This window comes from Choloepus didactylus, chromosome Y, assembly GCF_015220235.1.
Source record: "Choloepus didactylus isolate mChoDid1 chromosome Y, mChoDid1.pri, whole genome shotgun sequence".
NCBI classification, from domain to species: Eukaryota; Metazoa; Chordata; class Mammalia; order Pilosa; family Megalonychidae; genus Choloepus; species Choloepus didactylus.
Genome location: NC_051335.1, coordinates 13,135,673 through 13,207,761, shown reverse-complemented (window position 1 = coordinate 13,207,761; position 72,089 = coordinate 13,135,673). Strand labels below are relative to the sequence as shown.

General features: G+C 43.2%; 1 protein-coding gene across 2 annotated transcripts; it reads left to right on the top strand.

Moving 5' to 3' along the window:
- Window positions 1-18,811: 18,811 nt before the first annotated feature.
- On the top strand, window positions 18,812-47,427 carry GEMIN8 (gem nuclear organelle associated protein 8). 2 transcript variants are annotated; one of them, XM_037822917.1, is made up of 4 exons: window positions 18,812-18,906; window positions 34,984-35,028; window positions 35,626-36,058; window positions 46,850-47,427. In XM_037822917.1, the coding sequence occupies exons 2-4, from the start codon at window positions 35,017-35,019 to the stop codon at window positions 47,104-47,106; spliced, it is 702 nt and encodes a 233-aa protein (XP_037678845.1). In that variant the 5' UTR covers window positions 18,812-18,906; window positions 34,984-35,016; the 3' UTR covers window positions 47,107-47,427. The 2 variants fall into 2 exon arrangements, with proteins under 2 accessions (XP_037678845.1, XP_037678843.1); XM_037822915.1 differs by lacking the exon at window positions 18,812-18,906 and adding an exon at window positions 32,690-32,723.
- Window positions 47,428-72,089: the final 24,662 nt, after the last annotated feature.

The following is a 72,089-nucleotide window of genomic DNA, read 5'->3' as shown; positions in this document are numbered from 1 at the left end:
TATTCACCATGGAAAGTAAACAGCTGAAATAAAATGTCTACAAAATGAGGTCTCTCTTGAGTCATCAGAGTGGGGAGGACAGCTTTTCCTGGATTATCATTATGCTGTTGGGGTTTCAGAAATGGAGCTGCAATCATCTTTTCTCAAAACACCTGAGCCCCTGCAGTAGAAAACTAAGCATACTGGAAAACACAAGATTCCCCAGGCCTTAAATCATTAAATACTCAGGGTCAGGTTCTGCAAGGATCCCACTGCAGTTCTCTGTTGCTTGGATAGAAATGTTGGCTGAATCTGCAAGTAATAAATTTGATAAATTGTGCCATAGTGCTTACATATTTAGAAGGACAAAAGTTGTGTTTTATCTTTATTGCAATCAACACACCTTCAATAAACCATATGTACTGATCAGTGACTTGGCCCAAACACCACTATCACCTAGAGGTAAAATAGCTGAATTGCAGGTATTGCCACAAAACATTTTGCTTCAGTTCATTGTTCGTAAAAATGATACTAATATGTAATCAAGAGAAGGGACAGAAGGAGAGACCTCATATGTTCCCAAAGAAGTTTCTGGGGACCATTTGGGTCTACAATATAAAATGAAATAGCACCCCTTTTCAACATGAATAAGTTAGGGTGCTCACCCCTTAAATATCACTGAAGATCAGGAAAATGATTAAACTAGAGAAAGGGGTAACAACAGACAAGATGGAATTTAACAGAGGAGTATGGATACTGAATCGCTATACAATTTTCTTTTTCTTAGTTGCTGTGGCATTGGAATAGCTAGAAGGAAAGAACTGAAATGGTGGAACTGTAATCCATAGCATTCTTTGAAATTTGTTCTATAGCTACTTGTTAAATTGTAATTTGAAAGTTGTCACTTTGTTTTATAAATGTTATGTCTCACAATAAGGAAATAACTGAAACTATGGTACTGTAACTCAGAACATTTTTTAAAATTTCCTATATAACTACTTGTTAAATTGTACTTTGAAAGTTACTACCTTTTTGCATATATGTTATATTTCATAATAAGGAAATAATTGAAACTGTGGAACTGTAACCCATAACAGTCTTTGAAATTTGCTCTCTACTTGTTAAATTGCACTTGGAAAGTTATCACTTCTATGTATATATGTTATATTCCAAAATAACAGAGCAACACACACAAAAAGAAATAGCAATTAAATAAGAGTCTGGAAGGAGATTCCCTTCCTAAGAATGAAGGAGTATGACATGTAGAGAATGCTTACCATGAACCAGGAGTTTCACATGTTACTTTGCTTAATCTTCTACCAAAAAGAAAAGGAGGAGGGGGCATTATATTCATTTAAAAAAACAAAACTAAAGTCTGACTACCATTTATTAAGCTCTTACTTTGTCACTTTGCAAGCATTATCTCAGTGTAGCTTCATAACGACCTTCAAGTAGGGATTATTATTCCCATTTTTCATATAATAGAAGTATCAGCGGGGACCACCCTGCCCTTTAGGATCTATAAAAACTTAGTGTGAACCCTCACTTCACCATTTATGGGAAAAAATGAGTTAGCCCCATTCTTTCTAAAACTTCCTCAGGGGCTTGCTTTCTCGTGTTTTCATCTGCCTCTGAGCTCCTGCTTTCACTGAATTTTATTAGTTTATTGCCTGTCTGATCCATCCATGGTTTCTCTTTTCTGTTCTGTTCTACTCTCAACACTAAGCCCATTCCCACTGCTTAATTCACACACATGCACTCACACACAGAACACACAAACACCACACACAAATCCACCTGAGTCATTTGTGTTTACAGCAAATTTTACGAAAGGCTTGGAAAGACAAAGTCAGTTTACAATGTGCTAACAACAGTAACTTAAAACAAATACTAACATTCCCTGTTCCTAAGAGTCCTTTAGGCCACCCCAACATTCCATGTAGCCCCAACCCTTCTGAGTGGCTCCTCTTACCCCTTCTTTCCTTACCCTCTCGGGGCCAGCAGTGCATGAACACTTCCTCCCATGTTCTTGTGTAAAATGACAGTATTCTGCATATCCCTGCTAGACACTTCTCTGAGGCCTATATTTTCACAGCCTTATCACTGATCAAGACGTTTTCCCAAACAAAGACAGTTTGATCCCTAAGAGGAATTCTGGTGCCGGCCTATAAGAAATACAGGTGAAGGAACTGAAGACACTTAGAAACTTGCCCCAGGTGAAGCGGGTAGTAAATGACACCCATGGCCGTTAACTCCAGAGCTGTGCTGTCCAGTATGGAAGCCACTGGCCTCACGTGGCTATTTAAAGTTAAATTGTACTTAATTAACATGAAATACAGTTAAAAGTTCAGTTCCTCAGTCGCACGAGCCGCATTTCAAATGCTCAAGAGCTCACGTGGCTAGTGGCTACCATATTGGACAGCACAGATATAGAGCATTTCCATGACCCCAGAAAGTTCTATCTGACTGTGCTTCTCCAGCTCCTGTACCATCTGCAGACTCTGCTATGTCTTGCCTGTGTGCCACCACCGGAGATGATGACATATTCGTGTCATTCTTTTCTTGTTGGGCTGCCCTCCCCTGGGCCATGTATAAGTGAGAAGAAACACACTGCTTGCTTTCAAGTGTGGTGCATGTGCAAAACAGCCTATTTTTTCTGCTCTCGGGGTGAAGGCCACCTCTCACCGTGCACAGGTGTCCTGGCTCTGGGATGTAGAAAGGAACAGACCCAGCTCCTCCCATGTGTCAACCTGTCCTGGAAGACAGTTGAGACTATATGTCTCCTATGGAAACAAGGGCCCCATTTCACAATCAAGGCCCTAGCTCACTTTCTGAACTCAAAAGAATAGCAAGTCTCCAAGGGTTGTTTTGCTGCTCCCCCCATCTTTGAATGATAAAGTACATCTAGAAAGGGCTCTTAATTGTTTGCATTGATAGTGAGGCTCCTTTCAACTCCCTCTGTAACAGTCCACTCTGAATTGTTTCTTCTGTAATTCTCTGATTCAATTATTCCAGCGTCCACCACTGCTCCATTTTGCTGGCAAGGGTCATCAGGAGCAAGTGCTTTGAAGCCAGCGGTTCCCACCTTGGCTGCCCATTGGAACCACCTGCAAGCTTGGAGAACTCCCAGTGCCCAGGTGGCACCCCAGACCAATTGCATCAGAATCTCTAGGGGTGGGACCCGGGCATCAGCATTTTTAATGATTCCCAGGCGATTCCAAGGACACCTCTGACCTAGATTAAATGACAGCACTGGAGCAGTTCCCTAGCCTGGCTGTGTGTGAGAATTGCCAGGAGAGTCTTGGTAAAAATACAGATTCCCCAGCTCCTCTCCTGCCATCTGAGTCACAGTCTCGGACTCTGGTCAAGCTCTTTGTATTTTTATTTTTTAAAGAGGCACAGGAAATTCTAGGGGTAGAAAGACAGCTTTGCAAACACTTGCCTTGGGGTGATTGCTGCTCTATAGGGACCAGGCAAAACTGTGAGGTGAGAGTAATCTGCCTTGCTCTCCTGCACTTTGGGCCCCTGTCCAACACTGTGCAGACTACAGCCTCAGACACCGCTCCAGGGCAGGACCCCCCTACCCTGCTTCCATCATGTTTGGATTTTTTCTCTACTTTCTAAAAGAACACACTGAAATAAAGCTGGAATCTAGAAAATTCTCAGAGAACCCCTATGCGGTGGGCTCTTTTTCATTCATAATAACTTTGCTGCCTCCAGATTTGTCTTGTTTCCCCATGGCACTCAACCCATTTTGTCATCGAGTCCATAGTCCCCGAGAATCTTGCCTTACATGCAGTAGATGCTTGACAGATGTTCGAATGTGAATGGTAAATGTGTGGAGGGATTCCTGTATTTGTAATTTGGCATCCAAAGATTTTTTTTAAGGGTCCGTTTTTTAGCAATCAAAGTTAAGTCCCTTTGGTGACAATCAAATTAGTTCAGTGACACATTTTTGCCTGCAAAACAGGTAAAGTAAAACTTAGGGAAATGACTTAAATTAGCAGAGGATGGACCCTGCAAGCTGTTTCTAATTAGTGCATTGGGAATTCGTGTCATTCTGATTTTAAATCAGTTTTCTACAGATGAGCTCACTGAAACCTTCTCCCACATATTTGTATGAATTTTACTCTTAAGTACATTTAAACCAACCAGAAAACTTAAGGAAAGAGAAACAAATGTTGCTTTTCTCCAAAGGAGTTTCCTTGGAGAAAGCCCAGCAGTTTCAGAGGGAGGGGGCATTCATTAGAACTGCCTGTAAATGATTTTCCTCATGATCAACCACAGGTGGTAATTCATTCAGGCCCAGTAATGATCCAAAGAGGATGCAGGGATGCCTTGGAAAGTGGCAAGGATTATTCCTAGTGGGAGCGTGTTTTATTTCCTTCCTTTAACTTATCTGTACAGTGTTTCCTGGTTTTCATAGACTAAAAATCTGTTTTTATACAATAATAAATTTAAGTGTACCAGCTCAGTAGTGACTACTGGAACTACCTCAGTTCAGTTTTTTTCAAGTGAAAGAGAGGAGCTTTTCATTTCTGTTTAAAGATGGGTTGGGTGGCCAACGAAGTTTACGCTACTTGGTTGGAATCCTTCTCTTTATTGGGAGTTTTCTGTCAGTTTAAACCTTTGAAGATAAATTTAATACATGCTAGATTATTTTGTCCATCACACAAAAATTTCCTGTTTTCTATCCCTTCATGTATTCTTCATGGATACAGAGACACTTCAAAATAAATCTTGAATCTGGCTTAAGAAAATAATCTAAACATTGGAAAACCTACATGCAGGAAAATCTATTTATAATGGTAAAAATTTGAAGACAAATGTCCACAGATAGAAGAATGGCTAGGCAAAATATAATACAGCCATTTGAAGGAACATTATGAAGTCATTTTAAATGTTGATTATGAAAAGATGATGTGCAACCTGGAAAATGCATATCAAAGAGCAATTTTTAAAACAATGTACAATCAAGACCACAATGAGACACCACTTTGCATCCACTAGAATGGCTGTAATCAAAAAGATAATAACAAATGTTGACGAGAGTGTAGAGAAATAGGAACCCTCATACGTGGCCAGTAGAACTGTGAAACGGTGCAGCCACTGTGGAAAATAGTCCAGTGGTGCCTCAACAGGTTAAACACACAGTTACCATATGACTCAGCCAATCCACTCCAAGATATCTATCCAAGAGAAATGAAAACATTTGTCTATGAAAACTCTTGTACACAAGTGTTCATAGCACCATTATTCATAATGGCCAAAAAGTAGAAACAACCCAACTGATGAATGGGTAAATGAAATGTGGTCTATCAATGGAATATCATTCAGCCATAAAAAGGAATGAAGTATTGATACATAGTACAACTGGATGAACCCTTCACTTATGCTGGGTGAAAGAAGCCACTCACAAAAGACCATATATTGTAAGATTCCAGTTACATGAAATGTCCGGAATAGACAAATCCATAGAGACAGAAAGGAGATTGGTGGTTGCCAGGGGCTGGGGGAGAGGAAATGGGAAGTAACAAGTAATAGGCATGGGGTTTCTTTTGGGGATGATGAAAATGTTCTAAAACTGATAGTAGTGATGCTTGTACAACTCTGCGAATGTACTAAAGTCCATTTAATTTTACACTTTAAATGGGTGAATTGTATGGTATGGGCACTATATCTCAATAAAGCTGTTATTTAAAAACACCAACATACCTATTTATATGTACATTATGATTAAAATAGGGGGAAAGCATGTGCATAGAGAAAAATTCAAACTTTCTAAGAATGTATAATATAATGTCACTACAATGGCAAAATTTTTTTAAATGAAGCTGATTAACAGAGAGCAATCAGTGCAGGGATTTCCAGCCTAGCTTTGTGAGCATTCCCTATTGTTTTCGGTAGAGACTCATTTTATTAGTTTCAAGGCAGACTTACAATATTTGGAGGCAAGGACTCAGGGAGTAGGGGATGACACTCGCTAAAAATCAAATGTACTATATTAGATTAGAAAGGGGACTGGCAAGCTCACAGTAGGTTTGCAATAAATCTTAGCTGAGCAGCTGTTTCTCAGAGTATATCCTGAGCTCTCTTCTCTCTTCTCCCTTCACCCTCCTCCAAGTTGATTCTCTGCCATTACTTGGACTCCTTCTACAGTAATGATTCCCAAACCTCTATTTCCATTATGGGGCTCATTCCTGAGTTTCAGGCTCCCATAGCCATCTGCCTCTCATCAGTAACATATATATATATATATATATACATAAAGTTTATTAATAACCCTGTTTGTTGCTATTAAGCCCTCTTTCCTTAGAATCAGCACTTGCAGGTATATCTTTGACTTTTTATTTGACCCAATACAAGCTTGTTTATTTGAATATTCCACCTTAACACAAGTGTCAAGCCAGTGATGGGGGGCGGGGCGTGAAGGGGAGGGGAGAGTGAAAGGTGGGGGGAGGGATTTCACAATTTCACAGTATTCGCTAGGACTGTCTCCTCCGAACTACCACTTGCAATCCAAAGCAGGTGCACTTTCAAAGACAATTCCACCCTCTAGCCCTTCCTGCCGCCACATCATGAAATATTAATGCTGAGATTGTCTAGACAAGGGTCAAACAAATGATCTCAAGGATGCTGACAAGAGGCCACAAAAGCACTATAGATCTTGCCCCAGAATAGAACGAGATATATTTTGGTGCTGTTACTACCTGGCGCCATGTAAATGCTCCATGGGCATTATCCCATTTGAACCTCACATCACCTCCAAGGTGGATGCTAACAATATCTGCGTTTTCAGATGGGCTTCAGGCAGGAAGGGTCATTTGCTCAAGCAAGTGGTGGAAGCAGAACCTGAATGGAATTGGTCAGACACCAGAGCCTCACTCTATAGGTGAGGGTTTCTCCGCCATGATACTACTAACATTTGGTGCTGGGCTACTCTGTGGTGGGGGCTGTCCTGTGTTCTGCAGGAGCTTAGCAGCATCCCTGGCTTCCATCCACTAGATGCCAGGAGCACTCTCCCTTTACAGGTAGGACAACCAGAATGTCTGCAGACATTGCCAAATGTCATCTGGATGACCAGATGTCTCCTGGATGACAAAATCGATGGATTTTTCACCCCCACCACCCCCACCAGAGATGGAAAATAAAAAAGTAGTTTAGAGATGGAAGAAACCATAGTTTGGGGATTAAACCATAGTTTGCCAATCTGTGACAGCTAGTAAGTAGCCCAACCATTATTCAAACTAGGATGACCTCACTCCATATGCTATTGCTGTATTTATCAACATGGCAGAAAAAAACAAGAGCAAAGAAAGAGAGAACTAAAAGAAATCAAATATAAGATTATTCTTTTGGAACGATTTGCTTTTGTTTAAAGCAAAAGAAAAAGAAACAGACCCTAAAGTACTTAAGCTTAACTGAGAATAAGCAGCAATATTCTATAAAGCTGTGTTTCCCTTCCTCAGCTATATATTGGAATCATCTAGTGAGCTTTAAAAATACAGATGTCCAGGTCCCATCTCCAAGAGATTCTACTTTGATTGGTCTGGAGTGTGGCCTGGGTTTGGGTTTTTTAAAAGCTCCCCAGGTGCTTCTAATGTGAAGCCAAGGCAAAAAACTACTGCAATAAGGGATGACACTAGTGCTTTACTTTTATGAATCTTATCAATTATGCACATCAAATTGATTTCATGTGTTCACCTTAATAGAACGCCAAATGGTTACCTAATAAATTGAATACATACATTATCTTCAACATTCAGTGATTCTTTATTGACCTACTGATCATCACATTTATAGATGTTCATCACATTCTACAGCTGGAAGTGATCATATTCTCTAGTTCTTAACTTTGGGCCATTTTGTCTCATCATTACTTTCAGCAGAAAACGAGCAAAAAAAAATGATGGAAAAGTCAATTATTTCATAATTTTTCACAACATTGTAAAAACGTGATGGAAGAATTTTTTTTAATCATTTGGTAAAACATGGCTTGGAGTAATTTCAGGGCTCTGAACACTTTATTTTGGGTAATTCTAATATGGTTGATGAGGCAATTTTTCTCAAAGTTAACTTTGTCCCTACTGCCATTAGTACTCCAGAATTCAGTGGATGCATCGGTTTCTAATATATGATTTATTCAGATAACACAAGAGGACATTGTAGGTTTTCATTAATATGGCCTTCAAGATGGAAGAGAGAACCATCTTCTCTAGCAGTTTTCTAGCACGATGGCCTAGTGAACCTCACGTGCTCTAGACCCAACACTGCTGGTCAGTCTCTGGATGGTCTGCATATGCACTGGCAAGTCATAAAGCAGTATAGACCCTTGGATCATTTCTCCAGGATTGATTATTCATTTCCAATCACAGTCAGCAAAAATGTGTCCAGCAATTTGCACTGATTGTTAGAAGATGGTCATTTCCCATATACTGGTCTCCATGTACGTATTGATGTATTGATTCTTGGACTCTGTAAGGCTCTGGAGAGTAAAGCAATAGAAACCAAAACTGTTGTCCCATTACGAGTTATCCTTTAATGACCACTCCAAAGCTTAGGGGATGGGTTTGCTTATTTGTGTGTGTGTGCTTATTGCTGATTTTGTTCGATGTTTTGAAAGAAAGAGAAGGCTGGGAAGCATTATAAGTTTTCCCAGGTCCTGGAAGTGCATAAATAAGAGTGGGGTGGAGTTCAACAAATTATGGTAGAAAGTCTCTTCAAAGGAGTAACTACATATCCCTTGTGGCTAAGGGTGAACTGGAGCCGTACTTTAGACACCAGAGCCAAGAGAAAACAGCACTGACCCTGGGTAGCAGAAAGACCTGCCTTTATATCGCAGGGATGTTCCTGGAGAGTTGTGTATAATTTAAAATGGTGTAAATTTTAATTAAATTTTAATTGCACAAATGGACCACTCTACCCCTCTAGTTTATTCTTCTGCAAAAAAAAAAAAAAAAAAAAAAAAGATGCAACTGGGCCACATAAATGCATACTTCTTTTGAGTTGTCTACACGCGTCTAGCAACCTACTCTATCTGTTCAAAATATGCCGCACAAATTTGAAATGTGTCTGCTTATTGGTTGGCTAAAGGAAAGGATCCTCGAATCACATAAATTGCTATTCTCTGATTCATTTTTTATAATTTCCCCCTTTCTTCACGTCGTTGCTCCTTTTTGAAATGGAGGTGAGTCTGTACCAGGCCAAAGTCTATGAATGGAAAGGATGAAGTGACGTGGAAATAGGATTGAGCAGAGGTAAGCATGGGTATTTTTATGACTATTGATTGCTTGACTCTGCTTTCGGTTTCCATCGATTTGTTGGTGTTGACTGGATTTACTCCGACGATGCATCGCCTCTGCCAGCCACTATTTCTTTTCCCTGCAGCAGCATTTCCCTTAAACAGGGGTCACTTCCCTGAGACCTCAACCTATCCACAAAGTGGCCAAGAACTGAGAAGTAAGCCAAAAATCCCCCGGAGCAACCCAAGTCGATCCTGCCATGTCTGCACTCTGATGGCTGCGCACCTATATAAAGTGCAAAGTCCTTTGGAGCTCTCTGCACGTAATTGTAGCAAACTTGATTGTGTGATTTTCTAACAAGACCTGTGAGAAGCGGCAAATTTGTTGGGAGGTTAGGAAAGGAAGGCTGTCAAAGGCTGGGGCACAGGCAACCACAAAAGTGATACCTGACAGGCTGAAAGAGAGAAGTAGACCATGCAACAACACAAACCCTGTAAAAATAAGAATCAAGGAATCAGAAATCAGAGATCTGATCATTCCGTGTAGAGGCAAATAACCCTCTCCTTGAACTGCACCTAAGGGCATCATTGTATTCTAGAGTGGGAGAGAAATTGGCATTCAGTGTGGTAACCCTGAGATTCAAAGGAAAGAATAAAATATGTTCAAGAGACTGTTGAAGAAGGCAGGAAAGTACACAATACGTTTTAGAAAGATTTCTAGCCCCAATGGTGGTGGTGGTGGTCTTCTGATGTTTAGATGTGTAATGTAAATTAATAGGTAAAATCAAATTCATTTAAGTCTGCTACTTAAATACTGGATAAACTGGGCACTGCTGCATTTTGAACAAAGCATGAAAATCTCTTCAGCGGGGCCTTGCTGTGTGGATAACACTATAACAGCAATACTGCAGTTGAGAAAGGAGAGGGGTAGAGAGGGGAGGGGAGGGGACAGGGTCGCACTAACTGCCTGCCTTATCAGGTATTTTTACCATTCCATCTTCCTTGCCTTTTTTTCCCCAACCACTTATGCACTCAGTTTCCATAGTTATAAAGCAGTTTATTCTGCTTTCATTTTATTTGTCATTTATCAGACTTACTTTCCATGCACCCACCTAACATTCATAATTTTCATTTTGAGGGCTGCCTAATAGTCCATGTTCCTAAGTTGCTTCCAACTTCACAAACTATCCATCAGCAATACTGTAATAAATGCCTTTGCATATATAGCTTTTCTGTCCTTTTATGGTTTTGAAGTACTACTGAAGGATAAAGTCCCAAAATGGAATTAGAAATACTGCTCAAGTAAAGTACGAAATGTATTTGAAGGATGACCTGCTTTCCGAGGTTGGGGTACAGGTGAGGTCGTGACCTGAGTCAAGCCACTCTCCCCAGGTTAGCAGAACCCTACCCTCTCCCCTGTGCCTCCACCCTCCCACTCCCTGAGTTGCCCAGGAACCTGGCCACCCTGTCAAACACCCTGGACCCTTCCTGATGGCTGCTAATGCCACACTTACTCCCCTAGTAGGCCACGTGTAGGTGGCGTGTGACCCCAGACGGCTGCTGAGCCACCTCCACAGCTCTGCCACCATGCACACTGGCCGCCCTGCTGGGAAGAGGGCCCAGCGAGCATCACCGTTCCTCCAGCAGCAGGTACAGAAAGAGAGGCTCCAAGAAGTAGCAACCTGACCAAGGTGACACAACCAGCCCCTGGCACAGGCCTCTGCCTGTCACCCCACACCGGCTCATTGTGTGTCATCTCTGTGCCCAGCAAGATCTACAAATACAGAGAGGTGGGCCCTGCCTGCGAACCTGATTTGTCTTCACCGATAAGGTTGAGGCTGCACAGTACACATACGTGGCTTTATTTCTCTGTCAACGCTCTGTAGACCATCTGGTGAGGACAGAAAACCTAGTGTGGGTGAAGTTGTGCTCTCAAAAAGCCTTACGCCTTGCTGGGTTCAAATGACTTTAGCCAGTTGAAATGAACAGTATTGTTTAGACAGGAACTCTTAACGAATCCTGATCTTGTTGAACATGCAATCACTTTTCAAGCAATGGAAAAGAACAGAGCTGGAAGTGCAGTACTGGACAGTCATCTACAAATGTCACATCACTGACCTTTAGACGTATAATTAGACTAATTTACATGTGAGTGACGTGCGCCGCTAGAGCCTATGGCTGCGAGATGAACACTTCCGTTTCACTTTATCTGAAGGGCTTTCTCCATCAGAAGCCATGTACCGCTGTGCCCTCTGCTGGACAAAAGCTGGTACTATTTTGTGAGGTTAGACAGACTTAATTCTTTATAGTCATATCTATTCAAAGCAAAAATTTTATTACTTGAATTCTGAATAGTATTTCAGTCATTAATTGGTTCTATTCCACACTGATCTCCTAATCCTCTTTTTAAATTACTGATAAAGAATCTCTTCTACAGAAGATTCAAGGTGCTGGTAAAGATGAGCTACATTCTGTTCAGAATTATCAGCTGACAGTGACTCCTATTAACTTTATAAAAAAAGTAATCATCATTAAGTATAATAATGTAGGTATGGGTTAATCTTTTGGGAGTTTCCCGAGTCTGATGAAAGTGCACAATGAAGCCTTCCATTAAAGCATTTACGTCTGCAAATATCCAAATAACCATAATTATCATCCCATGTCATTTCATTATTTCATTTACTCAGTGTTTATTCCCGTGTATTATGCTGGGTTTGATGATACAGAATCAAATGAGGCACGGTCCCCCTTCTCAGGAATGTTATCATTTAGGAGAAGATGCTGAAAGGGAAATGAACAGTTTATAGTGTAACAAATGACGTGGGCGCTGGGATGTCCCAGGTCCCCTTCAGGGAAGGACTTGTTGCTCAAGTCGCAGTCTTCTGTCTCACCCAACATCAGGCTCCTTTCCAGGGGCCCGGTCTGATGACTGAGCAATTTAGGAGAGTGAAGACTGAGCCATCTTTGGCCCAACTTCTGACAACTCGAGAGCCCATTCTAGCTGCAGAGAATCCCCCTGGGGACCACCAAGGCTGCCGTTAGGCTCACCTCACAGCTCACCTCTTCCCTCTACCCGGTGGTGCTCCACTTCGGGGCGATTTTGCTCCCCAAGGGACTATTGACAATGACTGGAGACATTTGGGGTTGTCACAACTTGGGAAAGAGTCCTACTGGCATCTAGTGGAGTGGCCAGGGATGCTGCTAAACATCTCACAACACACAGGAATGAGCCACTCCAACATCCCGGGACTGCCAGGCAGGGAAGTTCCACTGCACCCAATCCCGCTGTCTTCCCTTTCATAGGTTGATCCCAAGGTCACTCTTCTGCAAAGGTCCTGCCCCTAAACTTCCTCACAGGGTCTGCTGCATGTGGAACCCAGCCTGCAACCGTTACACAAAAGTATCTACAATGAGAAACCATTTGGTTTTATATGTACTCAAGTGTATGAGACAGAGAGAGAAGTTACCTGTGTAAATTTATTACTGTAGAATAACACTGAAAGAACATATACAAAAATAAAGAGGGGCTATTTTTAAGTAATGGTGCTGCCAGTGGTTCTGGTTGTTTTCTTTTGTACCCAATGCCTGTGTTTTCTGAGATCTTTGTGGGGTTTTTATTTTAAATTTAGTTTTACTAAGATATATTCACATACTATACAATAATCCACAGTGTACAACCAACTGTTCACAGTCCCATCATGTAGTTATGCATTCATCACCTCAATCAATCTTTGAACATTTTCATTACTCCAAAAAGAATAAAAATAAAAGCAAAAAAGAACACCTGAAGCATTCCATCACCCCATACCACTCTCTTTTTCAGTTAGTTTTTGGTTCTCAACTGGAGGCAGTTTTCCCCTCAGGGGACATTTGGCAGTGACTGGAGACATTTTGGTTGTCACAACTGCAGGGGCCTGGGGGCCTTGATCCTGGAATCAAGTGAATAGTGTCCCGGGATACTGCTGAACATCCTACCATGCACAGGACAGCCCCCCGCTGCAAAGAATGATTTGGCCCCAAATATCAACAGTGCCTTGGTTGAGAACCCCTGATTTTAAAAGTTCCTCAACTGAAAGGGCCCTTTAGAACTCTGCTATTATCCATTTAAGAGTTATTTATAATTTGAGGTTTATGCCTGGCAGAAATGAAAAAAAACAGCAAAGGGGTGGGTGATGGCAGGATTTAAACGTTTCCACCAGGTGGCGCCAAAACACAAGTAATAATCCAACCTCTTCCAGTCCCCATTTCAGAATCCAGTTTCTCTCCCTGATGATCCCTCTTGAGTAAGAAATGCCTATCTTTTTCAAATGGCATTGCCACTTTTTAGGTGCTTAGTGCTCCCCCCCACCAATTCTTTTATGCAAGTGAATTAAAATGAATAATTATTAAAACTCATTCTGGAATTTCCATTTACTGAGCAACAAGGAGGTGGGAGAATCTGCTAGCTTCGTGCATTTTGGAGCTAACTTTTAGCTGGGCACATGGCCACCTGACAGAAAGACAATTCCTAGCCTCCCCAACCCTTGGATGATGCACTTCTGGCCTCAATGGGATGTGAGCAGAAGTGTTGTGGGCTCCTTCTGGGCCGTATCGTTAATGCAGTGCTTCTAAACCAGGGGCAATTGTGGAAAGGTCTGGAGACATTCTTGTTGCCACACCCAGGAGTTGCTACTGGCATCTAGTGGGTGGAGGCCAGGGATGCTGCTAAACATCCCCTAAGACACAGGACATCTCTCCCAATAAGGAATTACCCTGCCCCAAATGTCAATAGTGCCAAGGTAGAGAAACTCTACTTTAGTGGAAAGGGGCATGCCCCCAGCTCCCCCTTTTCCCTTCCTACTGTCTAGAAGGTGGGTGTGGTGGGCGCCATCTTGGACCATGTGGGCCCAGGCAACAAACCAGGGGATATAAGATGGGCAGAATTTGAATGTCTGACCCCAGGTTGCTGCCATAGCACTCAGATTCCATATATGGGGAAGCTGTGCACACAAGAAATACTTCCAAAGGGTTTGAGCCGCTCTTCTTCTGAGTCTCTGTGACAGCAGCCGAGTTAATATCCTACCCAATACCCAAGTGAACTCATAGTACACAAGTGACAGCACTCCTCGAAACATACCTGCTCTGGGCCAGCCTTGTCCTGCATTGTCCAGGGGCCCCTTATCTTATCTCTCCTCTTTTCTCTTTCCTTCCTCTCCTGAGGCTGCTTTCTTCCCCAAGGCAGAGATTCCACTAGGCCCCAGTTGGTTTTTCTGTCTCAATCCATACCTGACTTTTCCCAGAAGACACCACACTTCTGTTCCCCTCCCCACCCCCATCCTGCACCCACCCATTCTATCCAAAGATATTCTCACATCCTCCCACATCCCTTTTCTGAACCATCAAGGAAGAATCCTCAGACTATTAATGCATGATCATCTGTGTTTCTCATTTTTTTTAAATTCTTGCCATTTCATTAACCCTCTAAATTAGGGGTCAGCAAACTATAGCCCACAGGCCAAATCCAGCTCACCGCCAGGTTTTATAAATACAGTTGTATTGGAACACAGCAAAGTTCATTCATTCATGTATTGTCTGGGGCTGTTTTCATGTTCCAGCAGCAGAGTTGAGTAGTTGAATGGAGACCATATATGGCCCACAAATCTGAAAATATTTACTCTCTGGCCCTATACAGAAAATGCTTGCTGACCCCTGCTCTAAATCTTCACTGCCATAGCTTAGCATCCTTCAATTTCATTTAGGACGTCAGCTTTTACTGGTATACTTTAGTTTTATCCCATCTCCTATTCTTGTTCTTTGAGCTTTAGTATCCATCTTACTGTGCAATCGACACCAGTTTCTGATGCTCCTTCTCTAATTCCTTGTTATTTCTATGACACATGGGGCATGCAGAAGCTTGGCCACAGCGTGGACCACACAGCACTGCTCCCTCTCCAGATAACGAATGTGATGCTTCCCTTCCTCCACCATTAACCCATTCATTAATTCATCTGGTATCTACTAAAAGCTTGTTTGTGCTTAGTTAGCACTGTGGTCGATACAATGAAAAAGACAGTTCTTACCCTCTTCGAGCTTACGGGTCAGTAGGATAGATAGACATTAGATATTGCAAGTAAACTGAGGTTGAGGGGGGCCTTCAGAATCCTATAGGAACATAATAAACATGGAAGATGGGGGGCGGTGGGCAGATCAGGGAAAGCTTCTTAGAGGGAGTGGTATTTAAGCGTCAGCCTGTTTACCTAAATCTCTCTGGTTCCTAGGCTTCCACAGGCAACAGATGCGTTCTTGGCCGTTATTCAACTTTCAAACCACTTCACCCTTCCTAGAGGTCTTTTATGCCATCTGTACCGGTCAGGCTTCTCCAGAGAAACAGAAAATATATATATGTGATTTATTTTAAGGAATTGGCTCCTGTGCTATAGGGCCTGGCAGGTCTAAGATCTGTAGGGCAGACTGGAAACTTGGGTAGAGCTGATGCCACAGTCTTGGGGCAGAATTCCTTCTTCTCCAGGAAACTTCGGGTTTTGCTCATAAGGCCTTCATCTGATTGAATGAGCCCACACGTGTGGCTGAGGGTGATCTCCATTACTTAAAGTCAACTGATTGTAGATGTTAACCACATCTACAAAATACCTTCATGGCAATATCTAGTGCTTGACCAAACAACTGGGCACCATAGTCTAGCCAAGTTGACACATAAAGTTAACCATCACACCATTCTGGTTGCTTGGTTCCAAACTCAGCATATAATCAATCCCTTCATCGCAGTCCTCATCAGCATTTCAGAGCTTCCCATTCCCCTGGTCTTATGCCATGAAGAGCCCAGTTCTGAGGCCCACCCTGTAGTCTAACTTCCCCATGCTGGACCTGCGCCTCAATGTGTTTTTAGAGAAAATCACTAAACCACTGGCACAGGGCTGTTTTCCCCATCTTCTGTTGATGTCCTATGCATTTCACTAACAGACCTCTTTTGTACCTCCTACAATGTTTAGTGTCCATTGGGGATACCTGTAAGATGGAAACAATTTTTACTGGAGAGTTGGAGCAAAATGTATAGGAGATGATGTATGTTCTTCACACCTAGTAGGTGCTTCATGTTTGTTCGTTTCCTTCCTTCCTTCATCTTTTCTCTCATGTCCTTAAACCCCTAAACTACTACTCATTCCCCCATTCCTGGAAGATTTCACTTTCTCATTTTTTAAACTTTTATTTATTGTGAAATACGGCCCATAAAAAAGTTAATGGAACAAGTATACAGTTGATTGGATAATTAGAAAACAAACACCAATGTCACGACCACACAGGTCAAGAAATAGGACTTGTGTGGTCCTTCCTGGTCACAGTTCTCTCCCCTACCCAGGGGTGGTTCATCTCCTGACCGCCATGCCCATCATTCCCTTACAGTTTTGTTATCTCGGGATGCAGTCACAAACTGTGATTTTGTTTTATATTTTTGCCTACTTTTTCTATTGTGCTTTTTTTGTAATTGATTTGTCATTCTTTACATATGCTGGGTACTAATCCTTTTTTGTTTTTTTTGTTTGTTTGTTTGTTTGTTTCATATATTGCAAATATAATTCTCTACTCTGTGGCTTGTTTTCACTCTCTTGATGATGTCTTTCCTAAACAGATGTTCCTAACTTGATGTATCAGTTTTTCCCAATATGGTTGTCTTTGGTCTTGTCTAAGAATCCTGCCCCACACTGAAGTCATGAAGCTGTTCTATATGATCTTCTTAAAGCTCTTTGGTTTTGCCTTCCTCGTTTAGGTCCTTCATCTACCTAGAATTGACCTTTGTGTGTGGTGTATTGTTTTCAGTGGGTTCTCATTTTGTTCTCAGTGGGTTCCCCAAAGCCCACCATTTCTCCTCTGCTCTGCAGTCCCACCTGTCACGGCCTAAGAATGCCACTCTGTACAGTGTGGCAGTTGAGTCTCTGCTCCTTACAGTGTGATCTTGAGCAAGTTACTTGACCTTGATTTTACAAGAGAAGAAAACTGAAGCCTTTGGTTCTTCTGTGGCTTAAGAGTTCAAATATGCAAAGTGCTTACAACCATTTCTAACACTTGGTAAGCACTGCTGATTTCTCCCCCAAATGGTATATTATGCATATTATTTATTTCTATGTTTTCTTCCAAATGGTGTGATTATTTCTATTTATTTATATATACACATATATAATTTATTTCTATGTACTCAACAGTATTATTAGAACAGTATATTAATGTTCAGGGTTTTAAAAAATCAAGCCATATGCTGTGAACACCTCCACTTGCTAGAACCATAGTTTTAAGTACATATCATCTTTAGGCTGATGACTTGCAAATATAAATAATGCACCCCAACCTCTTTCCTAAGCTTTGGATTTTACATCTCATGGCTCATTCACATCACCACTTGGATGTCTAACAGGATCTGTATCCATTATCTTTTTGCTGTGTTGACAAACAAAACTGTCTTTTTCACCACTGTATGACCAGTAAATAAAAACAGTGCTATCCAACAGAAATGTAATGCATGACACAGGTGTAATTTTAAATTTTCCAGTAGCCACATTAAGAAAGGTAAAAATATGCAGGTGAAATTAATTTTTGTCATGTATTTTATTTAACCTAATGGTCCTTACCTAACATGTTATCATTATTAAAAGATAGAAATACTTTACTTTTTTTACTTGTATGAATTCTCCAAAATCCAGCGTGCATTTTATGTTTACAGCACATCTCAGTTCTGACCACCACATTTCAAGCTCTCAATAGCCACAAGTGGTTAGTGGCTACCATACTGGACTTTGCAGATACAGAGTAATATTTGGCACATGGTAGACATGGAGTAAATACTTACTAAATGAATATGTCACTATTCTTCCATATTATTTTGATTCTTCTGTAGTATAGGAATAGTAAGCTATAAAAATAGTATCCACACCATCGCTATAGCCAATTGAATTAGCCGTCTCCTCTTGTTGGGCATTTAGGTTAGTCCCAATTTTTTAGTTTTTAGAATAATTCCGCAGTGAACATCCGGTTCACATCTGTTATTTCCTTGGGATAAATTCCCAGCAGTGAAAATTCTAGGACAAGAGTATACCCCCTCTTAGGGCACTTGACACATTTTGCCAAATTGCCCCAGAAAGGATCTATCACACTTCCAGGAGTTCATGCTTAGTTATTATAGAATCTCCTGCGATGCTAGCAGGGCAAATATTGCTGCTGTTGATGATGACAGAAATTATATTAACAGCTACTATTTTTTTTCTGCTATAATGCACTCGGCACTGTGCATTAGTTATTATTCACATTTAATGGGTAAGAAGACCAAGGCCCAGCAAGTTTAAATAAACTAAGCGTGGGAACCCCATCACACCCAGATCTGGGGAAGCCTAATTCCAAAGCACGGCCACTTTCCCCGGGGCTGCGACCACTGCGACGCCCCGCCCCCGGAGCCCCGCCCCCAGGGAAGGGAGTTCCTGGTCCCGCGCCCGCCAGTCCTCAAGGCGTAGCTCGGGCGCAGGAGTGACGTCACGGGCCGGTACTTCCGGCCGCGCTGCCGTCACGTGTGCCACGCCGGAAGCGCATTTCGAGTCTGTAGGGCAACGGCTCGCGCTCAAGCCTCCTCTGCTTCTCCACCGAAAAATAGAACCTTGCTCAACCACCGCCCGAGGTCTGCAAGCTGTGTGCCTTCCCACGAGGTGACTCTGGGGACGGCTGGGTTTCCTTCTGGGAGTGAGGGAGGAGCCTGAAGGCCGGGGGCCAGGCTTCCTCTCAGTGGGTGAGAGCCCGAATCTTGAGCGGTCACGTTGTCGTGGTAATTCTCATCATCCTGTGGCAGAAGATGGGGCCAGGGGCCCAGGAGATTCCTAAAGCATTGGTAGTTAAGTGCGAGAAGGGTCTAGTTCCAGACACTTTCCACTCTGCCGCGCATCAGAGTCACCTGGGTGGCTTTTAAGAATTCTGATGCCCGGGCCCCCGCCCCAGACCAAGTAAATCAGAAGCGCTGGAAGTGGGACCCGGGCGATTCTGAAGTGCCGAGAACCAGCGTGTTAAGCTATGTCTAGAGGCGAATTCGGACTTTGCCCATCCCACCTACTCGAGATTTGGGGTTTTTTATGGAAGTTATCTTGAGGACACTTGAACCCTGTGGTCGGTTATGCTCCTTACCTATCGAGGTGAAGAATGCTTTGGCCTACCTTTCTGTATCTGTAAAGTGGTGGAGTTGAACCCGTGGCCACCCAAGACCGTTTTAGCTCTGAAATCCTAAGACACCCTCAACAAAGTTCAGAGGGTTCTGAACAATTATGTTTGTCAGGAATGGTTTTTGAACTTGTTTCACAGGCTAGGCTCTATATTCAACTGTTTTTCTCCTTAGGTGGAAACAACATTATTTGGATGTCTAGATTAAAGATGAATAATGCAAATAACACTTCTGGGGTTATTTACTTTCAGGGTTCCCATGAATTGTGGGGAGAAGGAATACCGTTTGAAGATGTATACTAGTACAGTGTATCAGAGTAACAGTCCCTTTGGGGAGCTGAGATGAGCAGAAACTATGCATTTTAAGAGATTGTTGGTTAGTAACTCTGGAAAAGCCTAACTGAAGGCAGAGTCACAGTAATGTGTACAAGTCCCTTCTCTGTGTTCCTTGCTGTGTGCTGGAAAAGTATACAAACATAATCCAAAGCTCCAGAGAGAGAGAGTTTCTTTCCAGAAATGCTTTACAGATGTTGAAGGCTTATTTTGTTTTTTGGGGATTCAGCATTTAGGTTTTGAGGAGAGGGGAAACAACTTGAACAATTAAGGCTAGAATGGAGGTTAGAGAGTTTAGTAACTGGGTATAGATATCTCATAACTACTTTTCTCCGGTCTGGCTATACAACACTTGGACAAGTGAACAAAGAGCATAACCAGTTGATCAGAGGCCAGATAGATTGAAAATATCTTTGATTGAAAACATATTAGTGTTTTTAAATGTCTGCTTTCTGAGCAGGTTTGAGGCCTTTTAGAGTTATTCAGGTTACCAGCTACTTTATTATTTTTTTTTCCCCTTGGGATGGAGGTAGGAGGAGAGAGGGTATCAGGAAACCAAAGTCATGAGCATCCAAGGACAAGGAATATTAACTTATTTTTATGCTGGAAGGAAAATAGGAAATTGAAAAGAAATAGATTGCAGAATCTATGCCTACATGTAATTGATGACATGCCATATTCAGAGAGGGTTTCATGGAAGTATCATGTATGTGTTTACAGAAGGGGTAAAATTTGAAATAATGCTCCTGAAATCTGCTGGTGGAGGTAACCATTTTAAACTCGCCATGGTTTTTGTCGACTTGCTCTTCATCTGCAGTGCCTGCTTGTTCAACCTATGGCCCTACTAGGTTTTGCTGTATGAAGAATTCCCTGGCACTGAAGTGAACTCACCTGTTTCCTCTTCTTCACTGTTATTCTGTGGTTCTCAGTTATCCCACTGCCTATTTATGTGTCAGAGGGTAATTTGTTTTTTGCAGCCTCATATTTCACTTCTGATTCTGACACTAGTCGCATGGGGATTTGATGAACTTGCAAATAAATCCATTAACAAATCCATCACCCTTGCTGACAAATTAAACAATGCCCTTCTTTGGGTGGAATGCCATTTGTATGGCCGAAAAAAAAAGATGAAGAATGGGTAGCCACGTCATCTGAGGTTTTCTCCTTCTTCATACTGCACATTCTTCTTGGAAATGCTTCTTGTAACATCCAGAAGAGGGTAAACTGGAGTTTGGGGTAGAAGTAACAACGAGTGTTTTGGATCCCTCACCCATCAGTTTTTATGGTGGCTGTTGTGTGAACAGGGAGGTGCAGGCTTTAGGAACACGGTGGCATGTGTACTTGGAGAAGGCCCGTGTCTGCCGAGAGATGGTGCTTGGACTTCTGCGGGTGGGGGAGCTGAGCTGTCTTTGATGTTCAAATCAGTAAGCAGGGGTCCTGCAAAGCCACAGGAGGGAGCCCGTGAGGACATCAAGCCCGATGAACTTGCCAGCCTGGCTGTGCAACTGGGGGTGGGGACAGGGCCTGCCCAAGGAGGTGGCGGGAAGCAGTGCTCTCAAAAGCACCCATTTTGTTACTGCTCTTGGTTACCAGCATGTATTATGAGAAAATGTCTTCTCTGATGGAGTTATTACCACATACACAGAGACTCGTTGGCATTGCATCTGGATGAAGTTTGTGTAATTCAGATTTCACCTTCCTTTATTTTGCTGCAATTTCCTGCAAACCTCCCCTCCCTTCTTCCTGGAAACAGTTTATACTGGAGACCTAATTAGATCCCCCAAGTTATCTGGTAGGTTCAGAGAGCCAAATCAGGGGGCGCCTAAAGGAAAGGCTCTGCTCTTGGTGCTTTAGCCAGATAACTTCCTTAATGATTGATTTTTAATGTGTTTCTATGCAAAGATCAAAGCAAGTGAGTTTTTGTGCATTTAATTTTCAGAATTCTGGTGGAAAACAAGGACAGAGGGGTAATCCAGTTCCAGAGTATATGTTATCATTTTCAGGGGAATTTGCATTTTTATTTATCTGATTGCTATGACACATCCTAGATCCTATATCTACAAGAATATAAGTATGCAATCAAAAGTATATATACAATGTTACCACCTTTCACAAAAGCCACGTTATGTATTTGTGGAATTTGTTAATAACATGAATGGAAACGGTTACATTTTATCCATCAAAAACTACAAAGCTCTTGTCTGTTTTTCTTCATGTATATTTATGTCTTTCAACATATTTCATCCAGGGTAGGCACAGATTCCCTGAAGAGTGAATGCTGTTTTTTAGAAGGGCTGTATGGGAAAAGACATCTCCCAGGCCTGGGAGGCTCCGTCTTTAGCCTGTAGGCCTCGGCAGCGTTTAGTGAATGACCTCAACCCTGTTTTTTTTCCTTCCTCCTTTGGAGGGTGAGGACTGACAATGAATTCAGTCTCTGTCTAGCTGGGGCTCAGCTGGGCAGTGACTATTATGCCATTGTGCTCCCTGGGGCCGGCTGCCCAGTTGGTGTTGCTGTGACTCCCAGCCTTCCCTAACATGGCCAGTCTTTTTTCTTCCAGCTCCACCATCCCATTAGGTGACAGGGTGCTGTTCAGTCCCCGAAGGCTTGTGCCACTGAAGAATAGAAGACAGTCCCAGGGAGGTGGAGTATGAACCCTAAAATTACATAACAGTAAGAGGGCAGCCAAATTTGCTGCTTTGGTTCCCTTGAGCTAGGGGTGGTGTCTGAAAATGTCGCAGTGATGTCGACAATTGTTTGAACATTGACTTTTCAGAACCTGGGGCATTCTTAGTTCTTATTAGATCCTTAAGCTCTCTGTGTGGAAGGAGAACCAGCTTTAAAAAGTTAATGGGTCCCATTTTCAGAGGAGGTTGGCCAGGAAGAGCATGCATTCCTTCTCCCGGGGAATGTCTGCTCAGCGTGCTCTCCCTGTCCCGTCATTATGGTGTTACTGAGTAAAAATCCAAAAGCCTGGGACTGCAGGCCTTTCCTTCTCAGCCTGGTCAGTGACACTGTCTTACAGGAAGTTTTTTGTTTGTTTTCAAGTCTTTTAAATGTCTACATAGCTTTTTAAAAGAAAGGGTCCAATTTCCTTAGTTTATCGTGGAGGCTGTTTCTTGGGTCCCAAATATTCAGCGCTGGTAACCAAGATTGCTGTTGGTCAGAGTCGCGGTTTTCCTGCTTCCACTGGGCTTATGCCTGGTTATTGATGAGACTTGTGGGAATTGCCTCCCTGTCCACTCCTTTCCAAGAGGAAAGCAAGGCACTATTAAGATGCTCAACATCTTGAGGACAGAATCTATACGACATAATAATGTGTTAACCAAAAACAGGAGTAGGCCAGTGTTGACCCACAGCTGTTTTTTTTTGTTTTGTACTGTCAGGGAGCTAGGAGTACACATGTTTAAAAGCTGGTTTAAAAAAACAGCAAGAGAATGCCACAGAGATCATATGTGACCCACAAGCCTAAAATATTTCCTCTCTGGTCCTTTACAGATAAAGTTTGCAGATATAAACTAACAAGAGTAATATTGGAAATGTTGAGCTCATAATAATTCATAAAGTTCTATGCAAGCTGCTATTTCTTTTAAAATGTTTTCCTATTCCTTACCTTACTTGATTTTTGAAAGAGTAGTCATCCATGCCCAGAAACTATTTTTAAGTGACTAGCAATAGGATTTTAGGGGTCCTACATGTATTTTTGTACATGGAGCTGCTGTGTAGGTGAAGGAATTGGGGCAGGGAAAATGAACCCAAAGGTGAGGTGAGCATAGTTGGCACACAGCTCAGGACTTGAAACTTTCTGGAGGATGGTGGCAAATTTGATTATCAGGGTCCTAGTGGCCAATTCCGTAAGAAAAGCATGATCAAAACCGAACAAAATTGCTTACAAAGCAGGCTGTCTTCCATCATTCACCTAACTGCATCTTTTCTTAATGGCTTAGGTCTTAAAAGGTTCCAACACCTAGGCCGATTAGTTAATATATTTTCTAGACGTCAGCAGTGCTGGGCTGAATCTGCTTCTGGTTCCAACACTGGAATTGGCCTTCAGTCGTCTCAGTTCGTTCTCCTGGCCTCTTTCTTGCAGCAGTGAAGTGCTCAGAGCATACCTGGCATGATTTCTGGGGCAGTGTAACATGGCTTCACTTCTACCAAATTTCTGAATTGAATCCAAGGCGTATGTGACCTCCACCTGCCCCCATTGACCCTGCGGGTGACAGCTGAACAGCCTGGGGAAGACACCCACACTTGAGGCTCTCGTGGGTTTTCATGATGTCATTGCGCATGCCTTTAAAGCCAGTCCATATTTTCCCAATTTTAAATAAAACCAGGATCTTCAGAGGTCTCCAGGACTGCCCAGTCACAATGGTAACAGTTGCACATTTGCAGCTATCAGTTTCCCAGTTCAGAATTAATTAATATTTAAATGAGTCTGCTTCTAAGTATGTCTTAGGAGGCCTAGAGGTCTAAATTCAGAACTCCTCATTTCCAGAAGACACACTGATTTTCTCCTAGACTTTTCTAATTTCATTCTTCTTCTTGTTAATCTATAAAACAAATTTCATAAGACACACATGGTGTTTGCTTTAATGTCATTATCTGCTGCAGGCTCTCAGAAAGCTAAGCAGATGTCAGTGTTAGAAATAGGAAGCCTGGCCATAATGAATTAGCCATTCAAAGGCTGCACCTCACAGCCTACCACTTGAGGCTGTGCCGATTTCTCCCGTAATTTCATTTGTGTTCGTCTGACTTCCCTGGGTAAGCCCCTCGATTGTGTCTCCTGTTTTATGTCCTCCTTCAGCAGCCTGTAAAGCACCTAGCGATTAGCCAGTTAGGTCTTCAGGTAATTGTTCATGTTTTAAACTTCTGGAGTTTAAAAGTAAAGTGAACTTAATTTACACTTACATTTTCACTGCGTCTGTAAGCTCCCTTCCCATCTACATTCACTGCATGCATGTATGTTCCTGAATTTAGAACAGGGAACTGGAAGTGTGGGCTATGTTTAAGATAAATTTACAGATGGTCATGTCAGCCTTCTCGGAAATACCCATTCTAGAAGCTTGTCTTATTAAAAAGAATGTGAAAGGTTCTCTTTAGGCTAAATCTTTTTTTATGCAAATTTATTTAAAATGAAAGTACAAATTAAAAGATCACACAGTATTGTGAAATTTATAACCATTATTATTAACACATATCAACATACTACATGAGACAGACCACAAGTTTTGGATTAAAATGGTCTAGTTGAGTATTATTTGACTCTTTAAATAAAGTATTTTTGACCAGAGAAAGATGAAATTAGGGTGTTCAGTTGATTTTGTGAATAACAAAATTTGCAAACACACAGAGAAGATGGTGTCATAGAGAGGAATGGAAGTTACTTAGTTCCTCTGGAGCAACTAAATTAAAAAAAAAACGGGTACAACTAGTAAAAGATCTGGAATAACTGCTGGGAGACAGCGGCTACTGTCCATGCATCATGCAAAAATCTGAACTGGGAGAAATACCCAAGATCACAGCATAAAATCTGTAAGTAAAGGCTGTGGACCCAAGCTGAGAGCCCCCTCCTCATGGCAGCCTGAACTGCAAAGCCCTGCAGTGTTGCAGAGCAGCACTCTCTGAACAAGTGAATATTACCTCAGCCCACCTCCAACTGGGGTTTTAATGTTAACTGCTCAATACAGGCTATGAGTCCCCAACAAGCAGATGGAGGCTTTTGGTGACAACTGACGCTGGAGAGCCAGGGGACGTATCTGTCTCAGGACGGGGAGCTCAAGGGATTGGGTGCTATCTCTGGCCGATGGGTTAATCTGGGGGCCATGGATGGGGCTTTCTGTCCCTTTCTCTCTCTCTCAACCTGGGTGGCTCAGTGGAGAAAGCCTCAGCCATTTTCAGCTCGCAGTGCTGTGCAGTAGAGAAAGCCTCAGCCCTTCTAAAGTTGCAGCACTCTGACCCAGACAAGGGTGGAAGTAGCAGAGTCAGAGAAACAAAGAATTTATTTATATGTCAATGGCCTCTCTCTAGGGTGCATATCTTCCCAGGAGGAAAGAGATGGGGCCCAGCTCTACTACCTGACTTCCATTCAGAGCCAGACACCCTTACACCAGTCTGGAGTGACAGGCTGACAGGCACCACCTGCTGGGCAGAAAAGCACAGGGTGTGTCAATCCTCTAAGATACACCATCAGGGAAACTGGATACTGAATATTTCTTCCCTCTGGGACCTGAGCTGTTCTCATCTGGGAAAACCTGATTAGGGTGGCCAAGGGGGTCAGATGCCTAGATAACAGAAAACCACAACCTACACTAAGAAAGACGAGGTTATGGTCCAGACGAACAAACTTACACTTCAACTGAGGTAGAGGAATTTAAACAACTAATGCTAAATCAATTCAAAAAGTTTAGAGAAGTTACGGCAAATGAGATCAGGGCTATACAGAAAACACAGCATACATAAGGGAGAAATAGAAAGTGCAAAAAAAACAACTGGCAGAATCTATGGAAATGCAAGACACAACACAGGAGACAAAAGACACAATGGAAACATACAACAGGAGATCTCAAGAGGCAGAAGAAAGCATGCAGGAACTGGAGGACGAGACACCTGAAGGCCTACACACAAAAGAACAGATACAGAAAAGAATGGAAAAATATGAGCAACATCTCTGGGAACTTAAGGACAAAACGAAATTCAAGAATGTACATATCATTGGTGTCCCAGAAGGAGAAGAAAAGGGAAAAGGGGCAGAAGCAATAATAGAGGAAATAATCAATGAAAATTTCCCATCTCTTATGAAAGACATAAAATTACAGATCCAAGAAGTGCAGCATTCTCCAAACAGAATAGACCTGAATAGGCCTACACCAAGACACTTAATAATCAGATTATCAAACATCAAAGACAAAGAGAGAATCCTGAAAGCAGCAAGAGAAAAGCAATCTATCACATACAAAGGAAGCTTAATAAGACTGTGCGGATTTCTCAGCAGAAACCATGGAGGCAAGAAGGAAGTGGTGTGATATGTTTAAGATACTGAAAGAGAAAAACCACCAATTAAGAATCCTATATCCAGCAAAACTGTCCTTCAAATATGAGGGAGAGATCACAATACTTTCCGACAAACAGACAATGACAGAGTTTGTGAACAAGATACCTGCTCTACAGGGAATACTAAAGGGAGCACTACAGACTGATAGGAAAGAGGGGGGCATAGGGGAGGGGTGTGAGACTCTTGGCATTGGTGGTGTTGTCTGACTCTTTATTCTACTTTGATCTAAGGTTATCTTTCCTTTTGCTGCTTCCTAGCTGTCATGTTCTTGTGTTTTTTTTCTCTTTTGTTCCTCTTTTTCATCTGCCTCTCTACCTTTTTTTTAATCTTCATTTTATTGAGATATATTCAAATACCATGCAGTCATACAAAACAAATCATACATTCGATTGTTCGCAATAACACTACATAGTTGTACATTCATCACCTAAATCAATCCCTGACACCTTCATTAGAACATACACAAAAATAACAAGAATAATAATTAAAGTGAAAAAGAGCAATTGAAGTAAAAAAGAACACTGGGTACCTTTATCTGTTTGTTTGTTTGTTTCCTTCCCCTATTTTTCTACTCATCCATCCATAAACTAGACAAAGTGGAGTGTGGTCCTTATGGCTTTCCCAATCCCATTGTCACCCCTCATAAGCTACATTTTTATACAATTGTCTTCGAGATTCATGGGTTCTGGGTTGTTGTTTGATAGTTTCAGGTATCCACCACCAGCTATCCCAATTCATTAGAACCTAAAAAGGATTGTCTAAAGTGTGTGTAAGAGTGCCCACCAGAGTGACCTCTCGGCTCCTTTTGGAATCTCTCTGCCACTGAAGCTTATTTCATTTCCTTTCACATCCCCCTTTTGGTCAAGAAGATGTTCTCCGTCCCACGATGCCGGGTCTACATTCCTCCCCGGGAGTCATATTCACGTTGCCGGGGAGATTCAGTCCCCTGGGTATCTGATCCCACGTGAAGGGGAGGGCAGTGATTTCACCTTTCAAATTGGCTTAGGTAGAGAGAGACGGCCACATCTGAGCAACAAAGAGGCATTTGGGAGGAGGCTCATAGGCACAATTATAGGGAGGCCTAGCCTCTCCTTTGCAGCAGCCGTCTTCCCAAGGGTAAAACCTATGGTAGAGGGCTCAGCCCATCAAACCACCATTCCCCTATGTCTGTGGTCATGTTAGCAACCATTGAGGTGGAGTAGGCCAATACCCCTGCATTCTCCACAGGCTCCTTAAGGGGGCACTACATATTTTTTTTCCTTGTTTTTCTTTCTTTTTTTTTTTAACTTTCCTTTCTTTTTTAAATCAACTGTATGAAAAAAAATTAAAAAAAATACAATAAAAGAACATTTCAAAGAGACCATAACAAGGGAGTAAGAAAAAGACAACTAACCTAAGATAACTGCTTTACTTCCAACCTGTTCCTACTTTACCCCAAGAAAGTTACCTAATATAGCAACATTTCTGTGAACTTGGTCCTACTATATGCATCAGAAATTAACAGACCATAGTCATTCCTGGGCATCCCCAGAATATTAAATACCTTATCTGTTCTTCTTGGATTATTGTTCCCTCTTCCTTAATTGCTCTCTATTGCTAGTTCCCCTACATTCTACATTAGAAACCATTTGTTTTACATTTTTCAAAGTTCACATTACTGGTAGCATATAATATTTCTCTTTTTGTAACTGGCTTATTTCGCTCAGCATTATGTCTTCAAGGTTCATCCATGTTGCCATATGTTTCACTACATCATTCCTTCTTACTGCCTCGTAGTAGTCCATCATGTGTATATACCACATTTTATTTATCCACTCATCTGTTGAAGGACATTTGGGTTGTTTCCATCTCTTGGCAATTGTGAATAATGCTGCTCTGAACATAGGTGTGCAGATATCTGTTCATGTCACTGCTTTCCGATCGTCCGGGTATATACAGAGAAGTGCAATCGCTGGATCGAATGGTAACTCTATATCTAGTTTTCTAAGGAACTGCCAGACTGACTTCCAGAGTGGCTGAACCATTATACGGTCCCACCAACAATGAATAAGAGTTCCAATTTCTCCACATCCCGTCCAGCATTTGTAGTTTCCCATTTGTTTAATGGCAGCCATTCTAACCGGTGTTAGATGGTATCTCATTGTGGTCTTAATTTGCATCTCTCTAATAGCTAGTGAAGCTGAACATTTTTTCATGTGTTTCTTGGCCATTTGTGTTTCCTCTTCAGAGAACTGTCTTTTCATATCTTTTGCCCATTTTATAATTGGGCTGTCTGTACTATTGTCATTGAGTTGTAGGATTTCTTTATATATGCAAGATATCAGTCTTTTGTCAGATACATGGTTTCCAAAAATTTCTTCCCATTGAGTTGGCTGCCTCTTTACCTTTTTGAGAAATTCCTTTGAGGTGCAGAAACTTCTAAGCTTGAGGAGTTCCCATTTATCTATTTTTTCTTTTGTTGCTTGTGCTTTGGGTGTAAAGTCTAGGAAGTGGCCGCCTAATACAAGGTATTGAAGATGTTTTCCTACATTATCTTCTAGGGGTTTTATGGTACCTTCTTTTATATTGAGATCTTTCATCCATTTTGAGTTACTTTTTGTGTAGGGTGTGAGGTAGGGGTCCTCTTTCATTCTTTTCGATATGGATATCCAACTCTCCCAGCCCCATTTGTTGAAAAGACCATTATGACTCAGTTCAGTGACTTTGGGGGCCTTATCAAAGATCGGTCAGCCATAGATCTGAGGGTCTATCTCTGAATTCTCAATTAAATTCCATTGATCTATATGTCTATCTTTGTGCCAGTACCATGCTGTTTTGACAACTGTGGCTTTATAATTAGCTTCAAAGTCAGGGAGTGTGAGTCCTCCCACTTTGTTTTTTTTTTTAGAGTGTCTTTAGCAATTCGAGGCATCTTCTCTTTCCAAATAAATTTGATAACTAGCTTTTCCAAGTCTGCAAAGTAGGTTGTTGGAATTTTGATTCGGATTGCATTGAATCTGTAGATGAGTTTGGGTAGAATTAACATATTAATGACATTTAGCCTTCCTATCCATGAACATGGAATATTTTTCCATCTTTTAAGATCCCCTTCTATTTCTTTTAGTAGAGTTATGTAGTTTTCTTTGTATAGGTCTTTTACATCTTTGGTTAAGTTTATTCCTAGGTACTTGATTTTTTTAGTTGCTATTGAAAATGGTATCTTTTTCTTGAGTGTCTCTTTAGTTTGTTCATTTCTAGCATATAGAAACATTACTGACTTAGGTGCATTTATCTTGTATCCCGCTACTTTGCTAAATTTGTTTATTAGCTCTAGTAGCTGTATCGTCGATTTCTCAGGGTTTTCCAGATATAAGATCATATCATCTGCAAACGATGACAGTTTTACTTCTTCTTTTCCAATTTGGATGCCTTGTATTTCTTTGTCTTGCCGGATTGCCCTGGCTAGCACTTCCAGCACAATGTTGAATAACAGTGGTGACAGCGGGCATCCTTGTCTTGTTCCTGATCTTAGAGGGAAGGCTTTCAGTCTCTCACCATTGAGTACTATGCTGGCTGTGGGTTTTTCATATATGCTCTTAATCATATTGAGGAAGTTTCCTTCAATTCCTACCTTTTGAAGTGTTTTTATCAAAAACGGATGTTGGATTTTGTGAAATGCTTTTTCAGCATCTATTGAGATGATCATTTGATTTTTCCCTTTGAATTGTTAATGTGTTGTAATACATTGATTGATTTTCTTATGTTGAACCATCCTTGCATGCCTGGAATGAACCCCACTTGGTCATGGTGTATGATTTTTTTAATGTGTCTTTGGATTCGATTTGCAAGTATTTTATTGAGGATTTTTGCATCTATATTCATTAGGCAGATTGGCCAGTAGTTTTCCTTTTTTGTAGCATCTTTGCCTGGTTTTGGTATTAGATTGATGTTAGCTTCATAAAATGAGTTAGGTAGTGCTCCATTTTCTTCAATGTTTGAAAGAGTTTGAGTAAGATTGGTGTCAGTTCTTTCTGGAAAGTTTGTTAGAATTCCCTTGTGAAGCCATCTGGCCCTGGGCATTTATTTGTGGGAAGATTTTTGATGACTGATTGGATCTCTTTGCTTGTGATGGGTTGGTTGAGGTCTTCTATTTCTTCTCTGGTCCGTCTAGGTTGTTCATATGTTTCCAGGAAATTGTCCATTTCCTCTACATTATTCAGTTTGTTGCCATACAGTTGTTCATAGTATCCTCTTACAATTTTTTTAATTTCTTCAGGATCTGCAGTTACGTCACCTTTTTCATTCATTATTTTGTTTATATGGGTCTTCTCTCTTTTTGATTTTGTCAGTCTAGCTAGGGGCTTGTCAATCTTCTTGATCTTCTCAAACAACCAACTTTTGGTGATATTTACCCTCTCTTGTTTTTTGTTCTCTATGCCATTTATTTCTGCTTTAATCCTTGTTATTTCTTTTCTTCTAGTTGGTTTAGGATTGGTTTGCTGTTCATTTTCTGGCTTCCTCAGTTGATCCATTAGTTCTTTGATTTTGGCTCTTTCTGCCTTTTTAATATATGTGTTTAGTGCTATAAATTTCCCCCTTAGCACTGCTTTTGCTGCATCCCATAGGTTTTGGTATGTTGTGTTCTCATTTTCATTCGTCTCTATATATTTTGCAAATTCTCTTGCTATTTCTTCTTTAACCCACTGATTGTTTAGGAGTGTGTTGTTTAACCTCCAGGTATTTGTGAATTTTCTAAGTCTCTGATGGTTATTGACTTCTAATTGTATTCCATTGTGGTCAGAGAATGTGCTTTGAATAATTTCAATCTTTTTAAATTTATTGAGGCTTGTTTTATGTCCCAGCATATGATCTATTCTGGAGAAAGTTCCGTGAGCACTAGAAAAGTATGTGTATGTTGGTGATTTGGGAATTAATGTCCTGTATATGTCTGTTAAATCTAATTCATTTATCAGATTGTTTAGGTTTTCAGTTTCCTTACTGGTCTTCTGTCTGGTTGATCTATCTATAGGAGAGAGTGATGTGTTGAAGTCTCCACAGTTGTTGTGGAAACATCAATTGCTTCCTTTAGTTTTGCCAGTGTTTCTCTCATGTATTTTGTGGCATCTTGATTGGGTGCATAGACATTTACGATTGTTATTTCTTCTTGTTGAATTGCCCCTTTTATTAGTATGTAGTGGCCTTCTTTGTCTCTCAAAACATCCCGGCATTTAAAGTCTATTTTACTGAGATTAATATTGCTACAGCTGCTTTCTTTTGGCTGTAGCTTGCATGAAATATTTTTTTCCATCCTTTCACTTTCAATTTCTTTGTGTCCCTGTGTCTAAGATGAGTCTCTTGTATGCAACATATTGATGGTTCATTTTTTTTGATCCATTCTGCGAATCTATATCTTTTAATTGGGGAGTTTAATCCATTTACATTCAACGTTATAACCGTGAAGGCATTTCCTGAATCAGCCATCTTATCCTTTGCTTTATGTTTGTCATATTTTTCCCCCCTCTCTATTAATATCCTTAACTGTACCCATACCGAATCTCTTTAGTACTGAACCTTTCTCCAAGTCTCTCTGTCCTTTCTTTGTTTTTCTGTCTGTAGGGCTGCCTTTAGTATCTCCAGTAGGGCAGGTCTCTTGTTAACAAATTCTCTCAGCATTTGTTTGTCTGTGAAAAATTTAAGCTCTCCCTCAAATTTGAAGGAGAGCTTTGCTGGATAAAGTATTCTTGGTTGGAAATTTTTCTCACTCACAATTTTAAATATATCGTGCCACTGCTTTCTCGCCTCCATGGTGGGTGCTGAGTAGTCACTACTTAGTCTTATGCTGTTTCCTTTGTATATGGTGAATTGCTTTTCTCTTACTGCTTTCAGAACTTGCCCCTCTTCCAGGCCGTGCACCCCCTGGTCCTCTGTTGAGGGATGACTGTGCTATGTCACAGGTGAGTGCCGTCCCCCAAGGGCAGTTCTGGGCTGCTGGGCTGTGTAGGGAGGCTCCCAGTCTGCTGAAATGATGGCTGTTTGCGGCTTTGTTAATTCACACTGCTCTACCTTCCCAACTCTGGGACAATCAGCTGAGGTTGCAGGGAAGGCTAATGTCCACGCCCAGTTTTGTGGTGTGTGCCTGTTATTTGAAGCACTTCCGTCACACTGGGTTGTCTGGGGCAGCTCTGGGCTATGGGGCTGGCGATGGGCAGGAGTGTTTCCTGTCCACCAGGATGATGGCTGTGAGTGGACACCCCCCTTTTCTTGGGAAGTTGTGGTGTTTAGTGAATTTTCTCAGCCACTGGATTATTGCCTTTTGTCTCAGAGCTCTCTTAGTTCTGCTGTTGTCTTGACCTGCCCAAATTGCAAGTCTTTGAAGCTTTCTGTATTGGGCTTCTTAGAGTAATTGTTTTAGAAAAAAGAAAAAAATAATTTAAAAAAAAAGGCCCTCCTCAGAGATCTAATGGGTTATTGAAATGCTAAGAGACAAAGCAATTAGGGCCATTAAGGAAAGGTCCACAGGGCAGAGAGATCAGCTTTTCTTCGGGATTTGCATATGATCCTCCGGGCCCGAGCTCTGCCCTTCCCCTTTCTATGTTCACCAGAACTCCAAAAATCCTCCGCTCTTATTTTGGAGTTTTTCGTGTTTTTTCTATGCCTGTTTCCTCTCTGCTGGGCTGGCTGCTCTCAGATTCTCTGGTGTCTGGTCTCAGTCTATCTATGGTTCGAGTTTGGATCAGTAGAATGTGTTTCCGATAAGGGCTGCCACTGCAGTTGTCCCTTCTCCTTCCCGGAGCTGACAGCCCCTCCTCCCACGGGACTGAGGCTGGCAGGGAGGGGTGCGGGTCCCCTGGCCACAAAAACTTACAGATTTCGCTGATCTCAGCAGTTCGACGTTTTCATGAGTGTTGTATGAAGTATGTCCAAAGTCAGATTGCTCTGTGGTGTCCAGTCCACGCAGTTCCTGGCTTTCTACCTACTTTCCTGGAGGAGTAACTAAAACATACAGCTCACCAGTCCGCCATCTTGTCCCGCCCCTAGGCTAAATCTTAAAGGATAGAAGCCGTAAATTTAACATGTCAATTGTTAGCCTTAACCATAGCAAGAACATCAGATAGTGATTGCTAAATAAGTCGAGTTTGTTTCTTAAGGCTTGGAGATATGAAAATTCTACCCTGTAATTAAGTGAAGTTGGAAAAATAAGACTCCTTCAGTATCTGATTTTTTTTCAGAAGTTTCAAAACCTAAGTAGCTCTTTGCTCTGCATCACATTGTTAATGGTTTCATCTCACAGATTTCTAAATTCTCATTCATTTTAGGCTGTTATTTTTGTTTAACTTGTTTTAAAGGTACATACTGGCATAGCTGGGATTTTAATAGCTTGGAACACTTGAACAGGAAAAAAAAATTAAAAGCCTATTTTAAAATAGGTTGTAAAAGGTACCGCTGCGTATTAAACTTTACCTTTAGGTATTTCATGCAAACAACTCAGTACATAACAAGCAGGTAAATACTAGGAAAATGAATAAATCCTAGCAGAGCAAAGCTGTTTAGGAAAGACTATGTGATTGCCCATGTGGCATCTCCACGGGACAGTTTGTCCTCATGCAGGAGTGGAGTGGCTAGGCAAAGGGAGAGTGGTGCCATGTGCTGAGAGATGCTTAGTGCAATCAAAAACAAAGCAGAAAGGCTCCTTTGGGGGAATTAAAGCACAGGGCAGAGCCAAAGCTGGAGAGAGGCTCCTCGAGTTCCCAAGCCTAAGGCAAAATGCAATAAAGGTTTCCAGTGAGCTGGAAAGATGTATTCTACTCAAGTCTTGGGAAATCCAGGGTTAATTTAAATAGGCATTGGCAAGGTGATAGTTGTAAAGTTTTAGTTTGCATTCTGTATATTTTTATATACTTACTAAGTCCTAAATATCTAAATGGTTAGTCCCATAGACTTTTCTTTCAATAAGGAAACAGGTAATTGGATGCCAAACCTTGCAGTGTCTTGTGGCCCAAGTAATCATACCTGAGGAGATCCCCTCTTTTCTGACCACAAGCTCAGACCTCAAGTACCAGGGTCTTGTGTGTGTGGGGGGGGGGTTGTATGTAGATCTGGCATGCTACTAGAGAGAGGCAACCTCTGGGGTGTGGCTGTGCAAACCAGGAAGTCGCCCCGTGTCTCCCCTCTCCATACTGATCACATATTTGCACTGCACTTTTTCTGTCCTAGTTTCTGTGCCTGCTTGGAGTTTCACAATCAGAGATGGAAGCAAAGGTAAGTTTTCTTTTTCTTTTTAACTCAAAAGAGGAAAAGTTAAATTTTAGTATTTAAAATCTCAGCATTCTCATTCTGTGATTAAGAAGACCAAGAGTAATATTTCTGTTGGGTCCTTTACTAGACCTCGTTTTCCCCAGGCATTGAGGAGTGGGCTGGTGTTTAGGAGCTCAGAGGGAGGGTCCAGAGTCCATGTTTTCAGTCCCTGTGGTTCCTGGCAAGCCCTCTGTAACCTGGAACTAGTCACTGAATTGCACTGGTGGAGATGGCAAAGATGATAAACTTGGGGTCCTTATTTCTCCTTGAATCTTATCTGAAAATGATCATTATTAGCCTCTGTCCCCACTGTGCAATGTGCTGCCATAACCTTTAACTAATTGTCCCTTGTGTACCTCATGCACACATATTTACAGGGCAGGTGTGCATACACTTGGTGTCCATTGTGGGCATGGGTCAGTCATGCCTTTTTTGGCCCAGTAGCCACGTAAAGCAGGGGAGACATTTAGTAGATACTCTGTAAATACCCATTAGTTAGTTGATTAAACAGGAGCTGATTTCTCTTGAGGTTTCTACCATATGCTTCCCTTCCTTTCGTAGGCGTCATCATCAGTAGATGCCGAGCCTTGGTATTCTCACCCAGTCTATGCAAGATACTGGCAGCATTATCATCAAGCAATGGCTTGGATGCAAAGCCACCAGAAGGCCTACAAGAAGGCCTTGGAATCCTATTACACTTGCCCCTGGTATTTGCCCTCTGCTGTTCCTCCCCACAGCTCTTACGAGAGGGAATATCTTCAGTCCTCTGACCAGTATTCCCACTGCAACTATCCACATTCTAGAAGGTCTGGGCCCCATCTGCATGACCTCCCTAATGTCCAGGCATCCATGAGAAAAGTCCGGGCTCCATCCATGGAGGAGGAGATGGAGAGCGAGTCAGATGGGGAGATAGAATGCAACCTGAGCAATATGGAAATCACTGAGGAGCTCCGCCAGTACTTTGCAGAGACCGAGAGGCACAGAGAAGAGCGACGTAAGTTCCGACCTTCTGTCTCCTCAGGCTTCCTTTCCTTGCCCTGCCTTTAGCAATTTTTCTTCCCCGATTTATAGTTATTTTATAACTCCTCTTTGGGTACAGATAATATTCCAAATCCAGTCCTAAGCCTGGAAGAGCTATAGCATGTCATACCTCAATTTTATCAGCGTCGAGAGTTATTTTAGTATAAGATTTTATTTTTAGTTCTAGAACAAAGCTTATCTTAATAGTACCTCTACCAGTTAATGAATGTCAGACACCCCACCAGATGGGGTGTGTGTGTGATTCCCTAATCTACACAAAAGTCCTTCGAGGTATTAAACCCATTTACAAATGAGGAAACTGAGCCTTGCGGAGGTTGGCTTGTTCATTGATCCACCACTAGTAATTTGCTGTCAGGGTTAAACCATGGTCTGCCTGGCTCCGACTTCTGTGCTCATTCCTCCCCACCAGGATTTTTCACTAAGAGCTCTAGCTTCCTAAAATGCTGTCGCTACTTCACTGACTTGCAGCTTGGAGGCCTTTCTGGTGCTGCAGAGCTCCAGAATCTTAATAGCTCCCTTCTGAGTAGAGACCAGCATGAATCTAAACAGAAGAAAGAATGCCTCATCCTGAAAACTTTCCTGTTGGGTCCTTTTTTGACGCTGGCTGTCCCTAGGACTAGAGAATTGCGATAATGGTCTTATATCTTCAGTCAGAGAGCAGGCATTTTCTTTTTTCCAATTTCTTACTCGCTACAAAGAACTAGAACTGCTTTTTGTGCTTTCCTTACTTTTAAGACACACCAGCCCATTTACATTTGTAGTGCTTGGGACAGATATACAAATGCTTTTCTTCCTATCAGAACCAGTGTCCAGTCTCCATATTTTTCTTCCTGAGGTTTCATTGTATGCCGTTTTACCTAGAATTTTCTAATAAACAGAAGTGTAGATGCCTGGGAATGGGAGAATTTCATTTCCATCTTAAATGATCTGTGTTTTCCTAACAATGGACTAGCGTTTGTTGAACCCGTCTGGGTGCCAGGAACTGAGCAAAGGGCTTTGTGTAAAGTATTGTCCTTTAGTCTCTTTGCCATGATTCTTCACTAAGCTACTCATTCAGCTTCTTTACTTCTTATCTTTTGAATAAACTGTTGTGTTCTTTGATGCATATGAGAACGTATGTCCAAACAAGGATTTTTAAAGCAGTATTCTATTGCACTTAAAGTCCGTTTCTTTCCTTGATCTCCAGAAATAAATTTTACCTTTTTTCAAAATACATCTAGAGCTACTATTATTCTAATTAAGAAGTATACAATGCATGAGGGAGAGTAGGCAGTGGAACATACCTACATTTGACTGGAATGCTCTTTGTTACAGGTTTTGAAAAAGAAAACGTGATCAAAGTAGAGCTCATTTCTCTTGCCCTTTCCAGGAAGTAGAAAAACATTTTTTCCCCTCTGGGGATGGGTACTTTTATGGTGGTACTTGTGATTAAGGGTAGACATAAACCCCGTCACCTCCAAGGCCATTTCGAATGATCTGCTGATTTAAAATAAACTTGATAGTTATTCAATCAAAAATGGATATTACTGAAATGAAAATAAAATAACAAAACGTGTCTTCTCAACCAAGGAAAAGCTTTTTAAGCAGTTCAGTTACAGATATGGTTAAGAACCATCCCTGTTCCCACCTTGTGACTTAGGTAGAATTCTAGGTATCTAAATGCAATCATGAAAATTACCTAAGTCGTGCCAGGAACTTAACATTATTTTGAATGAATAAAGGATGTATCTCAGTACTAATCGTAAGCCTTAAACCAGAGTTCTTCAAATCATATTCCATAACGTTCAAAATGTGCTGTAATTCCTTGGGACATTTTACAAAGTGAATTTGGCTCTGAATGCTTTATAAACGTTATGAACTTCATATTTTAATTTGATGCCATCTCCATATCTGCTTATTTTATTACTTCAAGGCTCCAAATTGCACTCAAATCACCACCCTCTGAGAATTTTCTTTGTTCCCAAATGCAATCTGTGTGGCTGAGACAAAAAGTAAATCCTATAGGTCTTGCCATCTCTGTGAAGAGAATGTGTTACATGTTTCTTTTACTTTAATCTAGAAGATTAAATGAGATAATTCGAGAAAGCTGATGGAACAGTGTTTGGTATCGTCATTGCCCAATAAATGTTCGTTGTTATGGTTCGTTGCTAATAATCCATTCTTTAATGTGGATTATTAACCATCAATTGATCATGCTTTGATGCTGTTTGCCTTGATGAATGTTTGATTGAGATTCAGTATATTTATAATGTAGGTGTTCTGTGGCTTCAAAAAGTTCATATATTACTGTGCTAGGCAGTACTTTTCAAACTCTTAAACTGATTTACAACATTAAAAACTTAATTGTTTTTGGCGTCTGTCAGATTTACTCATTAACACAATTTGGCAAAAGTAGTCATTAATGCACTTTTTAGTTCTGTTTCAAGGATGTTCTTGATATAATTTAATAGAGTAAAACACATGGGCTGAGAAAATGAGTGCTCTTCCATATTGCTGCTAACAGCACTGAGCACATCCAGCTTCCATGGCTTTGTGCTTTTAAACTTGTAGTTAGAGCATAATTCAGAACTACTTGTCCTGAAAGCCTGTCTGTAAAAGCAGAAGAGCCCCTCTGCAATGCTTTTATCCCCCACAGCCTTCCCTGCGAGCAGCATTGAGCAGCCCCATGCTGGGGGCAGACGTGAGAATTGTCTGCTGAGACCGAGAATAGGCAGTGCTATCAGTTGGTCAGAGTTAATCTGGTGCTAAAAACCTGGTCCTTATTAGAAGAAGCTGCTCCAATAACAAAATAAAGGGCAGCCATTCATCGGCGTTAAGTTTTCACCCACACTTTTGGTGGGGTATGGGATAAATGTGTGTCCTTTCAGGCAGTAACCAAGTGAAAGAATTCATATGTGAGTAATTCAAACATCCATGGTGCTTTCCAGTCCATTACCTTCAGTAGGCCTTTCATGGAGGTTTAGTTACATACACAGTTGGGAAATGCTTTAATAAAGAGATAAGGGACTCAGTAGTGTAAAGACTTGGTTAAAGTTTTTGTGTTCTGTTTTGCTCTTTGAACCATTAGAAGCTACTTGTTCAGTATGTGCAAATTCAACTTTGAACATGAATCTTTTAGAGAACACAGAATTTTACAGAATATTACTACCAAGGGAAAGCTCAGCTAAATTTGAGAGCTTTGAACTTTTCAGTATTATTCACTTCCACAGGAACATATATGTTAGACAATTTGTCATCATCTGGGTCTTGTTAAATATTTTCTGAGGATAAAATCCTTTGGATTGGACAGGATGTTCTTGTTTGTGAATACTTCCCTTCCAGAAAATGTCTGATTTAACATATTTCAACACAGATTTTAAGTAGGATAAATAAAGAACTCCATTTGTGCAGTGGGAACATACATGCTTTTGATTATGTTACATGTCATCATGTCCTAATAAGTTATTTCCGTTATTTGAAATTTCAACTGTAATATTACTTATGGGAAAGTAGACAGTTGTGAGTTTTCAGCTTTTAGTTTCAACTGAAAATACTGTTTTCAGTTACTTGTGAGGAAAAGTTTACTTTTTAGACATAAAAATTGGGACCTCATTGTAGACTTTTAAGGTTATATTCCTAATACTTAGAGGAAAAATAAGTGAAAGATATCATTCTTGATAGAGAATAAGGTCTCCCAAACATTGTTGTCTTGGGCTTGAGTCACTTAGACATGTGTCTGTTGTGTGTTGGGGGTAGAGGTTGGGTTGAAATGGTGACATGTTCACAAAGACCTTAAACCCAGTTGGGAAGAGGAGGCAAAATGAAATGTAAAATGTGGTCCCTGATTAGTTACGCAAATGAGGGGTGGAGCCAGTGCAGTAAGCAGTCAAAGGACAATTATCATGAGGGAGTTGTGGAGAAATGGGGTGTGCTCTTGTCCTTGAGGGATGGGGTAGATTTGGAATGAGAAAGGAAGGAAGCAGGTCAGTCTCCTCCCCCACTCAGATGCTCACAGTGCTGTTTCCCAGCGGGCCCAGATGGGTTTTGTATGCATTTGATAGGAGACATCTCCAGTATGTGTGTCCGCTTGGGTAGGAAGCTCTAAACTCTTGTTTCGTGCTGGAGGCCCTTCTGGTTCTCCCTCAGAATGTCATCTATTGGAAGCCTAGAGGATGTAGAGAAGTATTCGATGAGCCGTTTTGGCCTAGACAATGAGGTTAAAGTATGGGATTGCACTGATTGAGCACAATTTTGCCATGTACGTTTGTTTTGGCTGAGTTCAGATGTTTAGAAGCACATAAAACCAGTAAGCTGGATGATGCATGAGAAGGATAATCCGTGAGAAAAGTGGAAGGGAGAAAATGCACATTTATTACCGAAGTGGAAGCAGTGACTATCCACTGATTTAGTGACTACATCGGTCACTGATGGGATGAGGGATGAGGAATGAGGATGTCAGACCCTTCAGAAATTGTGCCAGTGCTGCTGGCAAGCACCTGGGTTCTGGGTTTGTCACCCCCAACCCAGAAATGAGATGTTCATGCTTTCTGTTGGCTGTGCTAAGATCATTGATTCTGTCAGAAAGACATGCTCATCTCAGAAAACTGGGGGGAAACAACATTCTTTTATACTAGTATCTTAGTGCTTTGTCCTCCATAATGTTCCACCTTTGGGCTAATTATGTTCAGAATGTGCTGTGAGTGTTTTCCCACTATGTATGAGAAGTTCTCTGAAGTCCAAGGAATTTCCCATGAATTCTTTTTCCTTCATGGACTGTAAGTCTACACTGGTAATATTGTGTAGATGTATTGGTTGAGGCAAAAAATGTCAAGATTAAATATTCTAAATCCAGGTGGAATGTAGCAAAGTTTCTCCTTACGCTCTTTTTTTTTTCTATAAAAGGGGGTTTATTTGGTTATACAGTTACAGTCTTCAGGCCATAAAGTGTCCAAGGTAACACGTTAGCATTTGGGTACCTTCACTGGAGGGTGGCCATAGACATCTGGAAAACCTCTGTTAGATGGGAAGGCACGTGGCTGGTGTCTGCTCCAAAGTTCTGGTTTCAAAATGGCTTTCTCCCATAATGTTCCTCTGTAGGCCACAGCTCCTCTTCAAAATGTCACTCTCAGTTGCTCTTGGAGCATTTGTCCTCTCTTAGCCTCTCTGGAGCAAGAATCTGCTTTCAATGGCCGTCTTCAAACTGTCTCTCATCTGCAGTTCCTGTGCTTTCTACAAAGTGTCCCTCTTGGCTGTAGCAGCTTGCTCCTTCTGTCTGATCTTTTTTTTTTTTAAATCTTCATTTTATTGAGATATATTCACATACCATGCAGTCATACAAAACAAATTGTACTTTCGATTGTTCACAGTACCATTACATAGTTGTACATTCATCACCTAAATCAATCCCTGACACCTTCATTAGAACATACACAAAAATAACAAGAATAATAATTAAATTGAAAAAGAGCAAGTAAAGTAAAAAAGAACACTGGGTGCCTTTGTCCGTCTGTCTGTTTGTTTCCTTCCCCTATTTTTCTACTCATCCATCCATAAACTAGACAAAGAGGAGTGTGGTCCTTAATGGCTTTCCCAATCTCATTGTCACCCCTCATAAGCTACATTTTTATATAGTTGTCTTCGAGATTCATGGGTTCTGGGTTGTAGTTTGATAGTTTCAGGTATCCACCACCAGCTACCCCAATTCTTTAGAACCTAAAAAGGGTTGTCTAAAGTGTGCATAAGAGTGCCCACCAGAGTGACCTCTCGGCTCCTTTTGGAATCTCTCTGCCACTGAAGCTTATTTCATTTCCTTTCACATCCCCCTTTTGGTCAAGAAGATGTTCTCCGTCCCACGATGCCAGGTCTACATTCCTCCCCGGGAGTCATATTCCACGTTGCCAGGGAGATTCACTCCCCTGGGTGTCTGATCCCACGTAGAGGGGAAGGCAGTGATTTCACCTTTCAAGTTGGCTTAGCTAGAGAGAGAGGGCCACATCTGAGCAACAAAGAGGCATTCGGGAGGAGGCTCTTAGGCACAATTATAGGGAGGCCTAGCCTCTCCTTTGCAGCAACCGTCTTCCCAAGGGTAAAATTTATGGTAGAGGGCTCAACCCATCAAACCACCAGTCCCCTATGTCTGTGGTCATGTTAGCAACCATGGAGATGGGGTAGGCCAATACCCCTGCATTCTCCACAGGCCCCCAAGGGGGCACTACATATTTTTTTTCCTTGTTTTTTTTTAACTTTTTTTTTTTAAATCAACTGTATGTAAAATAAAAAAATAATAATAATAATTTAAAAAAAACATACAATAAAAGAACATTTCAAAGAGACCATAACAAGGGAGTAAGAAAAAGACAATTAACCTAAGATAACTACTTTGCTCTTTTTCTTGTTGTACCCTTACATGCATATTAACCATGTTTTAAAGTTAGACTCTAAAAGATTACTTCTGATTTATATGCAACAAAAAACTCCTTTGGCCAAATATCCTACAAGAAAAAAGTGCTTGGTAGCATTGAATCCTACAGCTGTTTTCAGTAAAAATGACCAAACTCTCAATTACAAGGGGAGTATCCAATTATGTCTGAAGAATGAGGTTCAGACTTCCCTGCTGTATGAACAATTCTCCATCTGCTTGGCTGAGCCCTCCTCTTGTTTTGACAGGAAGAAAAATTGCCAGTGATTGAGAAACCTTTCTTGCAGGGGGAGGAGGGAAACAATACATAGGAAACAGAATAAGTGGATGCTTTCAAAAGAATATATTACATTCTGAGGTTTCCTTGGTCCCCTAAGCCAGTGTGAGGTGAAATCCTTTCACATGTGCCCACCTGCTCTGAGGGTTTTTAGTTTTAAGCTGGTCTTTAAATTTGTAGTTCAGTCTTAGAACTTTTTTTCTTTTTAATTGTGCGATTAAGCAAAGGTGAGGCTACTCTACTGTAAGTGAACAGGATCATACCCCATCTCCTTGGTGCCCCTTACCTGCCCTTTTTCCCGAGCCCCTCTGCTGTGGCGGTTCTGAGGAACCCACCAGGGAGCTCTGCCCAACACCATTGGAGATTTGAGCATCTGGGTCTCTACTTCTGGGTTGTCATTACCTTGGACTTCCTGCAACAGTATCTGGAAGGAAAAGAGTTGCTTTCAAAAAATAGTGAATTGAAAAAAAAAATCATAATAGTGAATTGCCTTTGTCCAAGCATTCATCCTGCATCGCTTCCAGAGCACCTGCTTGGTGTCAGGCAGTGCATGGTGCTGGGGGCACAGCAGGGGCAAGGGCCACAGCGCCCCCTCTGGGAGGCTCCTGTGTGGGCTGTCCCAGGGCTGGCAGGCCCATGGGTGCCGGCACCCTGGCTTCTCACCCACTGTGTGAGATCCCATGAAATCTCCCAATCTCTTGAGGCCCTGGCTTTTCACCATGCAGCCTGGCTGGGAAGGAGGCCCAAATGGAGAATCAAGGGCCAAGGGCTGTGTCTTTTACCTTATCCTCACATTGCACGAATTTCACTGAGTGCGGACACCCTGTGATGGTTGCCCATGAACAGCAGCCAAGGGCGATCTGGGAAAAGCTCACGGGTTGCTTTGTATTGACAGTGTACTTCATGCACAGATGCCAACAGTAAGAGCCGGCATCTCCCTGTGTCTCACTGTTAAGCCAGCTTAGGATCTCAGATAGTTTTTGTCAGAGGATAACCTAAAGGTGTGAAGCTAGAAGGAAAAGAAAACGAAAGATGCGGAAGTTGAAAGGGAAAATTAACACACCCTAACAGCAGAAAACAACACTTAATAAGATAGCTAACATTCTGGTGTTCAGTAAAACCTCTAAACTCAAGGACCCCTCTTCAGCCAGGAAGTGGAACACCTGTCTTGTCACCAAATCCTGTTGGGGAGGTTGATTGGAGTCTTGGGGCAAACGCAGTAAGAGCAGTGTCACCCCTCCCCACGGCCGTGCCGCCACGCAGAGCCTCTGAGGCCCCAGCTGGCCCCCCGGGGGTAGCGCCTCAGCCAAGTCTGCCTGTAGGTGATGGAGGGAATCTGTTGTCCCTCATAATGTGGTGCTCCCGAGCCTTCAGAAGAGAAGCCCTGAAATAAGAGCTCCTTTAATGGAATTCCCTCTGTTAACGGAGAACAACCAGCACAGTCCAGCAGCCTCCTGGCCAGGTGTTTCTGGAAGGGCTGTGCTCACAGCCTTTCCAAGAGGTGAGTGTGATGTGCCCATATCTCCTCTTGGTGGCTCTGGGCTTAACTTAGCGTCTGGTACTGCCCACCCCCAAAGCCAGTTTCTGGGTCACCTTCCCTTTTCCTTCCGAAAGCATCGAACTAAGCTTTCCCCTTCAAAGTCTTCAGTACAAAATGAAGAGCAGTGGTTGACTCCTCGCAGGGCAGTGCAAGAGAAAGAGACGCCCCCAAGGAGAAGCTGGTTCCTAGGCCAGAACACGCAGGGCTGCTGGTCACATGGCCCCCTCGCCGGTGGGAGAAGCAGCAGCAGTGGTGGCCACAGCCCACTCCTTCATTTTTTAAAACCTCTCCCAGGAAGTTAGCTTGGAAGCCAGAAATAGGTCTGGAAATGGCCATTTTCTCTGGCTAATCAGGACTGAGTTCATCCACTCCCACACCACCCCAGCAGGACTGAGTTTGGGGGGCACAGAATTGAAACGCCCATGGTAGCTGAACAACATAATCTACTGATGTTTCAGATGGGGCTGACAAATCTGAAGTTGAAAAACAGTGCTGTCAACCTCCCCTTCATCTGCACATTAGGCCATGGTTTGGGTTCAGTTCTGTGTTCCTCAGTAAGCCATTCCCCACCCCACCCCCATCCCCACTCCTGTCCCTGTCCCCGTGGAGTAGGTAAGAGTTCTGTTTCATTCATTTTGTTTGGCTGTCCTTCGGCTCATCCGCACGTGACTTCCTTATGTAAAATAAACTGCAGGTGTTCTGAGGCAGAGACGCCCCACCCCATTTACAGATGTTTTGGTTCACTAGTATTGTAGACACGTTTAATAATGTTCTCGAGTGTATAAAACGCCGTCCCTCCAGTGCCAAGACGGTGTTTATGCGTGGTGGATCGTGGAGAGTGGCTGTGCCGCCGCCAGGGAAAATTCTTCCCAGCCCCCCTGGATAAGCTCACGGCTGTGTTTCCTCCCAGGTGCTGTGGACAGAGGCTCCGTGTTCCTACTGACCTTTTCTTTCCTGAGCAGAGTACGACTTGCATCACTGTTTTGTTCCTCAACACCGGTTTTCACTCCTCTGTAGTAGTGTTTCATTTGGTAGCAGTAGCAGTTAGATATGTTGGCATTCCGCTCTCAATTTCTCTGTTCTTTCTTCCTGACAAACTCCCTCCAAAATGTACGTAGGTTGGCTGCATTTTACCTTATGCGGCATTGTTTTGTTGCCATTTTTATTTTGCTATTTACATAAAGATAAAAATTATACTATTAGGACTTGCCCTGGTAAAAAATATAGAGGGGAGAAGAAATGGAATAAATAAATATCTTGCTTTATCAGAATGCATTTAAATAAGTAGGATTTCAAAGTTATAATTATATCACTTGATATTTCACCAAGACTAACCTATAAAGTGGAAGTCCAATCCCATTACAGTGAAAACACGTTATTGCAGATTCGTTTAACATATCAGGAAAGGTAGAAGTCAGAGGTCTTAATTTCATTTGCAGAATTGCCATTTTTTTTACCTTTTTACCTTCAGCAAATGTTGAATCCCTTAACCTTTCATTGCCGGGTGTAACTTGTGTTTTGAGTTGATGGCAGGGTCATCATTGCCTTAGTTTCTGGCATTTGTTCTTTCCCAGGTTACTAAAAGCAGTGCCTCTTCCCAAGGTGTGACCTCCCCCTGCACCTCATTTGCAGTGATTAGTATTATTTCTGGCAACCCTGGATTTTCCTGAAAGCTTTTCGCTTCCTTGGGTGGCCTGGTACAGTGTTTGAAGCCAAGCATGCTCCATCACCCATCCCTACCTGGGCAGGTTGTGGGCTGGGGCATCCAGGTGAAAAGGGAGAAACCAAGGTGGTTTTTAATTGTTCTCTACCCAGGTGACTTTCAATGCCATGTTACCTCATGGCTTTTTGCCACTTTCCTTAGAGCATAACCCCCCAGTAAGTGAACAGTGAGCTTCCTAACGAGCCAGAGAATACGCGGGTCGTGTTTCACGTCTCCATTTGCCAGGGCTGCTGTAACAAAGTCCTGCAGACAGGTGGTCCAAACAGCAGGAATTTATTTTCTCGTGCTTCTGGAGGCTGGAAGTTTCAAGTGGAGGTACTGGCAGGGTGGTGCCTCCTGTTAAAGGGGAGCACCCGTTCCATGCCTCTCCCCTGGCTCCTGTGGTGGTCAGCAGCTCATGGTGTCCCTTGGCTCATGGCAGCATCACTCAGTCTCCACTTCTGTCCTGTGGCCTCCTCTCTCTCTGCCTCTGTGTTCCAATTTCCTCTGCTTAGGATGCTAGTCATGCTGGGTTAGCACCCTCCTAATCCGGTTTGGCCTCATCTTGACTAATAACATCTTCAAAGACCCTGCTTCCAAATGAAGTCCCATTCACAGGCCTGGGGGTGAGGACTTGAACAGGTCTTTTGGGGAACACAACTGAACCCTTACCACATCAGAATCTGGTAAGTGCAGCGTCTCAGCTGGCACAGCTGGGCTCGATTTCACAGTTTGAAAGATGAAGCCACGGGGACTTAGGGACCCGCAGCCGGCTGGCGGTCAGCAGCAGCATTCACCCCGCTCCTCTCCATGTGTGTTCATTCCCAGGGCGGCAGCAGCAGCTGGACCAGGAGCGCCTGGAGGACTACATGAGCACCAGCCACGACCTATACTGCAACACCCGCCGCTCAGTGGCGCCCCCTTCCGAGAGGCCCGGCGAGAGGCGCCAGGCCGAGATGAAGCGCCTGTATGGGGACAGCGCCGCCCAGATCCAGGCCATGGAGGCCGTGGTGCAGCTCAGCTTCAACAAGCACTGCGACAGGAAGCATCCTAAGTACTGGCCGGTCATTCCCCTGAAATTCTGAGGAATTTCAGGGCACAGTGTCCCCAGTCATCACCCGTTTCCATCTGGACACATTCTCTTCCTTCATCTCTCCTATATATTTTCTCAGAGAAAGGGGGTTTTATTCTGAGAAATAAACATGTTCCCCTAAGTCTCAGTGTGCCCGCCGTGAGGGTGGATGGGATATGTCAGCCACATGGACGGGTGGGCAGGACATGTGTTACTGCTGTCCTGAGAAATTTTCTCTTGACATAAAATGACAGTTTCTTATATGTTACACTGGGTTTTGATTTTTTAATACTTGAATGGTTTTCAATTCATTAAAGTTCTCACCTACAGATAATGCTTACTTTTTCCCTCTTTTATACTTTCTTCCATCTTTAATGCAGCTGACCTGTGCATATGCCTTAAATGAGCCAGAAAACAATGCAAACACACAGTAAACCAAATGCCACTCCTCGCTAATGCAGGAGGCACCACACTTACTCTGTACAGGGCCAGAGAGGAAAATATTTGGGGGCTTGTAAGCTGTACGATCTGTGTGGGGACTGCTCAGCTCTGCCGTTTTGGCACAAAAGGAGCTGTAGATGGTATGTAAACCCATGGGTGCGGCCGTGTTCTAATACAACTTTATTCATAAACACAGCTATGGGCAGGCTTTGGCCCACAGGCTGTAGTGCCAACCCCTGCACGAAGGAATGAGGGGTGCCTGTGGGACATTGTTGGGACCACCGTCTCTTCCAAGCTTGAATGTCATTCAGAACAAAGCACAGTGATTCCCAAGCCCGGTCACCTGTGTGGTTGCCTCTGCTGTAGAAAATGTGTCATTGAGCTCTTACTCTAAATAGCAAATACATTCTTGATAAAGGTATACAGCTCATTTCTGAGAATGAAAATCTCGAAAACTGATGTAACCATCCATTTATAAAATCCAGTTGCCTTTTAAATACATTATTGCAGTGTGTTGCCATGGTGAGCCTGTGTTGACCTGAGAAGATTAGCACATCCATCAGAGGTGGGTGAAAGGATTCGGTATTGACATGTTTCTCCCTGAGAATGCCATGCTTCCCTCTGCAGCCCTTGCCCTGAGACAAATACATTACTTTCATCAGCCCCGGGTGCTTATTTCTCCCCAGCTCTGGTTTTATTACTCAAGTTGCAATTTGTACTTGGGTATTGCAGGCAAAATTCAGAATTAACTTTCCCTTGCAATGACACATGACTAAAATTTCAAATCTTTATTACTTCTCTTTTTTTCTTTTAAACTTATACACCTAATTGTAAAATAACCGTGACCCAGGTACAGATCCAAACCAGTCCGTAATTGCTGAGTTGCTGTAGGGTTCTTAGCCATATGAGAGTGAAATGTTTCTCTTTACAAAGGACTCTCAGACCTGCCCCGCAAAGAAACTGCCATGGCGAGTGCCATGCCTGCTGGCACTGTGACTGCAGATGACTTCCTCTCCCCCTCAGTGCTTTGTGGGGTATAAATAATCGGCCCTCGCAGGCTCTCCAGGAGGATATATTGAGTTAATGCCTATAAAGCACTGGCCACATGGGAAATAGTCCATCAACATTGACTGCTATTTATTCCCTTTCTTTGAAGCGTTGCCAGAGAGTGCCGATGGAAGTCTCGGTTAGGAAACTTCCTCCAAATGTGGAGAAATGGCTCCCTGTTGACTCTTAGAGTTGGTGCTTACGTGCTCAGCTTCTTGACACCTCATTCCCACCCTTCCCCCTTCCCGGGCGTCGCTGGGGTGATTCCTGATCAGAGGGGCCTGTGACTTGTTCATTCATTCATTTAGCAAATACCGGACTACCTTCAGTTCCAGGCTCTGGTGACAGAAAGTTAGCTAAACCATGATCTCTTCCCTTGAGGAACGTGCATTCTAGGAGGGAGGCGAAGGGTTCTGCACTGGTGGTAATCTGGGGAGGGAAGCTGCAGGACAGTGGAGGAGAGAGATGTGAGGGTGGGGAGGCGGGGCCATCCTGTGCATTGTTAAGTGTTTAGCAGCATCCCTGGCCTCTACCTACTAGCTGTCATAGCAGACCCCTCCCCCAGTCATGACACCCCAAAATGCCTCCTTCTGTTGTCAGATGCCGGGTGAGTAGGGGGTGGCACAATCACCCCTGGCTGAGAATCGGTGTATAAGGGTGAGGAGGAGGAGGAAGGTGAGTGTCAGGGAGGGCCCAGGGCTGTGAAGTAGTTCCCTGGGTTTGGGGGACTACAGGTGGACTGGCCAGGCTGAGGCAGAAAGCACCTTTGGGTGCTGGCTGAAGAGAAGGCTAGATGCATAGGTGCTGGTCAGATCACCACCAACGGCACGTAACAAATGGGTTTGAACTTTCTCCTGAAGAGCTCCAGGGAGTCTGAGAACATTCCGATGGGACTGGGGCAATGACGCAGGCCTACCTGCCAGAATAAGGGCAGGTGCTGGTGGGAGGACACCAGCTGGCGTGGCGGCATCAGCCTGCCAGAGACTCCTCAGCTAAACTCTCAGGCTTCTGGAGGACCCGCAGATAGCCAGAATCTTGTTCTTTTAGGACACGAGCCAGCCTGCTCAAGGGCAGGGGGTGGGCTGTGTACTCTGACTTGGTTACTAGTTGCCAGCAAACCAGTTTCCCTGAAAAATGTGAAAATGAGACTCACGAATCCCCGGCTATATGTGGATTTGTGCTCTCTCCTTTCTCTTTTAAATTCGATTTTTGCCCTTGTCTGTTGGCAGCAGTCTGATGGTTTTTCTCCCTCGTGTGTTTGTGAGGGACCTCAGCAGGCAGAACCTAACCGTCTCTAGCTCTTTGGCCCGTCCTGGAAGACCCTGTGGCTGCCTTAACTGATAAGAGCCGAGGGCCATTTGTCACTGAGGGGTCACAGACCGGGGGAGGCGACTGGAGGCAGGGACGCCAGTTAGGAGCCTGTTGTGGAAAATTTTCAACCTCCCTGGTCATCGGAGAACCAACTACAAATTAAAGTGAGAGTGATGTTCCACCTGCTTCACATGGGCAGGGTTTAAAAGGGGTGAAAATATGAGGTGTGGGCAAAGACGGAGTGGAATGCACAGGCTACAGTGGGGGTGGGGCATAGGGTGATATGCCACATCACGGAACAGATTGGCATGATCTTGTAAAGTTAAGACATACACGCATGGGCCTGCGTTCCTACTCCCAAGTATATGCCCAAGAGTCACTCCCCCATGTGTGGGCTCAGGAGCTGCACACAACAGCCATCACTGCAGCGTTTATAGCTGCAGATGATTGGAAGCAAAGTGAGGGCCAATCGACAGGACAGGTAACCAAACTGGAATGTTCACAGCATGGCGTGCTCCACTGCCCTTCAGAGACTTGAGCTAGATGGCCTGTACAAAAACGATAGTTTCAAGTACAGGAGAGGAGTTTGCAGGAGAATCAGTACAGCATGATGGCAATTATGCAAAGTTAGAAAAAATGTACTTGTGGACACAGGTTATCTACTAAAATCTAGAAACATGCAGGAAAATGACTCACGCTAACCTCAGAATAACGGTCGCCTCTGAGCAGCAAGAGGGTTGGGGGGCACAATGAAGGGAGGTTTTCATAACAGAAAAACTATGATAGAGACCCAGCATAAGATAATGGAGGCCCCAAATTCATCAAACTATATAGACACAAAGTAGTTTCTCTCTCACTTCGTTCCCAGGTTAACTGTTACAAGAAACGTTTATATAGGGCTGTTCTAATTGCTTTACAGATGTTAATTTCTTGAGCACTTGGGCAAACCCATGTGGTAGCTATTACAGCTACACAACCTGCTTCCCCATAGTCTTAGGTCCAGTGAGTTTCAGAATTCAGACTTTAGTTGGTACTTGTGTAACACAAAACAGCACATTACAAAACTCATCTGGACAGGCAGCAGACAGGCCTGTCACCAAAGACATAGTTATGCAGTGAAATGGAAGAATCTTCTAAGGGGAATAAATAACACCATAAATATCCTCAATTCTGTTCAGGTAAACCAAATCTTTACAGTCAAGCCAGGTTTTGCTGCCAAATGAATTACAGAACAGCTTCCAGTTTCCAGAGCCTTTAGGACATCAGAAATATGGTAAAAGGCTGTTATTATCGCTGTTTTACAGATGAGGAAACTGAAGCTTAGAGAAATTAGCCAACTTAACCAAGATGAGTTCAAGAGGTGGAGATAGACTTCAGAATAATATTCTGACTCTCAAACTCCCTGCTTTTAGCTGCTGCTCCCTGCTGAGCTCTGGCTTGCCCTATGTGTACAGCACAATGTGTCCACAGCTCAGCCAAGACCTGGAGCTGATTGCCACCCTCAGCGGGATTCACATGCCTCTCATGCAGGAACGTAGGTTAGGTTCTAGTCCTGGCTCTGCCAGTGAATGGCTGTCACTCGGGATCACACCCATTCACCCTTCATCTGAATTTTAGAACTTAGGCTTTGGCAGTGTTGAGGAGACACATTCAAGAGAGAATGAGGAATAGGCGGTTTTGGGCTTGGCAATTTGGGGCCGGTGATGAAACAGTCTAGTGTGGCTCTGGTGTCTCTGTTGATGGTGGCTCTATTCACTGAGGTAGAGAGAGCAAAGAGAAACAGGCTTGGGAGGAAGGATAATTAATTCAGTTTGGGACACAATGAATTTGAAGAGTTTGTGGGATGTCCAGTGACATCCCATGAGTCACTGGCTTTGGAATCCTGCAGAGAGGGTCTGCATTACAAATACAGCTTTTTGCATCCTTAACCTCATGGATATGGGAAAGGAGATGGCACATAGATCAAGGAATAGGCAGTGATGAGAGTGGAGCCCTGAAGAACATTGGCTTTAAGACAAGGTAAAGAGGAGCCCAGGAAGGCAACTAAGAAGGAATGCCAAAGACCAGGTAGAGGTGTTTCAAAAGCAAAAGCTGGGACAACCCTGCTCCAGTGGCTTCTAGTGGGCTGCGCTAGGAAGTTGTCAGCACCAATGAAGTATTTCTGCAAAAAGAAGAAAAATGGAAATGAAGGCTAATCAAAGACTCTAGATCTAATTACCAGTTCATGGAAAAGTTCAGGGGTAGACTAACATGTTAAAAGACACCATGAAGATGCAATCAGCCAAATCTCAAATGTGGGAAATTCTATACAAGAGTTGACCCAGTTTGTTCGACTTTTTGAAAGTGTGTTGTGGTGGGGGAAGAAGTGGGAAGGACTGTGAGAAGAAGTGATGTGTAGGCTTTGTATGGATTCTAACTGGAACAAACTATTATATGAAAGACATTATTTTAGATAATTGAATGAATTTGAACAAGGACTGAGTGTTCGAGCATTTTAAGGAATTATTGATTTTGTTAGGTATAATTGTGGTTATGTTTAAAAAAAAAGTCCTTATCTCTTACAGGTACTGTATTAGTCAGGGTTCTCTAGGGAAACAGAACCAAGAGGAAGAGATATCTGAAAATATTATAAGATTTTATAAAGTGTCCCACACAACTGGGGATACACGAGTCCAAATTTGTAGGGCAGGCTGCAAGCTGGCAACTCTGATGAAGGTTTTCGATAAATTCCCAAGGAGAGGCTGGCTGGCTGGCTGGCTGGCTGAAGTCGAGAAGAAAGTTCTCTCTTCTGACTGCTGAAGCCATCACTTCTCCCATTAAAGCTTTCAACTGATTGGATGAAACGTCACTCATTGCTGAAGACACTCTCTTTTTGTTGATTGTAGATGTAATCAGCCATAGATACAATCAATGTATTGATGACTTAGTCCACAAAATGTTCCCACAGTAACAGGTCAGTGCTTGCTTGACCAGACAACTGGGCACCATTACCCGGCCAAGTTGACACATGAACCTAACCACCACAGGTATTGAAATGTTTACACTGGAACTGATAACGTTGCCTGGGATTGGCTTTAAAGTGCTCCAGTGGCAGGGCATGGGGGACAAGTAGTTGAAAGAAGATTGGCAAAATGTGGAGAATTGTTAAAGCTGGGGGAATGGACACATGGAGATTCATTAGGCTAGGTTCTCTGGTTTTGTTTGTGTTTGAACATTCCATCATACATATTTTAAGGAAATAGAATTTGAAGTAACAGTATTAAATGTCACTGAAAGGTCTGGTAAAGTAAGAACAGAATAGTAGACTTTGTCCTGATGATCTAGAAACCATGACAGTCTAAAGGACCTTAAAGCAATGGATAGGCAGGGAAGGAAATCAAATTGCATGTCAAGATCTAATATACTCGAAAAAAAGAGAAAGAAAACAAAAGGATGGGGCCATGTGGAAAGGGACACAGACACCAACCTGAAAGAGCTCCCTGGGGGCAAAGTGGAACAACTTGAGTGACAAAGTGAATAATAACATGGCAATGGATTGGATTCTAACCCAAACTGTAAAATACACGTATGTGTGTCCATAGTGATATAAATAAATGACTTGATAATTAAGAATAAGTGAGGAGAAGAGACAAATCTTCCTTATAGAAGAATTCCAAGTAATATATGTAGATCCTTCCCCTTCTGGGAGGTGAAGCTTAATCCCCCTGAGTGTGGGCTAAACTGGTGTCTGGCTCCCAAGGAACAGAGTATAGAAGGGAAAACAGCTGCTCAACAGCTGAAAGCCCTGGTACACACCACCATAGCCAAGTGATCAAGGTTAACATCACCCAGTAGAAGTCATGTCAATATTCTCTATTCCTGATGTGATGTGACGAGAAGGCCTCTTCACTTCTGTGGTTTTCTGGAAACTCATAATCCCAGTCTGATCATGAGAAAAATGTCAGACCCAAATTGAGGGGCATTCTACAAATGCTGAACCAGTCCACTTCAAAACTCTCAAGGTCATGAGAAGCAAGGAAAGGCTTAGGAACGGTCACAGAAGAGCCCAAGGAGACCTGACATCCAAATGCAATGTGGGATCCTGGATGAGGTCCTAGAACAAGAAAGGACATTAGTCTTAAGAATGGGGGAAATCCAGATAAGTGATAATAGTGGTGTCCCAATGTTAATCGCTTAGCATTGACAAATATGCTGTGGTTAGAAACAAGAACTCACTGTCCTATTTTGCAACTTTTCTGTAAATCTAAAATAATTCCAAAATAAAAAGTTTATTAAAGAAGAAATTAAGAAATTAATACTAATTTAAGCAAATTGTATCACTTCCACATTTCAAGAGGGGAGGATCTATTTTTAATTTTCTCAAGAAAGACTTTCCAAAGCTTGTTTCTTTCTTTGAGTGCTATAGGATCTGACATCTGTGCCACCAGAATGAAGAGATTGAAAGGAAAGTACAGTAAGGATCCAACCCTTATTAAGTACCTAATGTGTGTTGGTTACAGCACCAGGCAGTTCACACACATTACCTGCTTTGTTTCTCACAGCAACCTTATGAAGCACGATCCCCAATTTTCTGATGAGCAGATTCATTCAAAGTAAAAATAAACAACATGCCAAGGGTCATGAGCCGAAGCATGGATTTTTCTTCATAGTGGTCAAGTTACCTCCTGACTTTAAAATATATCATGACTATTAATTTGCTTATTGTCACCAGGATCCCTCAAATGCATACTTTTTATGATCCTTTAACCAGAAAAAAATACCCCTTGTATTACCCACCCGAAAACTAAGTGGCTTAAGCCAAGCATTTATTAGTTCATGACCCCGCACATCAGCAATTTGGGCTGAGCACAGCTGGGTGGGTCTAGCCTGGGCTCGCTCATGTAGCAAGCATCAGCTGATGGGTTCACTGAAGGCCAGTTGGTCTAGGATGGTCTCAGTCACATGCCAGGGGTTTAGAGCTGGCTGTCATTTGTTTATCTGCTGGAGTAACAGAGTTAATTGGGCCACATGTCTTCTGTCGGCTATCCTGGGCTCGTTCACGTGGTAACCACAAAGGTCCTCAGAGCAGCAAAAGAGGGTAAGCCCCAGCAGTCAAGCCCTTTTTAAAACTCTGTTTTCTTCACATTGGCTGAAGCAAGTCACATGGTCAAGTCCAGACTCAAGGGGTGGAAAAATAAATTCCACCTCTTGAAGGGAGAAGCTGCAAATCACAGTGCAAGGGGGTCTGGCTGCAGGGATGGGAGGAATTAGTTGCTACCATTTTGCAAGTAGTCTGCCACATGCCTTTTTTTTGTTTGTTTTCTCCACGCTCTAGCTTATAGAAATTAACTGCTAGAGCATAGGATTGAGATTCCAGTGTTATTTCTTCCCCTGACCTCCTGTGTTAATCTGGTATAACATTTGCCTTGGTCATCTGACTTTCGGAAGCACAGAGTTGGTAGGAACTCTAATGACCAGCTAACTCAACATCCCACTCAACAGTGGACCCTCTGGACCACCTTGGGATGAGGGCCATCTTGTTTTGTTTCTCTTTCGAATGACCCAGAGGAAGTCCATGGCCTCATCCATGCGATAGGCCTTTTCAAAGCCTTGAAAACGGTTGTAAGGTTTCTCTTTTCCAGGTTAAATATTGCCAATGTCTTTCATTGTTTCCATTTTATAGAATTAACAGAGTCCCCTGCCTTAACATGCCACTCTGGACACACATTTTCATCAGTCCTTCAGTACATGATACCAAGAGTTGTGATACTTGGTTTCCTCATCAGTATACACTTAGTTTATTTCTTATCTCTGTACAAAGGTTCCTATGTATTTTGAAGCCTTTTCAAAGACTGTTATTCTGTGAAAACCCCACATTTAAGGTTGACTTCATAATGAGATACACTAGAGTCTCAGGGATGAAGAGATTGCTGGGAAGCTCTACTTCAGGATAATATGTGCACATTTTGCCTTTTATGCATTTGTATGGGTAGAGAGAACAAATATTTACATGTACTTTCCATGTATCGTTCTATCCTAATGCAGGGTCAATGGGGAAAATTGCCTGGGGTGGGGCAGGGCTGCACCTGAACAGAGTGAATTTTGATTTCCCTCCTGTCCTTTAGAGATGAATCATTTTCCCACCCCTGAGAATAATCAGAGGTTTAGGGCTTGGGACAGAGAGCCAGGTGCTCCTGCATAAACCCAGAGCTTTGGGGATTCTATTCTAAGTGAGTTAAATACCCAGGATGCTAGAAGAAGCTTAGGGCTGGTTGGGTGAGAGGTTTTAAACTCTATTGTCAGTTAAGGGCAGGAAATAATTTGGGAAGGGAGGGATATGGAGAAGGCTAGCTCTGGACACTGACGTAAGAAGCCTGGACAGAGGGGACAGTCATTATATATTTACTAACATGCAGCTCTTCATATAGTGTTCTTCCTCCTTACCAGCTGGACTTGAGTTTAGCATTGGCCTTGAGAAGAGTTTCCCACTCTTCTGTGAGACAGAAAATGACAGGGGAAGTCACGTGTATTGAGGTGGGTCCCAGAGATGGTATGGGAGGTAGGTAGTAGCCGCAAACCTGTGAATACGTCAAGCTCCATGACGAAAGAGACGTTTCAGCTGTGATGAAGTTAAGGATCCCAAGATAGGGAGATTACCCTTAGTTTTATGTGTGGAACCGATGTGATCACAAGAATCTTTGTAAGATGGGAACAGGAGGATCAGAGTCAGAGAAGGAGATGTGATGAGGGAAAAGGAGCTCGGAGTGACGCGGGCACAGGCCAAGGAGTGTGGGTAGCTTCTAGAAGCTGGAAAAGGCAAGGAATAGATTCCACCCTAGAGCTTCCAGGAGGAAGGCGGCCCTGCCAACCCATCTCAGACTTCTAACTTCCAGAACTGTAAGACAATAGATGGGTGTTGTTCTGTGTTAATTTGTTGCAGCAGCAATAGGCAGCTCACACTGATGGGGAATGTGTGCTTGGCGATAAGAGCATTCTAATGTGTGCCTGCCATGTGCTGAGTGCTTCACATACGATGCCCTATTCAATCCCCACACAACACCCAGAGGTCAAGTTCCCATTTCCAGATAAAGACGCAAACTTAGATTAAATAACTTGCCCAAAGCCATAAAGCTAGGTGTGAAGAGTGAAGAGTTAAACATGACTACTAATCTATCCAAGCTCATGGCCTCTGTGCTCTACTTACCACCCAGATCTGGAGGGTAAGGAAGGAAAAGAGGGTTGAACCCTAGGTTTTCTGGCTCAAGAGATTGGGGGAAATGTCATCCTTGACTGAACTAGTGACTTCAAGAAGAGGAAAGGGAAAAGGGGGTCTTCTTGTAGTTTTAGGGGTAGAACCAGTGTGGTCTAGCGGGCACTTAAATCCATGGTTCTGGAACAGGAGAGAAGTTTGAACAAGAGGCAGAAATTTACCAACCATGGGACTAATGGTAGCGGATTCTGTGGGGAGACTATAAAGGTTAAAAGAAAAGAGAACAAAGTTCTACCATTGAGAGAACCCAATATTTGAAGTCCAAGTAGAAATAAAAGTAGCTGTGAAAAAGGCTGAGAAGGAGTGGTTAGGGACAGCAGGAAAACTTGGAGAGTGGTGTGCAGAAATCATGGGGTGTGTAGTAATTCCCAGTTTTCTTTTTGGCTGAAGAACAATTTTCCCACAGAATATGCATACATATATGGAAGAACACAAGTACTCCTTGGGACCCAGTTTGAGAAACACCTTTTCATTGAATGAGGCCTCATTTTAATAAGGAGAACCTTATAGGGGCCTTATTAGGCCACGTACTCCATATTGGCCACCCATGTGGCTTCCATAAAAAGCAAATTCTTCGTAGGCTGCACAAATTACTCTTTCATAATGAACATTTATTGTGCATCCACCGTTTTCTAGATCACTGGGAGATACAAAATGGATCAGGAATTCTCACCTAGCAAGGGCTCGCTGCCTGACGTGCACAGAAGTCAATGTCATGACATCAGGATTTCTAGACAAGGAAGAGCTTTAATGTGAGGTCGACCAGCATGGAGACAGGAACCCCCGCTCAAATCTGTCCCCCTGAGTCTAAAGAGCTTAGAGTTTTTATGGGATTCAAACAAAGGGAGGTGGAGCTAGTGAGGATATTTAAGTTGGCAGGTACTGTTTGGTTATAGTTTGGTCATAGTTAATAGGGAGTGGGCAAGCTTGGCTGGAGAAGCCCTGGACAACTGACAGAAGCCAGCTGGGGGACAGGCAAAGTGGCTGTAAAGGAGGGCACGTGGTTACAACAGGGTTGTAAATTGTTCAGTTAACACGAGATAACAGCTAGCTAAACAAATGGGCAAGCCTTTGGTTAGAGCCCTATTGTAAGGCGCTCAGTTAACATAAGATAACAAGTAAAAGAATGGAAATAAGCTAAAATAATATTTACAGTTACAAGTAAAACCACTGTAGGCAGCTGATTACTAAATGGATATTACAGCAAACATCACAAAGTGAGAGAGAAAAAAATAAATGTAAGTGATGAATAAAGGAAGAGAGAGTCTGTGTGCTGAGAAAGGGGCGGAGAAGATGCAGCAGAGGTTGGAGGAGGCGAGGCCGCAGAGTTTGAGGAGCAGTTGTGTTTGTTTGGGCTTCACTTCCTAGAAGGGCTGGGACTTGGCAACATGGAGATGGCAGGGACCAGCGCTCCAGGAAGAGGGCAGCGCGAGGCAGGAAAATCTGGTCGTTCCGGGGAAACAGAACGTGGCTCCATCTGCCCAACTCACGGGGTTCTCAGACCAGGCTGCACGTTACAGTCACTTGGATCCTCCCCAGCCCAATTAAATCAGAATCTGGAGCGGTGGGGCCCAGGCATCGGGAATTTTTTTTTAAGCTCCCCAGATGATTCTAGTGTGTGGCCAGGGTTGAGAACTACTGGCCTAGATCATCTCTTCTCCACTGTAGCATAGGGATTTTCAGTTGGATGGGTGTATTAGTCACTATTTCTCAAACTTGAGCATGTGTAGGAATCACCTGGAAAGCTCATTAAAATGCTGATTCCTGGGCCCTACTGCCAGAGATACTGATGCAGGGGTTCTGTCTACCAAGCTCCCAAGAGATGCCAGTGCTGCTGCTCCATGGATCCCACATCAAGTAGCCCTGATGTAAGTAATTGATTCAACAATAATAGAGGAAGGAGGTTTGCAAACAGTTCGCTTTCTTGAAGTATGTCTTACCAAATAGATTAAAGTTCTGGCATGGGAGAGAAAGTGGTGGCGTTAGAGTTGCTGTGCCAGGATTTTCAAATTTCTCACTGCTCAAGGAAGTGGATGGTCCCTGGGAATGTTATCCTTCAGGTCATGGATGTCACGATGGGGAGACGGCGTGAACCCCAGGGCTAGAGCAGTGGGTTCGTGGAGGGGAGTGCTGATGTCAAGGAGGTGTGGGAAGGGACCAGCTTATGAGGGGTCACCTGTGCTGGACTGTGGACTGTGTAGGCAGCGGCAGGGTCTTCAACACAGGCCGGAGCTGAAGGAAGCCATTTTTCCAGAAGAAGGCTGTGCTCACAGGAGTCGTTGGAAGGTGATTGCAGTAACGAGAATGAACGGGGCCTCAACCAGAGAAGTGGCTGTGGAACTGGAGGGAGAAGACAGATGTGCCAGATGGGGAAGAAATGGCAACTCCATCTTTCCAGGTGCTCAAACGACTCTTCCTTCTCACTTCTCAAACCAATCCATCAGGAAATCCTGCTGGCTCCACCTTCCTCTCCCATTCCCACCTCTACTCCCAGGCCAAATCACCATCTCTCACCTGGATGAGTTCAACAGCTTCCTGACCACCCTGGCCCTCCTGCAATCTGTCCTCAGCCCAGCTCCTAGAGAGATGCTTTGAAAATGTTAGCCAGCTGGGGTCACTTCTCTGCCCCATTCTCACTTATGTTATAAGCCCAGGTCCTGCCAGGGGCCAGTAAGACAGGGCAGGATGCAACCCCATTATTTTGCTGACATTGGTTCACTCTCATTCTGCTCTGGCCACATTGAATTCTGCACTCTTTCCAGGCCCACAGCACCAGCGGCACCCAGGAGCCCATCAGAAATGCAGACTTGCAGGCTCTTCCCAGACCTGCTGAGTGAGAATCTGCTTTGTAACGTGACTCCCAGGGCTTCCTCTGTGGTGAAGGTTGGAAACACACTTCCACTCCTGGGCATTTGCACCAGCCTTTTTCCCAGCCTGCACTAGCTTGCCCTCCAGGCATCCACAGAAGCCACTCCCTCCATCCTTTATTCAAATGTCACCTTCTTAGTGGTCCATCCACAATTGGTAGGTTAACCCCTCTGATGCCTCTGTTTTCCCTGTAGCACTATCACCATCTGAAAACAGTGGCCTCTGGGAGTGAAATCAGGTGTGGAGACATGGGGCATGGGACTACTACTTTTCTGAGTCTGTCTTGCAGGATTATTTCACATTTAAATTATGTGCATGTATAGCTTTGCCTCAGTTTGTTTGTTTGTTGAGATTAAACACAAATGAACAAACAAACAAAAAAGACTGCCAGAGAATGAAGGCACATGGACTCCAGCTAAGGGCCCCCAGTTCCAGCAGAAGCTGCTGCTTCTGGAGCTCTGATGAGATTTAAAAGCCGAGCCTGACAGGGGATGTCCGAAAAAGAAGAAAGCAATGAGCAGTTTGGGTAGATTTCTGAGGAAACGTGCGGGTCATCAGCACTGTGCGCAGACATTTCCAGTCCTCCTTCCAGGCCCACAGTGGAACTGCACTCCCCCACCCGCGCAAGGTGCCCAAGCCATGTGACCAGCTCTGGCCAATGAAATGCAAGCAGAAGCCTTTAAGAGCCTGGGCAGTTTGCCCTGCCTTTCCCAGGCCCAGCAGGGCTAGCACTGGGGTGACGGGAGGCCCTGGATGGTGGGCTCTGTCAGGCTGCTTGGGTGAGCCCTGGCTCCACAACCAATGAACATGGAGCATGAGCAAGAAATAGACCTTTGCTGTTTAAAGCCACTGACGTTTTAGAGTTGTGCCCACATCCCATCCTAGCTGCTCCAGACTGCCGCCTTGAGGGCCTGCTGAAGTGGGAAAAAGTGGTTTGTGAAAGAGTCAGTAGGGATGCAGCTTAGTAAATGCACTCTGGAGCCGTCTCCTCTACATGGAGAACAGAGCTCAGATTTGTAGGATGCAACCCCTTGCCTAATGACATGCTTGGTTTGGCTAAGAGAGTATTTGTTTACCTGTTTAAACCTGGAAGATTGTGTATATGTGTGTAATTTATCCTCTTCTTAGCCATAGCAGCTGGATGTCATCCTCAGAGGCTCATCCACTGATGGCCGCTTCATTGTCCAATTAGCCCCACACCACCAGAGGTTATCACAGGCCAATTCCTGTTTGTTTTTAACAGGAAAGTCATGCCATCTGAAATGTCTTGAACCACACTCTGCAGTCTCAAGAGACAGCTGGCCTTCTAAATTCATAAGCTAAACACAAGTCTCTTTGCATTCTTTCAGCCAAGCCATTGCAACTCCTTTTCTCTCTAAGTCTGAACTTGTTCGTGGCAAAGACAGCTGAGCAGAGGAAATTAAAGACGTGACTCCAACAAAATATCTCCAGGATGTATTATTAAGTGCAAAAAAGCAAGGTGCAGAAGAGTACGTTTGGAATGATCCCATTTGTAGAAGCAGAAAAAAAAAATAAATGCGTATATATATATATATTTATGTGCATTAAATATATTCATATTTATATATGCAAAAATATCTCTAAGGAGTGGTGTGAAATATTATGGTTGTAGCTGAGAGCAGACCGGGATCAGGAGTGGGAGGGGAGGCTGACTTTGTTGGTGTCCCACCCCTGTCCTCTCACACCCTACATTTCTGTGCGCTCTGCCCCACTCCGTGACTGTGCCCCACTCCCTGGCCACAGGTTCTGTCCAAGCTCTGGACAGGTGGAAGTGCTCAAGAATGCACCCCCTGGGAGCAGCCCCCCACCAGTGACTGCTCGGAATGGCGCAGAAATCCACCAGCCTCTCCTTTACCTCTTGGATGGGGCGATGGTTGAGGTGCGTTGCTCCCACTTATTTGCAGAGTTCCCCCATGTGACTCAGCCCAGTCGCCCACAGGATGGACATGCCTGGCAACATGCCCTTTAGAGGTCGCCTCTAAATAAGTTCCCAATCCTTGCCTCAGGAACTGTTTCTGGGGCAACAGCACAGTCCAGTAGAATTTTCTGCAGTGATGGAAATGTTTGATGTTTGTGCATCCGATACAGTAGCCACTAACCACTCTTGGTGCTTAAATTTAAATTGACATTCCATACTACTAAAACTGCAGGTCCGCAGTCACACCAACCATCTTTCAGGTGCCCAGTTACCACTGGGGCAGAACAGAACAGAAAAGAACATCTCCATTACGCACGAAGTCCCATTGGCTGACCCTAGTTTGCTGTCAGCGTTGGAAGTTGTTTGTGTGTGGGGAAAGGCATTTAGATTTTGTACTCTCTGCTTCAAGAAGCACTCAGGTGGTTTTGAAGGGGAAAAGGATATGATTTCACCTCCGCAAGTCTGATGTCTGCGTGGGCGAGACTGTGGGTAAAGCCTAATTCTGACCCAAGGATTCTCCTAAATCTATTGCTGAAATTAAACTGTTCTCGCTAACGGCAAGGCCACTGCCAGTCCATCCAGCGTCTTTGTACAAATAAGATCAGGAGCCCCTCCGTCCCTGAGGAGGCAGGGCCCCCAACCAGGGCCCAAGTGACAACTCCGCACAAATCCAGCCGAAGAGCGAGGCTTTTGAAATTTATAGTGCAGGGAGAAGTTCTTGGTTGCTCTCCTTTCTGCCTTCCACCTCTTCCCTCAGCAGTGAGCATAGAATGGTATGGCTTGAATTTGTGAGTTGGGGGAAGAGCCAGAGGATGAAAGAAAGATCAGGAACCACAATTTGAAAAACTATTAATAATGCTCCCAGTCCAAAAAACCTGGTCTTCCCACATTAGTGCCAACTTTCAAATAGCTTAGATATTGTACTGGGGGAATTACTGGTCAGGTCCCATCTTTTTATTTATGTTTGACTGGATAATGGTGTGGATATGTGATTATGTCCATTTTGTGACCAATATACATCTCTCTAGTCTAGTTAACTGTAACATAACTGCTCACGAGGATGAGGAAATTCATGGCCTTACGCAGTATCTAAATATTGCACGATTCCATTTATATAAACTGTCCAGAATAGGCAAATCCTTAGAGACAGAAAGGAGATTGGTGGTTGCCAGGGGCTACAGGGATTGTGGGGGAAGTGGGGAGTGAATGCTAATGGGTATGGGGTTTCTTTTTGGGGTGATGAAAATGTTCTAAAATTACCCAGTGGCAATGGTTGCACAACTCTGTGAACATACTAAAAACCATTTTAGATGGGCGAACTGTATGGCATATGAACTAAATTACAATAAAGCTGTTAGAAAAAAAATGCAAAGGAATACGAAGAAGGTCCTGGCTACAGTGAGAAGGAAATTTTATACCAAATTTCTATAATTCTGCTCTTTGAGCATCTCAACTCTTTTTCTGTGTTCTAGCGAGTATAGACGACAGCCCCCTAATCCTCTGCTTTGAGTTTTGCTCTTTGTGGGTAATCTTTTAACTCTCAAACTGCTCTCGGAGTATAGCAATTGGTATTGATCCAAGGAGTTCTAGAACCCAGTTCTGCCATTTTTCTCTTGGCTGTCAGAGCTCTGCAGACAATGCCTTCCACTTGAACATTTTCCAACATTTGAACTTTTTTGGCATGCCCTTTCTTTGAACAAACAGAATTTGTTACTCTGCTATTGACTCAAAAACTAGACTAGTTGTCTTGGCTTAAGCTAGTGTGCCTCCTTTTCCTGACCCAGGTTTTCTCTTTCAGGAAAATCAGGAACATTTTGGGACCCGAGATGTCATCTCTCTGGACTTGTGAATAAAAGGTTAGTGCTCAAATCTCGTGACATCGTCGACAGCTCCCTTTGCTGCCCCTGGGTGAGGCTCTTTATCCCTTCAGTGTGTGTTTAGTGAGAGCCTACTAAGTGCCAGGCCTCAGGCCGGGTGCTGGGATCCAAGGCCAAGCGTTTGCCCCCGTGGAGCGGCTGTCTACCCGGGACGGAGATGAGCATGAGGAGAAAATGTTCTACCCTGTTACCCTTCCCCAGCTCAGTCATTCCGTCCCATAGGGAAGGGATGAGATACAGAAATAGAGAAAACAAGTGCGACCTTTTGGCTTTTGCCTTCCAAAAGTCTCTCACTCAAGAGGGACAGACCAACTCCTATGCAAATCCCACAGATAATGGAGAAAATGAGAGAAATTAAACCAATGCATTGCCACCCTCTCTGGGCCTCTCCTCCCCACCAGAAAATGTTTCCCTGGGGGGAGGGCATTTGTCAGAGGGGCAGATATGTGTACATAGTTGTATGTGGGGTCTTACACCCCCTCCCACAGAAGGGGCAAAGGGTAGACAGAAGGAACCGTGGCAGACATCATTGGTTGTCCAGAACCCTGATATTGTTCGGATATTGAGTGACAGTGTGCTGACCCCCAGAGAATGGATCATGAATATTCTAAGCCAGCCACGCTCATCCTGCCCTTTGCCAGTGGGTGGTTCAGGAGCTGCCACATGACCCAGTTCTGCCCAGTGAGTTGTTAAGGGGAAGGTTTCTGGAAAGATGTTTTTACTCCTTGAGAGAAGGAGAGCCACTCCCTCCTGCTTTGGATGAGGTCTTGTAAGAATGTGATGCTTGGAGCTCCAGCAAGTATTTTATGACTAATAGGGGAAAGCCAAGAGAATGGTGGGGAAGTTTTGCCAGAACTGAGCATCTCAATTAGCCTGTGCACTTCTGACCTACTTTTCCTCAGAGATGCTTCAGTCCATACTGTTAAGCCACTTGATTTGCAACCAAAAGCTACTCATTAATGCACAGGTTTGTGGGGTCCCAGGGAGGCTTGCGTCTTGCGTCCTGGGTAGAATCCTGGGGCAGAGGGAAGGCCCTAGACAAGATAGGGGCTCATGGTCTCTGGCAGAGGAATCTCAGGCAGCCAGGCTTGGGTGTGACCTGGTAATCCCATGTGTCTGAGGGTGGCCGAAGTGGACAGTGCCTTTGGGAGCTCCCAGGCGTTCCCATGGCCTTGCACAGTGAGGAAACATTGGGTCACCCCTGTGTCCCCAAGAGGAGCCTGGAGAGCGAAGAGAAAGCCTGGCCTGATGAGGTCTTGAAAATGGTGATGAGGGACAGTGTAGCAGCAGCCCCAGGGACAGGTGACTGAGTCCCATGGGAAGAGGGCATCTCTGTGGATGCAGACGTGAACAGAGCACACAGTGACCAGATATTCCCCAACTCCAAACTTAGACCCAACCCTGCAGAAAAGGGAGGAGTCCTGGATCAAATGAAAGAAGTTTCCACCACTCTGATGAACTGAGGATTGAAATAGACATCAGCCTCAATTGCAGCAAAATAGGGTTTCATTTCTGCACATATGTGCTTGAAGACTGAAATCTGTACCCACTACACAAATACACAGGCAATTATGACATCATGGGAAAGGGGACTTGGGAAGCACTTGGAGGGGGTACTTCTCTCAGACTGAGGGTAGGGCCTCCTGGTGTGGATGCAGTGGATTTCCTAGAACAGAAACACATGAGGAATAAGGACACAGGCTAGCCAGCAACTCATGTATTCCCATCATGATTTCAGGAACAAAATAGGATATAGTGGCAGAATAAAGGATAGTCCCTGAAAGAAAACTTTATGAAAAACTCACCCCATTGCCCAAATTTGTCTGCATCTCAACAGAGCCCAGTGAATCCTTTGTTGTGGGTTGGCACTGGTCCTAAGGGCCAGCATTTGGGAACAACAAATGGAGGGCACATTCCAGTGATCACTTTCTGGCTCATAGTGGCAGACACTGCTGGTTGTCCCCTAATATCCAGAGTCCCTTCTTCATAGTAGTAGAAGCCCTGATTTTTAGCCAGGCACAGAAAGACTACATTTCCCAGCCTCCTTGCAGCTAGGTGTGGCCATGTGACTACATTCTGGCCAATGGAGCTCTGTGGCTGCTGCCAGGCACCTCCCTTAAAACAACTAGCACATGCCCATTGCTCAGTTTCTTCTTCATCCCTCCCACAACCCAACCCTGCTGGAATTTGGAAGTGGTGGCTGGGGTCCTGACCTCCATCTTAGACCAGGGATGGTGGAGCTGGGAATGAAAGGACTTCGTGAAGCACAACAGCCACACCAGCTCTGGACTACCCTCCCCAGACTTATACTTAAGAAATGAGTTTCTCACTTCCTGAGCACCTGTGATTTGGGGTCTCTGTTCCCCAGAGCTGCAGCTTATCCTGTCTGATCCGTGCGGCCACCAGCCATGCTGAGAGAAAGCCCCATGGGTCTGGGCTGTTCAAGATGGCGGGTGGCCATGGCCACTTCCTTCATCATTGATTCCCAACACACCTCCTCTGCCCGCCTCAGTCACACATATAATAAATTGATTTTTCTATTTCCCTATGGGTAGCCATTTTTTTCCCATTTTCTGTTGGGGCCATTTCATGAGATGTTTCAGGCCTTCTCAAGTACAGTAGAAATAGAAAACATTATCCAACAGAAGCAGCACAAGTAGCAGAGAGTCGCAGTACAACCATGCATGAAGTGAAAAGTGAATGTGTGTAAGAATCAAGTTTCCACAAAGAAGCAATAAAAGACATTACTGTTCTTCCATCAGCAGCGCCCTTCCGCTTTCCCTGGGGTAAATGGCACTCCCTGTGCAAGTCTCTTTTTAGGGTGGAAGTGCACATCTGCTATTTCTGTTTTTATAATATAGCATGTCTTTCTAGGCCACAAAAGGCCATTGTTGCCCAGGTTCTGAAGAGAAGAGAATAAATCCATCAGAAGCATTTTCCAGGATGCAGCATTTTGCTGTCATCTTTCCCAAAACCAGCTTTGTGTACTAGTTGGAAAAGCAGATTTCTGATACAACATTCTGTGCTCTCTACTTAGTCTTGTTTTATATAAGGAAACGCAGTGTTCTGAGTAGATATAACTGCGAGGCCCCCATTCCGCAAAATGAGCATTGTTGGAGCCTTTCACAAGCATAATTTATGAGATTATGCTAAGAACCTAAGAAAAGCACACCCGTCCATGGTAAAAAAAATTATCATCTCTGCGATTTATGAGCTGAATAAATGGCAGCCCTCTTTTCCACCCAATTCGGGACCAACTGAGAAATCAATTGAGGGGTCCAACCAATGAAGATGGGAATGCCCGCTTTGTTACCAAAAAGCTGATTGAAGAACAAGGCTTTAAATCCAAGGCCCAGTGGACTTCCCAGCACATTGTCACTGATGTGAACTTAACTGGGAGCTTCACTGTCTCTGGCAGCAGAGCCCATCCCATAAGCTCCTCTCAGAGTGAAGAGCAAGGCAAATCTGGAAGAAAAATAACCCAAGAGACCCAAGCCAAGCATGCTCATCTTCTACCAAATTCACCAATTAGATGTGTCACTCCTTCTCCCCTGGAGAGGGGTTAGGAGGGGTCTGGGAGAGTGGAAAGAAGCTGGACCTGTCTACACAGACTTGTCCCTCCTGTGGCAGACCCTGTCCCTGCCCTGTCTCTATCCCACAGAACTCACCACTTAAGGCTGTATTCTAGCTGCCTGTGTCCCCATCTCTTTGGGGACTTTCTCTAAAACCTCAACTAATGGTTGATGGGAGCTGGTGAACAAATATCCCACCTCCCTTGCCCACTGCATAGATAACTCTGAGATATGCTTTCTCTGCCGTTTCCTAGAATTTTCTGTGGGGAGAGTCAGCTCCGGTCACCCACAATTGTAGCTGACTTAATAAGGCAACCTTTTATGGCTGTCTTCCCATATGTGTCTTACTGCCTCACTCCCATACCAGTGTTTCCTTGGAAACTACTTGCTCTCGAGTACTTAACTCAGGGTCATCTTCTAGAGCAGAGTTCAGCAAACTTTCTGTAAAGAGCCAGATAGTAAATATTTTAGGCAATGCAGGTTAGACACCTTCTTTCACAAGGACTCAACGCTAGCTTTACTGCACAAACATAGCCATAGACAATAAGTAAATAAATGGACATGGCTGTGTTCCAGTAAATGTTTTTTATTTTTTTTACAAGATGAGGGAGTGGGCTGGACTGGACATGTGGGCCATTCTGACCACTGTTTCTAGAGGAATCCAAGCTAAATCGTTCCCTGTATTAGTCTTCTACAGCTGCATAACAAACTTAGCAGCTTAAAGCAACACAAATTTATTGACGTAACCAGGTTCTCCATTCAGGGTCTCACAAGGCTGAAAGCAAGGTGTGAGCTGGGCTGTGTTCTCATCTGAGGCTCAGAGTCTGTCCTAGTTTGCTAATGCTTCAGAATGCAAAACACCAGAGATGGATAGGCTTTTATAAAATGGGGGTTTATTTCACTACACAGTTACAGTCTTAAGGCCACAAAACGTCCAAGGTAACACATCAGCAATCGGGTACCTTCACCAGAGGATGGCCAATGGCGTCTGGAAAACCTCTGCTAGCTAGGAAGGCAGCTGGCATCTGCTCCAAAGCTCCGGCCTCAAAACGGCTTTCTCCCAGGACGCTCCCTTCTAGCAAGCTTGCTCCTCTTCAAAACTTCACTCACAGCTGCACTCCGTTTCCTCTCCTTGAGCCAGCTCATTTATATGGCTCCACTGATCAAGGCCCACCCCGAATAGGTGGGGCCACACCTCCATGGAAATGTCCCATCAGTTATCATCTACAGTTGGGTGGGGTGCATCTCGATGCAAACAACCTAATTCAAATGTTCCAACTTAATCCCCACTATTCTGTCTGCCCCACAAGATTGCATCAAAGAATATGGCTTTTTCTGGGGGGCATAATACATTCAAACCGGCACAGAGTCCTCTTCCAGACTCACTGATTGTTGGCAGAATCTTAGTTCCTTGTGGTTGTAGGACTGAGGTCCCCATTTTCTTGTTAGCTATCAGCCAGGGCCTGTTCCCCTAGAGGCTGCCTACAATTTCCTGCCACATGGCCCTCTTCAGAGCCTGGCAATGTGCTTCTTTAAAGCCAGAAGATGTCTCTTTTCACAGGGCTCGCCTGACTAAGTCAGGCCCACCCAGGATAATCTTCCTTTGGATTAACTCAAAGTCAACTGATTAGGGACCTTAATTACATCTGCAAAATTCCTTTGCCTTTGCCATATAACACAACCTAATCCTGGAAGTAATATCCCATCATAGTCCCTGGTCCTCCTGCATGCAAGGGGCAGGGATTTTCCAGGGCACATACATCAGGGTCAGGAATCTTGGGAGCCATCTTAGATATCTACCCACCATGCCCCCTGAAAAAGGAATGGAAATTCTCTCTTGTTATGGGAATTAAGAGGGAAGAACAAGTGCCCTCTGCCCTCCATGAGACAAACACCACCTTTTGAACACTTGCTGTGTGCTGGGCACTGGACTAAGTAATTTGCTCGCATTCTGTCATTTTATCCCCACAGCAACCCTTATTTTTATCCCATTTATGGATGGATGAGTTCTCCCAGAGTCACAGAGCTACTGTGGAATGAGGGACACATCAAACCCAGAATCCTGACTTCACAGCCCATGTTCTTGGCCACCCCTTCATCCCTCTGTGCCTTCGAGAATTTACCCACAAGTCTCAGTATACCAATACAACCTGCCTAATTCACCCACTGTCATGCTGTGGAGACTTCTCAGCATTTAAGATTTGACCAAACAATCTTTAAGCCTTAAAAAAAAAAAGTGCCGCAATATTCACACCAAGAGGGTTGCAAACAGACCTTTTCTTTGAACTAGAATTTAATCAAACATGTTAAATGTAAGTGAAAACTCAGGATGCAGATTGGAAAAATGATATTGCCTTCATTCTTATTGGCTTGCCCAGATGAAACAATGACTGTGAAAGTCAATAAGGAAAGGGGAAAGGAAGGAACCTAGTATTAATGGAGTAGACACATTACAACCATTATTTCTTTTGAGCCTGACATCAACCCTGATATTAGCCCTCTTTTGCAAGTGAAACTGAGGCTTAGAGAGTAGGAAAGGACTGTTAATTGCCACCTAATGTCCATTTTCCCCTTCTTCCTAGTAACAGAATGCTGGGTTTATTCAGGGTAACAATGTGCTCAACTAAAAGACCACATTTCCCAGCCTCCCTTGCAGCTAGGTGACCAAACTTTGGCCGATAAGAGCTGAGCAGAAGTGTTGTGTGGTATTTCTTGGAAGGCTACTTCAAGCAAGCTAAATCAGTCAGGAGTTGGCCTGTTTGTCCTTTCTCCCTTCCACCTTCCTGCTATTTGGAATGCTGGCATGATGGCTGGAACTCCAGCTGCCACTTTGAATCATGAGGTAACTTTGAGATGGAAGCCACTTATTAGGAGAATGAAGCAGAAAGGTACAAGGGGCTTGATTCTCTGATGATCATAGAGCTACTGTATTAGCTCTGGAGTGCTCAGCTCTGGAATTATATTTTGTGAAAGTGGAAAAATCCTCTGTCTCTTTTAAACCACTATTGTTTAGGGTTTGCCTCATATACAGCCTAGTAACTGCTGGAGAGTTACCCCCTACCCCAGTAAGTAGTAGACTCAGAATGCAAACCTAGCTCTCTCAACTGCTGTTTGCATGCGGTTAATCACCCTTGTTTTATGGTTGGGAAATGGAAATGTTTCTTTAGTTAGGAGATGAAGATAACCTCATTTGACCTCATACACTTCTACTGAGTCTCTGTTTCACAGAATGTCTTGTGATTCCAACTTCCTGCCTCTGCAAAGCATTTTTTTGTTATTGCTAGCAAAGATAATATGAATGGGGAATAGACTATCTTCCATAGTTGAATCGCAGTCTTCTACAATTAGGACCATTATTTAGGGCTTAATGTAACCTGTTTTTTGTATTTTTATCATAAATGTAACACATGGACCTTGTAAAAAATGAAAACCATAAAGGGGGCTATAAAATGAGAGGTGAAGTTTTCCCTTCCCCGAGTCCCACTACCAGAGGTAACATGCATCTTCCCAATACACACACACACACACACACACACACACACACACACATACACAGCTGTCTATTCTATCACAAATGGAAACACACCACATGCATTGTTTGCATTCACTGTATCTTATTGGTCTTTTCACATAATCCCATCTAAGCCTCCAGATCATTTATTAAATGGTTATAGAGTATTCTATTGTATGGATGCAGTATAGTTTATTTAACATGTACTACTTATTATTCGACAGTTAGATTTTTATTTTCTAACGCAAACAATGCTATAATGTACATCTTTGAACGCTCATCTTTTTTCACTTATTCATCTTGTGGGATAAATTCCTAGACTTGGAAATGCTGGATCAAAGAGCACGTCCAATTTTAATTTTCATAGATATTGCCAAAGGGCTTTGCAGAGAGATCATTAGAAATTGCTCCCTGCCACCGCCAGTGGACAAGAGTGCCTACTTCTCTTCCTTGCCAGTATTTGTTGTGATCCAATCTTTGGCTGTTTGCCAATCTGATGTTGAAAAAAATTCATTTCTTGCTATTTTAATTTGCATTTTAAAAATTATAAATGAGAGTAAGTGTTTTTTTCCAACATTTATTGGCCACGGGGATTTCTTTTCCTGGGAACTGCTTATTCATATCCTGTCTCATTTTTCTGTTGGGTTCTTTATCTTTTCCTTATTGATTTAGAAGAGCTTTTTGTAATTTAAGGAAATTAGCCCTGTGTTTTCACTAGTGCATGTTTGTCTTTGAACTCTGTGGTCATTTTCCTTGCAGGAGCTTTTTTATTTTTTGGTAAAATTTATTAATCTTTTCCTGCATATCTTCTTAGTTTTGAGTCTTGCCTAGAAGGGCTGTCTCCATGATTACAAATTAATTCCCCAAAATTTTAATCTTCAATTCTTTTTCTGCTTCATTTTTTACATTCATATCTTTTGTCCATCTCGTATAAGGGAAGATGTAGAGATTCCAACTTATTTTTCTCCAAGTGACTAGAAAGTTGTTTCAAAACCATTTATTGAGTAAACCATCTTTTCTCATTTTGATTGGACATGTGACTCTTATCGTATTTTAAATTCTCACATGTATTTGGGTCTATTTCTGAACTATTTGTTCTACTCTCCCATCCAATCTATTCCTGGTTGAGAAACCAAACTTCTAATTGTTTTTACTTTATAACCCATTTTTACTCTGTAATA

What these genes read in the sequence shown, in the direction of transcription:
- GEMIN8 (XM_037822915.1), top strand. An exon ending in AATCAGAGATGGAAGCAAAG is followed by an intron (nt 35,029 to 35,625) that starts GTAAGTTTTCTT and finishes TTCCTTTCGTAG; the next exon opens with GCGTCATCATCAGTAGATGC. An exon ending in GAGGCACAGAGAAGAGCGAC is followed by an intron (nt 36,059 to 46,849) that starts GTAAGTTCCGAC and finishes GTTCATTCCCAG; the next exon opens with GGCGGCAGCAGCAGCTGGAC.